At 46.0% G+C, this 72089-nt stretch overlaps 1 protein-coding gene across 1 annotated transcript; it reads left to right on the top strand.

Annotated features, from left to right (window-relative positions):
• Window positions 1-18808: 18808 nt before the first annotated feature.
• DBF4B (DBF4B-CDC7 kinase regulatory subunit) lies at window positions 18809-67283 on the top strand (the record flags this gene model as incomplete). Its single annotated transcript, XM_082272406.1, has 11 exons — window positions 18809-18982; window positions 21991-22128; window positions 22269-22319; window positions 32419-32479; window positions 34294-34346; window positions 34440-34476; window positions 38783-38828; window positions 40141-40263; window positions 43030-43126; window positions 43214-43323; window positions 65273-67283. The coding sequence occupies 11 exons, from the start codon at window positions 18809-18811 to the stop codon at window positions 67080-67082; spliced, it is 2700 nt and encodes an 899-aa protein (XP_082128532.1). The 3' UTR covers window positions 67083-67283.
• Between the last annotated feature and the right edge of the window lie 4806 nt (window positions 67284-72089).

Genomic DNA, 72089 nt, shown 5'->3' with positions numbered 1-72089 from the left:
GTGCCCCCCCTGTGTCTCTCTGTCCTGATAGGGCACTGTGCCCCCCGCATCTCTGTCCTGGCAGGGCACCGTGCCCCCCCTGCGTCTCTCTCTGTCCTGACAGGGCATCGTGGCACCCCCGTGTCTCTGTCCTGGCAGGGCACCTTGCCCCCCTGTGTTCTCTGCCCGGATAGGGCACCGTGCCCCCCCCCCGTGTCTCTCTGTCCTCATAGGGCACCGTGCCCCTCCCCTGTGTCTCTCTGTCCTGATAGGGCACCGTGCCCCTCCCCTGTGTCTCTCTGTCCTGATAGGGCACCGTGCCCCCCCCCCCCCCTGTGTCTCTGTCCTGATAGGGCACCGTGCCCCCCCCTGTGTCTCTCTGTCCTGACAGGGCAACGTGCCCCCCCCTGTGTCTCTCTGTCCTGACAGGGCAACGTGCCCCCCCCTGTGTCTCTCTGTCCGGACAGGGCACCGTGGCCCCCCGTGTTGGGGGTGTACACATAGCAAAGCACTGCAGCAGGAATTATATCCCCTGTTGCGAACTGCTGAACTGCTCACTAAGGAAAAACATTGACTTTAGAGGCACAGGGTAGAATAAGAGCCCATTCACACTAGCGCGACTTGTGAGGCAACTTGTGTAGCCCCAGGTAGCTTGACATAACAAAAGCAATGTTAATCAATCAGTGCTGTCTTAATTGGCACTACTGAAGTTGCTCCGACTTCAGAAAAGGGTCCTGTACTATTTTGAGGCGACCTGTGATCCGACTGTCCTATATACTTCAATGGGAGTCGCCTCCTTATCTTAATTGACACAACTTGTTATCAGACTTTCCAGGAAGAGGAAAGAGATTAGCCAGGCATTCCCCACAGACAAAGTAGCCTGTCTCTTCCAAGTCTCTTCCAAGTCTCTTCCAAGTCTCTTCCAAGTCTCTTCCAAGTCTCTTCCAAGTCTCTTCCAAGTCTCTTCCAAGTCTCTTCCAAGTCTCTTCCAAGTCTCTTCCAAGTCTCTTCCAAGTCTCTTCCAAGTCTCTTCCAAGTCTCTTCCAAGTCTCTTCCAAGTCTCTTCCAAGTCTCTTCCAAGTCTCTTCCAAGTCTCTTCCAAGTCTCTAAACAAGTCTCTTCAAGTCACGGGGCGACTTTCTGGTAGTGGTAGTGTGAACCAGCTCTAAAACATACATTTAAAAACAACATCGCCTGAAAGGCAACAGTATACTGGAAAATGATGTGATCAATAATAGATGTGATCCATAAATGAGCACGTAGGAGCTAATAAAGTAATTAGATAGTTATCTGAGATATGTTCCACATGGAAAGGATCCGGTGAAGACGACAGGTATTGTAGCCGTCCCCCAAACCGATCTATCGGTGTGGTCATCACAGGTACAAATAAAGATTCATTGAGCCGGAACAGTCAGCATGTTTCTCATACACGCTTCATCTGGAGCTTACAGTTCATTGCTCTGTAATTTGCTTGTAGATGATATACAAAAGGGAACGGCATGGAGGGTGGAATCAGGAGCCGGAATTCTCATAAGAAGAGATAATGATTCCCGTCAATGTGATATTGACAATTAATGCGTACTTTTCATCGCATGGATACACACTTGTTCTCTATACCCATGGATATCCATGGCCAAATCGTTATACATGTAGCCCATTCATGAAGGAGGGAATGGATAATAGTGTATTATCAGAAAACTTGGGGTAGGAAAAGGTAATACTAAGAAGGTATGCACTCCTTACATGTGCTCTTGAAAGACATCTCCACCTTCCTAGGATGGGGAACTGCCGCCCTGTTGCGAATGGCTGGAACTACTACCCGCACAGTATGGCACGCAGGTGGTGAGAAGTTGACATATTGCTTCCTCATCACCTGTCAGGCGTCTCAGAAATATAGTCTAATATAGTCTTTTCAGAGGAGAGACAGTCCTTGCTGCAAATGTAAACAAAACCTGAAATATAAAATGGAATTAAAGGGAAACTCCAGTCAAAAATGAAATTTTTCCTATTAATAGCATGTTAAATATCTTTATCTTTGATATTATTATTAATTTTGTGGCTAGCTGCTTGTGAAGCTTACAAAGTCTTATCTAAGCTGGACAATCCGCTTCTTCCTGTTCTTCCCTGACAACGCTATCTTCCTTTATCTGAATTTGCTAAGGCTGTATTTCAATTCCTGAAAAGGTTTTCAGTCTTTCTTATGGGCCATACACACTTTACAATTGTCTTTTAGATTTTTTCCTTTAGATTTACCAAAACCATATAATATGAGGTCAAATCTAAACACTTTTAATTTTGTATGTAATCAGGCCGGCCCTTGTACTGCATAGTTGAAGGTAAAGCCCCGTACACACGTACCGATTGTCGGCCGTAAATATTCGGCCGACGACCATTCGGCCGATTGTAGGCTTGTTAGTATGATGTTTCCGACAGCCGACAGTGCATTTTCGGCCGAACAGAATCTGTCGTGCAGACTTTAAAATTTTTGTTGGCCAACACCAGAACGGCCGATTGTTCGCCAGTCAGTACAGATTTCGGCCGACAGACAGCAGATTAGCAAGACTGGACATGCTCGGAAAAGAAAAAAGACCAGGAAAGTTAACCATTACATGACATCACTTCTGCAGTCGGCTGTTGTTGGCCGACAAAATTCGTGTGCAGTTTTCAGCAGACACGACAGCCCTGGACAAAAGACGGCCGATCGTTCGGCCGACGATCAGTACGTGTGTACGGGGCTTAAATCTAAGGCTACATTCACACCTGAGCGTAGCGTTTTCACGCGTTTTTTACCGCGATTTACAGGCGTTTTTACAGGCGTTTTTTGTGTAGGCGTTTTTAGATTGAATAGAGACCAATGGAAAACGCCTGTAATCTGCCCAAAAAGAAGCTCATGTACTTTTTTGAGCGTTGGGCGTTTTGCTTACAGTGTCAAAACGCTCAGATGTGAACAGGGGCCATTGAAATGAATAGGATTTGTCTTGTTGGGCGTTTTGAGAGCTGATCCTAGAGCAGAAAAACGCCCCAAAACGCCTACATGTGAACGGAGCCTAAAGGAAATCTAACCACAAAAGTTTTATAGTGTGTATCCAGCGTTAGACAAACATGCCCAGACCTGCCCAGCCAATCTTCATAGTCTTGTTTAGACTAGCAGCTTCTCCTGAGGGGGGGAGGGGGTCATGTGAGGGGCACAATATATAAAAGAAATAAGGTACAAAGGAACATTTTTGAGGCTCCATTCACACCTGAGCGTATCGTTTTCAGGCGTTTTTTTAGGGCTTTTTTTCAGGCGTTTTTTTGCAGGTGTTTGGAGGCATACATTGACATCTAACAAAAAATGCTTGTACTCTGCCAAAAAAGAAGCTCATGTACTTTTTTTGAGCTTCAGCTGACAAAACGCTCAGATGTGAACGGGGGCCATTGAAATGAATAGGATTTTGCTTGTTGGGCGTTTTTCAGACTTCAGAGATGAGCGTTTTACGAGCTGAAATACGCTCAGGTGTGAACAGGGCCTGAAAGTTTAGAAGGAGACAGATCCATTTCTATTCTTCAGTACATGTGAGTAATGAGTTTTAGGCCCCTTTGACACGAGCGATCCGATCAGATCTGCCTGTCAGTTTTTTAGGCTGATCTGAACGGATCCCCCATACATCCCTATGGGGCAGCGGAGACATGTCCGCTAACACCCGCTGCCATCCGCATCCGATCCTGTCCGTGAAATCCGGACGGATGGTAACCCTATTTTCCATCCATCCAGGGGATGGGAGCGAACAGGCGGTCCGCTCTCATCCGATTCCCCCAGAGATGCATGGGGCTCTGACACCTCCCTCTGCGCACACAGAGCAGAGAGGGAGCTGTCACCTTCCTGCTCAGCAGGGATCTGTGTTTATGATACCCTGCTGAGCAGCACGGATCCGCCTACGGAGGCGGACCGTGTGAAAGAGCCCTTAGGCTCTATTTCCACTAGTGCGACTTGTCATGCTATTTTGGACACATAAAATCGCATGACAATTCACAGCCCATTGATTTCAATGGCACCTGTTCCCATCTATGCCACTTTGAAAATCAGCGACTTTGAAAAGGTGCCTACACTACCTTGATGCAACTTTGATCCAGAGAGTGTAAAGTTGTATAAAAGCTGCACTCAGTCACACTCCAAATCGCACAACTTATGAGTCGCACTAGTGGAAACACAGCCACTAGACTAGAGTGTGACTTTAGTGTGCAACTTTGATCCAACGTTATACTCTCTGGATCAAAGTCGCATCAAAAGTTACATCAAAGTAGTGCAGGTACCTTTTCAAGGTTGCTGATTTTCTAAGTCGCATAGATGGGAACAGGTATGACTTCTCATGCGACTGTATCCAAAGTCGCACTAGTGGAAACAAAGCTTTAGGCTGTTTCCACTATTGCAATTTAGAGTGCGTCTTTGATGCAACTTTGATCCAACTTTATACTCTCTGGTTCAGTCGCATTAAAGTAGTGCGGGCACCTTTTTAAAGTTGCATAGGTGGGAATAGGTGCTGTTGAAATTAACCACTTCAGCGCCGGAAGGTTTTACCCCTTAATGACCAGGCCATTTTTTTGTGATTCAGCACTGTGTCAGTTTAACAATTGCGTGGTCTTGCGATGCTGTACCCAAATATAATTGATCTCATTTTTTTCCACAAACAGAGCTTTCTTTTGGTGGTATTTGATCACCTGTGCGATTTTTAGATTTTGCGCTATAAACAAAAAAAGAGCGACAATTCTGAAAAAAAAAACAATATTTTCTCTGCTATAAAACATTGTCAATAAAAAAATTTTAAAAATCAAATTTTTATCAGTTTAGGCCATTTGTATGCTGCTACATATTTGGTAAAAAAAAAATTCCAAAAAGTGTATTTTAATTGGTTTGAGGAAAATTTATAGCGTTTACAAACTACTGGACAGATTTTTGGACTCTTTTTTTTTTTTTATTTATTAGTAATGGTGGCCATCAGCGATTATTAGCGGGACTGCGACATTGCGGTGGACAAATCTGACACTGAGTGACACTTTTTGCAGACCAGTGACAATACAGTAATCGGTGCTAAATAATATGCACTGTTACTGTATAAATGACACTGGCAGGAAAGGGCTTAATACTGTGGGTGATCAAGGGGTTAAGTGTGAGCCTAATTGTGCTTACTAACTTACTCCCTGAAGATTGCGGGAGGCCGGCGGCGATCGTGCCCGCTCCTCCAGCGGTCTGGGTCCAGCGGCGCACTGCTGAGACTGCGTGCGCACAATCGCGTCGATTTTTCAAAATTATACGCAGCCGAGCCGCCCTGCCGCAGTAAATCTGCGTGGGGCAGACGGCAAGTGGTTAATTGGCTGTGACTTGTCATGTGACTTTGTGTGTCCAAAGTCGCATGATAAATCGCACTTGTGGAAATAGAACTTTAGTCTACGTTTCCGCTATTGCGATTTTAGAGTGCAATTTTGATCCAACTATACACTCTCTGGACCAGTCGCATCAAAGTAGTGCGGGTGTCTTTTAAAGGTCGCTGATTTTCAAAGTCGCAAAGATGGGAGCGGGTGCTGTTGATTAGTTGCACTAGTGGAAATGTAGACTTGGTGTGCTTGCCTGTACAATGATCATTGTAGACTGTGAGTTGAGACCCCCGAGCACTTACAGCTACACTGACAGTAACCCCCCCCCCCCCCCCCCCCTCTGTATCCAGCTTCCTTCTCCTATGGTAGTCTTCATTCAAAGCCCAGCACAGCTATGCTGTACTTTTTTCAGTTGTCCCTCAGCTGTGCACATTGTTGATCGGAACCTTTAGTCAGGGGCCACAGACTGCTGAAATACCTGATGGTGGCACTGTGTATTTGTGGTTGCTGTAAAATGCACATGGTGGTTGCATTGTCTTCGTAGGTGTGTGACCCTTCAGATAGGAAGCGTGCATGCTGCGGTCGCTACAAAGAGACCCTCCTAGTGTTAGTGCCCGTTCACATACGAGCGACGCTACTTCGGGTGGCGACCTCCGAGGTTGCGGTGTGAGCAGCGCGCCGCGACCTCGGAGCGGCCGCCACGGACTTCATAACATTGAAGTCTATGGCAGTCGCCTCCTGGTCGCCCCAAAGAAGCTCCGGACCCTTTTTCTAAGTCGGAGCGACTTGTGTCGCTCCTATTAGAACGGGTCCGCAGCTTCCCTATGGGAGGCGACCTACGGCCACCTGTGAGGCGACCAGGTCGCCTCACAGGTCGCCTCAGTGTGAACCCGGACTTAGAAGTCACTACAGCAAAGGAAGTGCAGTTTATAAATATAAACAAACAAAAATAATATACATTAGCAGATGGAATAAGCTTAACCAGTTCTGGACCGGAAAGGATTTGCCCCTTAGGCTCCATTCGCACTAGTACGACTTGTCAGGCGATTTGTGTGCCCTCAAGTTGCCCCAAGTCGCTTGTCATAACAAATGCAATGTAAATGAATGAGAGCCGTCTTAATATGCACTACTGAAGTCGCTCCGACTTCAGAAAAGGGTCCTGTACTACTTCAAGGCGACTTGTATCCGACTTGTGCCAATAGACTTCAATGGGAGTCGCCTCCAAGTCAGATCCTTATCTTTTGTCAAGCGACTGTGATCCGACTTTCCAGTAAGAAGGAAAATTAGCCAGGCATTCCCCACATTGCAGCCATGCCTACAGTTCCTACAGTGCCTTGCGAAAGTATTCGGCCCCCTTGAACTTTGCGACCTTTTGCCACATTTCAGGCTTCAAACATAAAGATATAAAACTGTCATTTTTTTGTGAAGAATCAACAACAAGTGGGACACAATCATGAAGTGGAACAAAATTTATTGGATATTTCAAACTTTGTTAACAAATAAAAAACTGAAAAATTGGGCGTGCAAAATTATTCAGCCCCTTTACTTTCAGTGCAGCAAACTCTCTCCAGAAGTTCAGTGAGGATCTCTGAATGATCCAATGTTGACCTAAATGACTAATGATGATAAATAGAATCCACCTGTGTGTAATCAAGTCTCTGTATAAATGCACCTGCACTGTGATAGTCTCAGAGGTCTGTTTAAAGCGCAGAGAGCATCATGAAGAACAAGGAACACACCAGGCAGTTCCGAGATACTGTTGTGGAGAAGTTTAAAGCCGGATTTGGATACAAAAAGATTTCCAAAGCTTTAAACATCCCAAGGAGCACTGTGCAAGCGATAATATTGAAATGAAAGGAGTATCAGACCACTGCAAATCTACGAAGACCTGGCCATCCCTCTAAACTTTCAGCTCATACAAGGAGAAGACTGATCAAAGATGCAGCCAAGAGGCCCATGATCACTCTGGATGAACTGCAGAGATCTACAGCTGAGGTGGGAGACTCTGTCCATAGGACAACAATCAGTCGTATACTGCACAAATCTGGCCTTTATGGAAGAGTGGCAAGAAGAAAGCCATTTCTTAAAGATATCCATAAAAAGTGTCGTTTAAAGTTTGCCACAAGCCACCTGGGAGACACACCAAACATGTGGAAGAAGGTGCTCTGGTCAGATGAAACCAAAATCAAACTTTTTGGCAACAATGCAAAACGTTATGTTTGGCATAAAAGAAGCACAGCTCATCACCCTGAACAGGTTTGGGCCTGCTTTTCTTCAGCAGGGACAGGGAAGATGGTTAAAATTGATGGGAAGCTGGATGGAGCCAAATACAGGATCATTCTGGAAGAAATCACTTCCGCCAGATATCACGCTCCTGCAGGGCATGAATCATTCCTTCACGAGTTTTGCCACTGGCGTCAAGTCCTCTTGATGAGCACTCCGTAATCAGATCATTTTTGCTCAATTTCTTATATTCCGATAAACCAGGCATGTTTGCAAGCAGTAAAGATAGAACAGAAAGCAAAGATAGGAAGGAGCTGTAGAAAGTAGAGATTGCTGTGTGTCTCTTTTTAAAAAACAAAAAATATGCACCAGTTTGTCTCTAAGGACTGCTTTCCACAACCGTTACAATCCTTCAGTGCAGAGCTAATTCCTAACAGTGCACTGAATGCTCTTAAATGCAAGACTATCCCACGTGCGCTGCCAGCCAATATGTGACGATGGCGGGTATCAGACCCCCTGGGCTTCTTATCCAACTCGTGACCAAGGACCAGGCAATCTCACACCCTGCTGTCACTTGCGTAACAATGCCACTCTCAGCTGCGCACGGCACAAAGATTTTTCCAGCTTGCGGGACCACAATCTAGATGCCAGCAGACTGAGAGCGATTGTCACCGGGCTAATTAAACAATTAACCCTTTCTCTGCCACCACTGCTACGTTTGAGCCTAGCGGACACTCGTAATTTTAGAAATACCAATTATTATGACTTTTGAATAATCATCCATAACACACAATGTCTCTGCACAAGGGAATGCCCGAAGGATTTATCCTAAACAGTAGCGCTCTTTCGAGAGGCAGGTTCTTTGGTTAACACTTTTTTCAAAATAAGGTTTAATTATAAGAGAGGTTAAAATTGGTGCAAATAAAAATATTTACAGAAAAATGGGTTACAAAGAAATAGAGACACAATACAGCAATTTAGGAGAATAGATAAAGGATTAGAAATGGAAATACTTGCATTCAAAAGTCCTGGTATTATCTTAATTTCAGAAGCTGAACATGTGTGATCGGTCCTTCCTTGAGTGATGTTATGGCTTGATGGTAGAATGAGGACTGAAAGTGCCATCAGCTCCTGTCTTTTTCTCTGACCCCCAGGGGGGTGTCGCCAGAAGTACTTGACCAATAAACACTGGGGCCATGGGCTGCCCCGGAAGCTTAGCAAAATGCCAAGACACCTCCCGCTTAGACAGATTACTAACAGAACTGATATCTCAAAATATGTAATGGTTACATTCTTGAAACTGATATTTTATTGTCCGGTGTAACGTTAAAAAACCATACCCCGTGGAGAAACCATACCCTCGTCACTTCCGGGCTGAAACAGCTGAGCAGCGCAGCAGTGCGCATGCTCAGAGTCCCGGATACGTGATTGAACATTAAAGAATTAGACAAGTGCGCATGCTCGGTGGGCATGAAATTCTCACGGCACTGTCTCTAATGTAAAACTTGCGGCGCTTACATTAAAACAGCTCATCTGAAACGTAAATCATCTCCGCTCTTCGCCCTGTCACTGCCCTCATCTCCGGTAATAAATATAAAAGCGGCGGCGGGTGTATGAGATGTAAATGTGACGGCGATCGTGGCTCCGTGATCCGCTTTTATATTTATTACCGGAGATGAGGGCAGTGACAGGGCGAAGAGCGGAGATGATTTACGTTTCAGATGAGCTGTTTTAATGTAAGCGCCGCAAGTGTAACTACCGTGAGAAATCCATACCCTCCGTAGCGGAACCGGAAGTGATGAGGGTATGGTTTTCTCACGGGTATGGATTTTTCACGGAACACCGGCATTAAATTTATTATCCACAGACACTAAACACGGGTTATCTCGGAATAACCTCTGACCCGTAAGGCATCTGATCGCTAGCTTGTCTTCCCTAGGATCGAATGTAATCGTGTTTTGATCTTAATTCGATCGGTATTTTATTTGGCATTCAAATATATAATTTCTAGAGACATATCTTGTTTGTGTGTAAAGTTAGGAATTTTGTGGGTAACTGTGTCCAAATAACAGAGCTCTTGAATGCTTTGTTATACGACCTGTTAGCCATATGCTTTTGCTCAGATTACAACATAGCTCTGAGCAGGAAGAGACATATCGGCTAGGAGGTCTGTCTGCTGCTTAGATAAGAGTTGTTTGAAGCCTTGCATACTAATGCAAAAGGGACCCAGGGGGTAATTTACACTGCAAAAAGGAGCTGAGGTGAGGGGCTGGTAAAGGAATTACCTTTTTTGGTTTTGAAAACGGTCAGCTGAGCTCTGAAACACAAAATGGTTGCTTTCGTATCCCAGCGCAGGATATTCAGTGTAATACCATTACAGTTTCTGTGCGGGAACCCACAGTGTTAGGTACGCAGGTGTCTTTTGGCTCCCGCAAATATCGCAAATCGGGTAAAGTATTCCCTTGTCCTTACTTGTTTCACTCTGTTGTGGATGAACAATGGCGACGTATTAAGCACATGCTGGTGGTTCCTAAGTGTTCTGCACGCTGTTATCCCTTTGGGGATGCAGTGGATATCAGGTGGGCTGTACCACCGAAGGTGAATTCCCCGGTGGCCAGGTTGATTCCAGGCCCATTCCAGGCAGTGCTTTTGGTGCTCTTAGTGCGTACTGTGGGGATGATCTACTAAAACTGGAGCACTCACACTCTAGAGCAGCTGTGCATGGTAGCCAATCGGCTTCGAACTTCAGCTAGTTCAATTAAGCTTTGACAATAAAACCTGGAAGTTGATTGGCTTCTATGCAGAGCTGCAGCAGATTTTGCATGCTCCAGTTTTAGTAAATCTCCCCCAGTATGTTTGGGAATGAGCTGATTATTGCATTGCAAACTGATTACATCTCTGGGGCATGCTAATGCTATATTAACCACTTTACCACCGGAGGATTTTGCTGTCTTACGTCTGGGCCACTTTTTGCGATTCGTCACTGTGCGACTTTTAACTGACAATTGCGCGGTCGTGCGACACCGTACCCAAACGAAATTTACGTCCTTTTTTCCCACAAACAGAGCTTTCTTTTGGTGGTATTTGATCACCTGTGCAATTTTTACTTTTTGCGCTATAAACAAAAAAAGAGCGTAAATTTTGAAAAAATAAAAATATTTTTCACATTTTTATAAATGAAATTCCCCCCAAAAAAATGTAAAAATCTAAATTATTTTACATTTTTGGGCAATTGGTTTTCTGCTACATATGTTTGGTAAAAAAAAAAATCACCATAAGCGTATTTGGATTGGTTTGCGCAAAAGTTATTGCGTTTACTAACTAAGGGAAAGATTTCTGTCATTTTTGGTGTTTTTTTTTTTTTTTTTTTTCTTAACGAGTAATGGCAGCGATTTTTTTTTTTTTTTTTTTTTTTTTTTTTTTTTTTTTTTTGCGGGACTGCGACATTGCGGTGGACAGATCGGACCCCTGACTGACATTTTTGACACTTTTGGGGGTACCAGTGACATTACTACAGTAATCAGTGCTATACATATGCACTGTTACTGTAAAAATGACACTGACAGGGAAGGGGTTAATTTTATTGGAGAGGGAGGGGTTAATGTATGCCTGGTGCTTACTAACGTGTGTGGGGGGAGGTGACTGAGTGACACAGGGACAGATCGCAGGTTCAGCTATGCTGAACCCTGCAATCTGACCCTGCCTGTCACTTAGGAGATCCGCCCGCTTTGTTTACACAAGCGGGCGGATCTCCAGACTCGATTCCCAGACGATCGGGGAAGAGCGGCGGTGATCACCGCCGCTCCTCCCCTGGCCCGACTCCCGCTGTGACTGAAAACAGCGGGAGCGAGCCTTCGGCAGCGCACGCGCGCCGCCCGCAAGGGGAGGAGTCCAGCGACGTAGGTCTACGTCGCTGGACGGGAACGAGCCACTTTGCCGCAGTACAGTCAACGTGACTGGTCGGCAAGTGGTTAACGTGGATTTACACCCTTCCCACCACCCTTCTGACAAACAGAAATGTAGTTGGTTTTTAACAACTTTTATGGGGGAAACACTCCGTGCACTTCTGGATTTTCATTTGGGGAGAATGACGTATCCAGTTGTCTGCAGCCTCCTGGGATACTCGTGTCATGTGTCCCAGGAGGCCTCGGTATTCTATATCCTCATGGAGTGGCTGGAAATACCCAGAAGAGACGGTCGGTTCCTGATGACATCAGAGAAGAAGATAGTGGAATGGAACCTGGTGTGCAGACCAAGCTGGGAGCTCCAGTAGCACAGTAATGACCGAGGAGGAGGGGGGGTAGCAAAAGGGCATAAATGCAAAATGATGGCTGTGTCGGATCATAAGAAAGTTTGATCATATGTAAAAGAACACGTTTCAGATGTACAAATCTCTGTTTAAAGGAAAACTAAATGCAAAGCTGTGTTTTTTTTTTTTTTTTTTTTTTTGATAGAGTAAGGGAGGGATGTAACCATGTCAGATGATTATTCGGAAGGGAAGGGAGGGGGGGGGGTCAGGGGGGGTCAGCCCAAAGTTTAGGATGTTATTTTATTTTCAGTAATGACAGTAAACAGGACAAACAACAATGATGACTCTCCCTAATGGGGGGGGGGGGGTTAGGCAGACAGGAATAAAAGTCTGACAGCTGTTCCCATCCCTTTCCACGCTATCCAAACCTAAAGAAAAAAGAAAAAAAAAATTGCCCTTTGTTTTACTTTTAAGGTAAATGTTATACGTGGTGACAGGGTCACCGTAATCCAAAATGGCAAAAACAAGGCTGTCTGTTTTTGACTGCATCTCTGAGAGCATAAACTGTCATTAGAATGATTGATTTATTTTATGTTCTTGTTTCAGGTGTCATGGCTGCATCCAGCCCAGTGCCCGCTGGTAAGTCTTTTATGTATGAATATTCTTAGGTGGGACAAATCTGCCTAAAATATCCTAGCAAGGTCTTTACCATTCAGTGTGTTTGTCTTCCTCTTGTTCTTAAAGTGTTACTAAACCCTCAACAGTAAAATCAGTCTGTATATGCAGTAAAGCTTGCTTGTTACCTAAGGTGTAATCCTCTGCATTGTGTAAAAATGCTGCCCGGGATGAGTGCACTTGTGGCTGGGCCTCCACACAAATTGAGGCCACGGCCTACTAGGTCTTGCAGCCAGCTTTGCACCTCCCTTGGAAGGGGTGGCGCTGTGGGGGTGGTTTAGGTTTTGATGGAAACTATGCCGCCATTATTGTGGAGGGCACCTACCCCTTTTTTAGCGCTGCGGGACCATCATTCTACCCTGCCTCCGCGTTACGGCAGGCGGCCCCCTTTTTAAGGGGGTTATTTCCTATTGTGTGGGCCTCTATGGAGGGCCTCAGAGGGTGTCCTCCTCCTTGTTTTTTGCGGGGTTCAGTAGGTGGTCCATTCATGGACCCTGGGTCGGTGTCCCCCTTGCGGGATCGCAGTCGGCGGCCCTCTCCTAATTTTGTTTTTCCGGGTGACCTTAGTATATCGGGGATCTCCAAACTATGGCCTTCCAGCTGCTGCAGAACTACATATCCCATGAGGCATTGTAAAACTCTGACATTCACAGACATGAATGGGATGATGGGAATTGTAGTTCCTGAACAACTGGAGGGCCATAGTTTGAAGATCCCTGGTATATAGCATCCACCGCCCTCCCCTGCCTCCTCTATCTATCAGATCCTGAATCCGTTTTGGCTGCCGCGGGAGAGAGTCACCCTACGGGGTCTGCATCCATGCACCCTGAGTGCTCCTCCTAGCCGTGCATGAAAAGGGGCTGGTGGATGCACAGATTGTGTCAGAGCAAAAATTTTAAACATGGCATGGGTTGGAGGCGTCGGTCCCTTTTGGCACCACCGGTTCTCCACTGTGGCCAGGGGTGTTGCCCTTTCCTGCTTACTTTTGACAGCATTGCCACATAACAGGGGTTGTCCTAAATGAACCGTAATCTTTTTGCTATGTGGTATTCTTATAAGGATTCCCTACTTAAAAAGTGGACGGTCCCACTTGTAGTGGACTCACTGGTTTCCTGGGTTAAATAAAGCTACCTTCCTTTCCCGTTGAGGAGTCCTTGGCCTTTTAAAGATCCGGTTGATAGGAGAGCCGAGGCTCTGACCCTCCATATGTTTCACTATGGCTGGTTCGGCTTAGGCCGGTATTTACTATTGCCCTGGTGTCGCAAACTCTGATGAGTGGGCTAAAATTTCACGCTGGGACCTGGAGGGGAAACGGCTTCCCCCTGCCTTTTCGGAGCTGGCAGATCAGTTGATTGAGGGGTTACAGTTTATCTGTGATGCCTCTTTGGATGCGGCTCCTTTGATTTTAGGCAGACCAGACTTCTAAAGTGGGGTACACACTATAAGAAAATCGGGCAAACGATTGTCCGCTTTTCCTCGTTTTTTTTTCACAGCAAATCGGAATTGATGAAAGAATTTTTTTACGAAAATTTGTACAAAAATTTTCGTACGACAGTTTTTTTTTTTTTTTTTTGTTTATTTTTTCTGATCATGCACAGTCTTACTTTTCTGATTTTTCTTGTACAAAAATCATACGAAAATGGCACACATTAAACGAAAATTGTTAGTTTTTTCCCGTACTAGAAAAATGTTGGAGTTTGTCCCTTTAGAGAATTTTCATAAGAAAATTGTGAATCATCTGTAGAAAGTTCTGTACACACTATACGAAAATCGTACGAAAATTCTTTGGACGAAAATGTTCGCCCGATTTTCTAATAGTGTTACGAGCCTTAACCACTTAAGCCCCAGCCCTATTTCGGACACTTTTTGTTTACAGGTTAAAACCAGTATTTTTTCCTAGAAAACTACTTAGAACCCCCAAACATTATGTATATTTTTTTAGCAAAGACTCTGGAGAATAAAATGTCGGTCATTGCAAAACTTTTTGTCAAGCGGTATTTGCGCAGCGGTCTTTAAAACACCATTTTTTTGGAAAAAAGTTGAAAAATCACATTTCACTGCATTTTAAAAATACTAAACAGTAAAGTTAGCCCATTTTTTTTGTATATTGTGAAAGATGATGTCACGCCGAGTAAATAGATACCCAACATGTTACGGTTTAAAATTGCGCCCCCCCCCCCCCGTGGGATGGCGACAAACTACGGTCAATAGAGATCTCAATCTGCGACGCTTTAAATTTATTTAAAGGTTACCAGTTTAGAGGTAGAGTGTAGCTCTTTTTTTTACATTATTGCGCACGCTCTGGCGATCGCGGCGATACCTCACATGTGGGGTTTGAACAGCGATTTCATTCGCGGCTCGACTTGCGTATACGTTTTTTTTTGTGCGCGAGCTATCGGTGACGGGGGCGGCGAAATTTTTTTTTTTTTTTCCTATTTATTTTTTTTAAACTTTATTACAGGTTTTTAAAAAAAAAATAAAAATCTGATCACTTTTATTGCTGTCACAAGCAATGTAAACATCCCTTGTGACACCAATATGTGTGACAGGTACACTTTATGGAGGGATCGAGGGTCTAAAAGACCCTAGACCCCTCCACTACACTTCCCTGTATGCAAAACGCCGAAAACTGCATTTTTGTATACAGCAGTTTTTTAAATTTGCCGCCTTTTGCAGCACAGTAACCCGGAAGTGACGTCATGGACGCCGCCTCCGGGTTACGTCATCGGAGCCCCGATCGATGCCGTTTCCGGCATTCATCGGGACTCCATCCAGCCGGCGGACGTGCCGGCTGGGTGCTCGGGGCTCCGGGTGGGACGGGAGCCCCGGGCAAAGCCACGGAAGGCGGCGGGAGGGGGGGGGACGTCCCCTCCCGCCCCCCGGGTAACGATCGAGCGGCTCCCGAGCCGCATCGGTCGTTACCGACGGAAAGTCGACCGTCGGCTTCAAACCACGGTACCGGGATGATGCCTCTAACTAGAGGCATCATCCCGGTATAAACCCGCAAAATGTACCGACGTATCGGTACGTTGATATGCGGTAAGTGGTTAAGAAGGCCTTATCTGATCTCCCCCTTTGTGGGGGATCGACTGTTTGGAGCTTCCTTGGATGACATCAGTAGACGTGGGCCATTCTTCTCTAAGAGAGCTCTTTTCGTCCCTCAAGGGATAAAAGTCCTTCAGGGCCTCCCCCTTAGGTTCCAAGAGGACCTGGTCTAGCAAGCCACGATGGGCTCTTCCAGGCCTGTGGACAAGGCTTCCTCTGCATGAAGGGGCGCCCTCATCCGTATCATAGGTGGGCGTCTTCACTGCTTTCCGGATCTGTGGGCCTCTCTGATCAAGTGGGTCCACAGTCATTTGATCTGGCTACAAGATCGTGTTTCATTCTTTTCCTCCAGAAAGGTTCTTCCCTTCCAACCTGCAGTTGTCCCCAGATCGCTTATCCCATTATCGCTTGGTCCCATGGGCCAATCTGCCATCCTGCTCTACAGTCACTGGCTTTAACGGCTTGGCTGTTGAAAGCCAGGTGCTGAAGGATAGAGGTTGTCTGAAGCGGTGATTCCTACGCTGGTAAAGGTTAGAAAATCTACCTCTTGGACGATCTACCATCGTACTTGGAAGACGTACATTGTGTTGTGTGAGTCTTTTTTGGGGTTCTCCCTCGCTCCTTTTCGGTAGCACGGATCGTGGCTTTCCTCCAATGGGGCAATGAGCAGTGCCTGGCCTTGAGTACCATCAAGGCCCAGGTTTCGGCCTTGGTGGTTTTCTTTCCTTGGTGCATATCCTCATCCAGGGAGCTTGACACTTGGATCCTCCAGTGAGGTCTCAATTACCGCCGTGGGTCCTCAAATTTGTGTTGTCAGTTATCCAGGAATTTCCCTTCGAAAATAGCGAGATGTTCTCCTGCTTACGTTGTCCCAGAAGGTGGCCTTTTTGGTGGCTATTACTTCTACTTGCAGGGTGTTGGTATCTGTGAATGCAAATGCAAGCTTTTGCAGGCTGCTATTTAGAGGACCTGGTCCTCTTTGAGGCTGTATTTTTTTCAGATGAGCTCCAGTTGTTATGGTTGAGCTCCATGTTACCTGGTTGGCTATGGTTAGCCTTGAGAATTTTTTTTTTTTTTTTTTGCTTTTTTCCCACCCCTCATGTTTGACACTGCTTTGGGACGTCCCAATGGTTAAGAAGAATCAGGAGCTGTGTCTGTCAATGAAAGAAAGAGAAAATGGGATTTTTGACTTACCATAAAATCCATTTCTCTGATGTTCATTGACGGACACAGCACCCACCCCTCTGTGGAGTTGGCTTTCTTCTGACAAAGCTATAGGCACTCAGTTTTGTTACAAGCAGAGAGTGGGTGTATACCCCCTGGGACTGCCCATAGGCGTAGTCAAGCTTTTTCCTGCCTAGTGTCCTACTCCTGTAGGGGGCAGTATAACCCAATGGTTAAGAAGAATCAGGAGCTGTGTCTGTCAATGAACGTCAGAGAAATAGATTTTACAGTATGTCAAAAATCCCATTTTATCAGTTTTATATTTGCTAAAATGATTGTATTTCCATGTTCTGTGTACCAGATATAGTGAATACAGGGACCTGGGTTTAGTAACACTTTAATCCTTGGGATGTATTTATTTTGATGTTAACTAACCTTTCTCCTAGATTGGGAGAGGGGTGGTAACCATTATGCAGCAACAGAATATACAGTGCTCAAAAAAATTAAAGGAACACTTTTTAATCAAAGTATATTATGTAAATTAAACTCCTGGGATATTGATCTGGTCAGTTAAGTAGCAGAGGGGGTTGTTAATTTGCGCTGCTTTGGTGTAAATTAAATTACCACAAGGTGCACTAGATGGGCAACAATGAGACGACCTTCAAATCAGGAATGGTTTTACAGGTCACTGACTTTTTTTTTTTTCCCCTACTCATCTTTTCTGACTGCTTTTCACTAATTTTGCATTTGGCTAGGGTCATTGTCACTACTGGTAGCATGAGCTGATACCTGGACCTTATAGAGGTTGCACAGGGAGTTTAACTCCTCCAAGATGGCACATTAATATGTGCCATTGCCAGAAGGTTTGCTGTGTCTCCCAGCAGTCTCAAGCATGGAGGAGATTCCAGGAGACAGGCAGGTAGTCTAGGAGAGCTGGACAGGGTAGTAGAAGGTCCTTAATCCATCAGCAGGACCGGTATCTGCTCCTTTGTGCAAGGACGACAGGGTGAACACTGCCAGAACCCTACAAAATGACTTCCAGCAGGCCACTGGTGTAAATGTCTCTGACCAAACAATCAGAACAGACTTCACAAGGGTGGCCTGAGGGCCCCTCGTCCTCTAGTGGGCCCTGTGCCCACTACCCGGCACCGTGGAGTTGATTGCCATTGAACACCAGATTTGGCAGGTCCACCATTGGCGCTCTGTTTTCATAAATGAGAGCAGGTTCACCCTGAGCACGTGACAGATGTGAAAGGGTCTATAGAAGCCATGGAGAACAATATGCTGTCTGTAACTTGTACAGCATGACCGGTTTGGTGGTGGGTCAGTGATGGTCTGGAGAGGCGCATCCATTAAGGTATTCACGGAGCTCTACAGGCTAGACAATGGCACCCTGACTGCCATTAGGTATCGGCATGAAATCCTTGGACCCATTGTCAGACCCTACGCTGGTGCAGCGGGTCCTGGGTTCCTCCTGGTGCACGGCAATGCCCGTCCTCGTGTGGCGAGAGTATGCAGCCAGTTCCTGGAGGATGAAGAAATTAATACCATTGAATGACCCTCACGCTCGCCTGACCTTAATCCAATAGAACTCCTCTGGGACATTATGTTTCGGTCCATCCGACGCCGCCAAGTTGCACCTCAGTCTGTTCAGGAGCTCAGGGATGCCCTGGTCCAGATCTGGGAGGAAATACCCCAGGACACCATCTGTCGTCTCATTAGGAAGCATGCTCCAACGTTGTCAGGTATGCATACAAGCACGTGGGGGCCATACAAACTACGGAGTATCATTTTTAATTTCCTGCAATGAATTTTCAGCAAAATGGACTAGCCTGCTGCATCATTTTTTCACTTTGATTTTTGGGGTGTCTTTGAATTCAGCCCGTATGTTGATAATTTTCATTTCCATCAAACAATGTGGTATGCTTTCCTTCCTAACACATTACCCAGTCCATATCAGTATAGATATCCAACATGATATTTTTCCCCATTGAGATCTGATGTGTTTTCAAAGTGTTTCTTTAATATTTTTGAGAAGTGTATATAATTGAAATCCTTTTTGTTCTCCATTATCATTAAACCAACGTAGCATACAGTGATGTCTATATTGTATATGTGTGCATGTGTAAAGCCAGTCTCTCCCATTTCCATGCAGTTCAGCACACCCCATCCGAGAAACCTGCTATGCTGGACAGAGAGCAAAGCATCACTTTCAAGGGGAAGTTATTTTACCTGGATCTGCCTCACAACAGGGACACGCAAATCCTCACTAAAGCTATCTGCAAATTAGGTGGGGTAAGTAAAGGCTCCAGTAATACGGGAATTTGGGAGGATGCGTTCATTAGCAGATTACACAAACCTAACAACTGTAAATTGCTACATCACATAATCTTTTCTATTTAATCCCAAAGAGTAACAAAACATATATTCACAAGCCTCTCAAGTTCTCAGAGTATAAAACCACATTATGATTTAAGGCAGGGCTCCACAAACCCCAGGTTGCCATGGCAACAAGAAATTTCATCCTGGCCGACTGAATGCTCCACACACCCTGCGTGCGCATGCCCAGAAATTTCTCGGCCATCAAGGCCAGGTAAGAGTGTAATGCAGTGCATTGTATTACATTCAGTGGAGCACAGATGAGACATGCAGGGTCTGGTAAACCCTGGATGTATCTTTATTGGGAACCGGTTACCAAAAAATTCATCACATAGGGGGATGGGTTATAAAAACAAAAAAGTAAAACTTCTTAAATGATATAAGTTGCACCTAAGCACATAACATTCCAACTCTTCCCCCCCCCCCCCCCCCCAAAAAAGTGAGGACCCCCCACAAATATTTGCATGTACAAACGTAAACGCATGCAGAGGGGCACCTACGCCCGAAAACATTGATTGCGATACGCATGTTACATATCACCACACATGCTGCAATGATGAGACCTATAGGGGGCTTTTAGAGTACTGAAATTTGTCACCATTTCAAGGAGCGCATGCAAATTTAAGGTTTGACATGTTTGCTATCTACTTACTCGGTGCAACCTCCACTTTTATACTTTACAAAAAAAGAATTGATAATTCATTGCGTTTTTTTGTGCTCCCTAAAATTATCCTGAAACCCAATCCCTTTTTTACTGAATTTTTGCTGCAAGATCGTGTGACAAAAAATTGGAACTACCGCTATTTTATTCTCTAGGGTGTCTGCTTTCAGAAAATATATGTTTTATGTAATCTTCAGGCCTAAAATTATTTTTTAAATGTGTGCAAATACAACTCTGGCTGTTTAAAAGGATAAATTCACCTTCTCAATGTTAGGTGTTCCACTTGTAAGCTTTGTTAGTTAAAAAAACAACCTGGCTGGCTCCTAAGATTTAAGCCCTTATTTAAAGTCCAAGTCCTGTAAACCTAAAAATCCACCCTTGCAATGGGGCTGTACCAGCGCTGGAAGGGTTAACTGCTTGTCTAGGGGATGGAAAAGCCACCCTGTACTCCCAATGGACTGTTCCTCAATATCCTCCCATCCAATGCAGTGTCTTAAAGCGGAGTTCCTGCCGTTTTTGTGTTTTTAATAAATGTCAGCAGCTACAAAAAGTGTAGCTGCTGATTTTTAATAAACACACTCACCTGTCCCACGATCCAGCGATGTGACCGCCCGAAGCCTCGCTCCTCTCCGTCTTGCCGGTATCACTAGTGTGGGCACCCGGCTTCGACAGCTTTCGGCTGCGTGTCCTGTATGGCTGGGCAAACTTCTGGGACCTGTGACGATTGCAGGGAGGGAGGGGGAGAGGGGAACTTCCACTAGCGGAAATGGAAGCCGGTTTCCCTGAAAACTAGGTTCCCGCTTCCCCCTCAAAAAAATGACATGCCAAATGTGGCAAGTCAGGGGGTCAGAAGTAATTAAAGTGGAAGTTCCACCTTTTGGGTGGAACTCCGCTTTAAAGAGGAGCTCCAGTCTTCCCAAAAATAATGAAAGGTCAGCAACTACTAATGCTGTAGCTGCTGACTTTTAATATAATGACACTCTCCTGCCCAGGAATCCAGTGATGTCCTCACCCAGGCCAATTCTTCAGTTGGCTTTGGGTGCAGGCACCAGCATCTTCACAAAGGGAAACCTGCAGTGAAGCCTTGCGACTCCACAGCTGGCTTCCAACTGCGCATACGTGAGCCCCACTGCACTTTGTGATTGGTCCCACATTCTCCTGGGACCTGTGATGTGTCCCAGAAGGCTGCGGGGTAAGGAAGAACTGGACTTCCGCTCAGATCTCCATGATGATCTGACTATAAGTGAGGAAGTGGGTACCTGTCAAAATCAAGTACCCGCTCCCCCATCCCCCCAAAAAAATGTGCCATATGTAAAGGAGGAAGTGGGTAGGAGGAGTAAGAGTGGAAATTGGGTGAAGTTAAGCTTTACTGACGTTAGAAAAACTTAGACCGCCAATGCATAGGGAAGAAGAAGCTGTGGGATTAGTCTAGCACTGTGGAGCTTGCAGGAGGAAAAGATTGGGAAGTTAAGTGCTTTACCAAGTATAAATGAGCAGTTAAGGTTAAGTAAGTTAAGGTTTCCTGGAGTTCAGCTGTAAACGCTCCTAAAGCCATAAACACAACCCTATTCTGAGTATCCATCTGATCTGTTGCTATTAGCAATAGTCCTCATATCCTTTTGTACTATACATCATGGATTACATTTTTGGTATCCATGATAGTTTGTATGCATACTGTATGTATTCCTAAATTCATACTGTTGTTGCATAGATCCTTGTGTGCAATTTATGTTCCAACTCCTGGACCTCCCTAAACGTATTATCTATGCTTTTAACCAGGGGAGACACTCGGACCAAATATTTTGCTTTATTGTTCCCTCAACTTCCACATGGTGATCCTCCAAGCTTGCTTCCCAAATACCTGAAAGACCTTGCATTCAAAGTCTGCAAAATCCAGTGACAGGCCTACCTCAACATGAAGGTGCACCCCCCACATTCCAGAGTTGGGGGGGGGGGGGCTGTCTGTTGGCCTGTCGGAACAATTGAAAGTCTTGCATCCCTAATGTCTGGGTGTAAGTGGTTTTGTCCCAGAGTTACAGATTGTAACAATGCCACTCCTCACGTTCTAACCTCTATAAGATGGGAGTGGATGCTGGCAGCTTACTTAGGTTATCCTGCCCTGAAAGATTGGATTACATTACTCGCACCCTGATAAGGTAATCTGTAAAAATATCAGCAGAAGATCTTATTTACATATAGAAGAATGCTGAAATTCTTGTTTTCAATTCCCCAATCTGTGTCGTCCCCCCCCCCCCTTTCCCAGGTTATCGAGGGCTTTCTGAGCAGGGATGTTAATTACGTGGTGACTGGGAGCAGAAAGGCTTTGGATAATGGTAATGGAAGCTCTGTGACCGGTAGAAGAGGTGGGCACTGCAAACGGCAAGCTACGGAGAATGTAGAGGTAAGAGGGCTCTTGTAAATTGTACAGAGAAACTTCTGTGTTTTATTTCATTTTACCAGCTTCTTATACTCCTAAGCGACAGTGGTGACCTTGTGCCCTTTGCGGACTTTCATGTACCTTTACTCTTCCTTTTCTTTTAGCCGATTTTGTGTCGCGGGAAGCAGTTATTGAAGAAAGCCATTCAAAACCAGGTAAGTTTTCCTATAAGAGAAATAGAGAATTCTATTGTGTGTGTGTATGTATATATGTGTGTGTGTGTGTGTGTATGTATGTGTGTGTGTGTGTATATATATATATATATATATATATATATATATATATATATATATATATATAATATATATATATATATATAATATGTGTGTGTTACACACACTCACAAAAGTGAGTACACCCCTCACATTGTTATAAATATTCTCTTTCTCTTACGTCCTCCGACAGTCGCCGCCCTCTTCATATTCGTCACAATGGGGTATTAGACTTTGCTCCGAAGGAGTAGCTAGGCAACAGAATATGTTATTACAAAAGCTTTTAACATATCCCACCCCCAGGGGGTGGTCCCCTCAGTCAATACCCTCCTACTTCCTGTATCCATGCTTCAGTTTCAATGTCTAGCTTGTCAGGAGTGGCTGGCTGTTTCTGTGCTGGGGCTTTTTGCCTCGGCCTTTCTCTTTCTTTTTTTGATTTTGAGTTTTTTCTCTCTTCTTTACTTAGCTGTTATTTTACCAGCATACTTAGTCTACTGATGAAGAGGATCGTGTGGGCTGTGTCTCGGGCTGACCCCCCTGGTCGCAGGTTGTGGGTCAGTGGTTTCTCGGCCCATCATCGAGCGTTCAGTCAGGTACAGCTCCTGGCAGAATGAACGACCCATCCCTGTTCCGTGCAGGGATGCTTTGGTGAGGTGGCTACCTCACTGGACGCTGTGCGGTTTCTTAACCCACCTTTGTGCTGCGTCCTGGATGCGACTCTCCCTGCCTCATGTGCTGTGGCTTGTTCGCCTGTGCGGGTTCCCCACGCCATCCATGGAGGTAAGTGTATTTATGTGGGGACCTGTCTGTTTGGGAGGGCTGTCAGTCTGGGACTGTGTTACCCTGCCTGTGTTCACGCTGTGGAGTTGTTTGTCCCTATCTCTCTGGCTGCATGCTGTGGGCTGCAAGGAGGGGGGCTGTGCTGCACTGTACCTGTGTCAGACTATATGTGTGAACGGCTGTGTGCTGTGGGGCATGATTAAATCATGTTTGGGGCACGTTACAGCGCCGCTGCGGCGGTCCGCCATGTTTTTTCTGCAATGTGGTGTGTTTTTTACTCCACTTTATGGTGGTGTAGGAGCGGCGGTTTCGGCGCCAAACGACGCCATTTTGGATGTGCCCGCTCCGGCCGCATGTTACACAGGCAAGCGGCCATTTTCTTGTAGCCTCGCAAAGGCTCGCATGGAGCGCCCTGCATGTCAGCACTTCCTGCTGAGAGCACCGATCGAGGCAGCAGCGGACCCTCCAGGTGTTTTTCCCCTATCTCTGTACCCATGCCTGTATTGTAACTTCTCCCTGTGGGGGTCGCATTGTGTGGGTGTGTGTGTGTTGCGGTGGGCTGCGCTCGCCGCGCTTTTTAAAGGGACAGTCGCCCTTTATTTGTTTCCACATATTTTTTTTGGCGGGCATGGATTCTCAGGGAGGCACATTTCCTACCATTTTGGTGGGGAGCCAGGGGACTGCTGTTTTCCCCCCAGGGGGGGATTTGGGTGCGATTGTGGCTAGCCTTGCGATTCAGGTGTAAAGTTGCTGGTGGCTGCTCAATCCTCTAAAAGGCCCAGAGTTTTACTTTCCTCTGATCAGAGGGTGATGGTGCTGGGGCTGCTGTGGCTGGGGTCTCCCTATCGGGGTCCCGTTCATCCCTGGATCTTGTAGGGTCCGAGGTTGAGGCTGAGGTGGAGGGGGTTGATAATTCTCCCCCGGGCTCGTCTGCAGAGCTTGCGCTCTTGGATGAATTGGTTGCTTCTATCAAGCAAACGCTGCAGTTACAGGATGAGCCCTGTCCCCCTGCTGCCTTGGCAGCTTATGGGACGAAGCGCAGATGCACAACGTCGCAGGTTTCTCCTTGCACTGATGATTTTCAGAGTGCGGTTAAGGAACAATGGCGCAATATCCGAAGACCTTTTGCTGTGCCCAGTAGGTTCAAGCTGCGGTATCCGTTTACGCCCGCTACTGACGGGCGCTGGTGTGTACCACCTCCGGTGGATCACGCGGTGGCGGTTTTGAATAAGTCCACTGCGATTCCTACTGAGGATACCCCGGTGTTCCGGGATGCCACGGACAAGAGGCTGGAGTCTCTTGCTCGCCATACCTATTCTAATATGGGTTCTATGCTGAAAGCTCTGTTTGCTTCGCTGATGGCGGCCCAGGCTGTCGCGAGCTGGACGCAGGTGCTTAGGCGTGTTTTGGTGGCTGATTCTGCCCCTCAGGCGACGTTGGATATGGTGGTTCCAGTCCATCAGGGTGTCATGTATTTGTGTGATGCGGACCTGGCTACGGTTCCGTTGGCTGCACGTGTGCACGGTGTGGCGGTGTTGTCTCGCCGCCTGGTCTGGTTGAAGTGTTGGTCTATGGACCAGTCTTCGCGCAGGATCTTGGCCAATATGTCATATGATGGTTCTCGCCTTTTTGGCGAATCCTTGGATACACTGATAAAGGGGATCACGGGTGGTAAGAGCGCGCTCTTGCCCCAATCTCACAAGGTTAAGGCGACTTCTGGTAAGAAGCATGCTTCCTTTCGGCCCTCTCAGGGGTCCTTTCGTGCCTTTCGGCCACACTATAAGGGCAAGCTGTTCAAGGTCAAGGCTCCCAAAAGCAGCCGTGGACAGGTAAACAGAAGTGCGGCCAGTCTGGATCCGCTGCCCACAACAGTGCGGCCTGAAGGGGCGCCCTCACCCGGTTCCGGGGTGGGGGGACGCTTGCTCGGTTTTCCACGACCATGGCTGTCCCGTGTTTGGGACAGGTGGGTTCAGGAAATCGTTCGTTCTGACTACAAGATCGAGTTTCTCTCTCGGCCGGAGAGCAGATTTTTCCCATCAATCGGGGGTTATATTCAAATCTGTTCACCGTGCCCAGGAAGGAGGGCAAGGTGCGTCCAATTCTGGACGCGATGAAGGCTCTGTACCGCTTTGTGCGGGTTCACGAGTTCCGCATGGAATCTCTGCGGTCGGTGGTGGCTGCCCTGGTTCCGGGGGAATTCATGGCCTCTATCGACTTGAAGGATGCGTACCTACACATCCCCGTTTTCGAGGGTCACCAGAGGTACCTTCGATTCGCCATTGCGGAGGATCACTACCAGTTCGTGGCGTTACCTTTTGGCCTCGCTTCGGCTCCGCGGGTTTTCACCGAGGTGCTTGCACCCCTGCTGGCTTTAAGAGCCCAGGGCGTCTCTGTCCTGGGGTATCTGGACGATATTCTGGTTCGGTCTGCAACCAGCCAGGGTGTGGAGACGGATCTGTCCGTCACGGTGCAGACTCTGCAGGAGTTTGGTTGGACGATAAATTATCCTAAGTCTACGCTGTGTCCGTCGGTTCGTCTTCCCTATTTGGGGATGATCCTGGACTCGGTCCAGGCGAAGGTCTTCCTACCGGACGACAAACTCAAGACTCTTCAGGGAGAAGTCCAGTCCCTCAGGGACGTTCCGTGTTCGTCTCTGCGGAAATGCATGCGGTGTCTGGGACTGATGGTCTCGGCTTTCGAGGCGATTCCCTTTGCCCAGTCTCACACGCGGGGTCTCCAAGCGGAGATCCTGTCCAGGTGGGACGGGCGTCCACAATCTCTGGATATCCAGATTTCGTTGAGCCATCGCACCAGAAGGGATCTTCTGTGGTGGCTCCAGTCCCAGGCGGTGTCGGGGGGGAAAGTCTTTTCGTCCTCTTTCGTGGACGGTGATCACCACGGATGCCAGCCTGTCGGGCTGGGGTGGTGTTCTGGGCGTTCTGTTCGCCCAGGGAACTTGGTCGGAGGAGGAATCCTCCCTCCTGATCAGCATTCTGGAGTTGCGTGCGATAAATCTCTGCCTTCAACGTTGGACGGACAGGCTGCACGGCTGTCCGGTTCGGGTGCAGACAGACAATGCCACGGCAGTGGCTTACGTCAATCACCAAGGGGGCACCAGGAGTGCCCGAGCGGCTCGGGAAGTGGCCGACATTCTGTCTTGGGCCGAGACACACGTGCCTGCGATATCGGCGGTACACATCCCTGGGGTGGAGAACTGGCAGGTGGATTATCTGAGCCGCCAGACCCTGGATCAGGGGGAATGGTCTCTCCACCCGGATGTCTTCCAGATGTTGTGCGCGAAGTGGGGTCTTCCGGAGGTGGACCTGTTCGCGTCTCGTCTGAACAACAAGGTCGAAAGGTTCGTGGCAAGAACGCGCGATCCTCGGGCAGACGCGTCGGACGCGTTAGTAGCCCCGTGGCATCAGTATCGGCTGCTGTATGCGTTTCCGCCGATTCAATTGCTGTCCAGGTTCCTTCGCAGGTTGCACTCGGAACCTCACACAGTGATTCTTATGGCGCCGGACTGGCCTCGCCGGTCCTGGTACGCGGACCTCGTGAATCTGGCGGTCGGGGCTCCTTGGCGTCTGCCTCTTCGAGCAGATCTTCTGTCTCAAGGGCCGATATTCCATCCTGCTTTACAGTCGCTGGCTTTGACGGCCTGACTGTTGAAACCAAGGTCCTGAAGGATAGGGGTCTCTCCCCGGAGGTCATTCACACTTTGATTAACGCGAGGAAGTCTTCCTCGGAGAAGGTCTATTACCGTACTTGGAAGGCCTATTTGGCCTGGTGTGAGTCCAGGGGGTTTTCACCTCGCACGTACTCGGTGTCTAGGGTGTTATCCTTCCTTCAGACGGGTGTCGACCAGCGTTTGGCGCTGGCTACGGTCAAGGGTCAGGTGTCTGCGCTGGCCGTTCTTTTTCAACGTCCTGTGGCGTCTAACTCTTTGGTTAGTACTTTTATTCAGGGGGTGAGACATCTGGTCCCTCCTAGAAGGGAACCGTTACCTCCTTGGGACTTGAATCTTGTTCTGTCCGTGCTACAACATGATCCCTTTGAACAGATCAGGAAGATCTCGTTGGCCATGTTGTCCAATAAAGTCGCCTTTTTGGTGGCGATCACTTCGGCTCGCAGGGTTTCGGAGCTAGCAGCTTTGTCCTGCAAGTCTCCGTATCTGGTCATTCATCTAGATAAGGTGGTCTTGCGACCTAATCCTTCTTTTCTTCCGAAGAGAGTTTCGGATTTTCATCTTAGTGAGGACATTGTCCTGCCTTCGCCTTGCGCGAAGCCTAAACATCCGAAGGAGGTGCAATTGCATTCCTTGGATGTTGTTCGGGCGATTAGGGTTTACCTGACGTCGACTGAATCTTTCCGCAAGTCGGATTCCTTGTTTGTCCTTCCTGAGGGACCTCGGAAGGGCATGGCGGCGTCGGCCTCTACCATCGCAAATGGTTCGGACAGACTGTTGAACAGGCCTATGCTATAAAGGGGAAAGTTCTCCCTGTGCCTGTGAAGGCGCACTCTACCAGATCTTTGAGTACATCTTGGGCCTGTCGTCATAGGGCTTCTGTGGCCCAGGTGTGTAAGGCGGCGACTTGGTCGACCGTGCACACCTTCACAAAATTCTACAGAGAGCCGCAAGGTTCTTAGTGCGGCAGTTTCCTTAGAGCCTCTTGTTTAGGCTCCTTGGCTGTTTGGGATATATGTTCTTATCCCTGGGTTATTTGTTTTCCTGGGTTATTGCTTCTGTTGAGCAAGTTTTTTTCTCATGTTGCCCAGCTGGTTTCCTTCCTTTGGTAAGGTTCCTTTCTTTGATGTGGAGACGGCGTTGCCTTAGGCGCGGCTGCGTTTCCCACCCCTCATGTTTGCACTGCTTTGGGACGTCCCCATTGTGACGAATATGAAGAGGGTGGCGACTGTCGGAGGACGTAAGAGAAAACTGAATTTTTGTAAAATCTTACCTGTAAAATTCCTTTCTCTGAGTCCTCCGACAGTCGCCGCCCCCGCCCCTCTTTTGGGGTTGGTTGTATACTCTACTGCTATTCCACTGAAACTGAAGCATGGATACAGGAAGTAGGAGGGTATTGACTGAGGGGACCACCCCCTGGGGGTGGGATATGTTAAAAGCTTTTGTAATAACATATTCTGTTGCCTAGCTACTCCTTCGGAGAAAAGTCTAATACCCCATTGTGACGAATATGAAGAGGGCGGCGACTGTCGGAGGACTCAGAGAAAGGAATTTTACAGGTAAGATTTTACAAAAATTCAGTTTTTTCATGTGACAACACTGAAGAAATTACACTTTGCTACAATGTAAAGTAGTGAATATACAGCTTGTATAACAGTGTAAATTTGCTGTCCCCTCAAAATAACTCAATACACAGCCATTAATGTCTAAACCGCTGGTAAGAAAAGTGAGTACACCCCTAAGTGAAAATGTCCAAATTGGACCCAATTAGCCATTTTCCCTCCCCGGTGTCATGTGATTCGTTAGTGTTACAAGGTCTCAGGTGTGAATGGGGAGCAGGTGTGTTAAATTTGGTGTTATCGCTCTCACTGGTCACTGGAAGTTCAACATGGCCCCTTCATGGCAAGGAACTCTCTGAGGAGCTGAAAAAAAGAATTGTTGCTCTACATAAAGATGGCCTAGGCTATAAGTAGATTGCCAAGACCCTGAAACTGAGCTGCAGCATGGCAGCCAAGACCATACAGCAGTTTAACAGGACAGGTTCCACTCAGAACAGACCTCACCATGGTCGACCAAAGAAGTTGTGTGCACATGCTCAGCGTCATATCCAGAGGTTGTCTTTGGAAAATAGACGTATGAGTGCTGCCAGCATTGCTGCAGAGTTTGAAGGGGTGGGGGGTCAGCCTGTCAGTGCTCAGACCATATGCCGCATACTGCATCAAATTGGTCTGCATGGCTGTCGTCCCAGAAGGATATAAAGATGATGTACAAGAAAGCCCACAAACATTTTGCCGAAGACAAGCAGACTAATGCCCCATACACACCTGCAGATTATCTGCAGACTTTTGTCTGCAGACTTACCAAAACCATATAATATGAGGTCAAACCTAAACACTTTCAATTTGTATGCAATCCGGCAGGCCCTTGCACTACATAGAAAAGGTAAGTCTGCAGACAAAAGTCTGCAGATAATCTGCAGGTGTGTATGGGGCATTAGGACATGGATTACTGGAACCATGTCCTGTGGTCTGATGAGACCAAGATAAATGTGTTTGGTAGGGATGCACCGAAATGAAATTCTTGGCCGAAGCCGAATAATAATGAAATGCTTGGCCGAAGGCCGAATACCGAACGCGGTGTTTCGCATTTTTTCCATTTATTTTGCCAATTTTTAGGGGGCACGCTGATGGGCACATTTTATGTTAGGGGGCACTCTGATGGGCAAAACAAAACATTTAAATCAGCTTTGCTGTTAACATAAAATATGCCCATTAGCGTGCCCCTTAAAATAAAATATGCCCATCAGAGTGCCCCTTAACATAAAATATGCTCATCAGAGTGCCCCTTAACATAAAATATGCTCATCAGAGTGCCCCTTAACATAAAATATGCTCATCAGCATGTCCCTTAGCATAAAATAAGGGGCATGCTGATGGCCACATTTTATGTCAAGGGAGCACTCTGTTGGGCACATTTTTTTTTTTTTTTTTTTTTTTTTTTTTTTTTTAAGGGGCACTTTATAGGGCACTCTAATGTAATGAGCATGGCAAGTGGCAACAACATATGGCAGTCTGCACACTAATGCTTGTGCAGCTGCCAGCTACCGTATTCTCCCCCAAATGTGCTCAGCTCCACATCACATACCTGAACTGCAGCCAGAGCCAAAAGCCGCGATCAGGGGGGCGGGGCGTGGACCTAGTGTGAAGGAGCCGCAGTCAGGAGCAGGGGGCGGGATGCGCGCGTGACATCACACCCCCTACTCGCGGCCGGACAGGACACCGGCGGCGTGTGAGAAGGGAACCGCGAGCCGCAATGAGGAAGGTGAACGGTCAGGGCGGAAGCTGACATTGTTCGGCTCAAAATTATTCGGCCTTTTGACTTATTCGGCCGAACGTCGAAAGTGCTATTTTCTCTATTTTCGGCCGAATAATGTTCGGCCGCCGAATATTCGGTGCATCCCTAGTATTTGGTTCAGATGGTGTCAAGCGTGTGGTGGCAACCAGGTGAGGAGTACAAAGACAAGTGTGTCTTGCCTACAGTCAAGCATGGTGGTGGGAGTGTCATAGTCTGGGGCTGCATGAGTGCTGCTGTCACTGGGTAGTTACAGTTCATTGAGGGACCCATGAATGCCAACATGTACTGTGACATACTGAAGCAGAGCATGATCCCCTCCTTTCCGAGACTGGGCCGCAGGGCAGTATTCCAACAGAACAACCCCAAACACACCTCCAAGATGACCGCTGCCTTGCTAAAGAAACTGAGTGTAAAGGTGATGGACTGGCCAAGCATGTCTCCACACCTAAACCCTATTGAGCATCTGTGGGACATCCTCAAACAGAAGATGGAGGAGCGCAAGGTCTCTAACATCCACCAGCTCCGTGATGTCATTATGGAGGAGTGGAAGAGGACTCCAGTGGCAACCTATGAAGCTCTGGTGAACTCCATGCCCAAGAGGGTTAAGGCAGTGCTGGAAAATAATGGTGGCCACACAAAATATTGACACTTTGGGCCCAATTTGGACATTTTCTCTTAGGGGGGTGTACTCACATTTGTTGCCAGTGGTTTAGACATTAATGGCTGTGTGTTGAGTTATTTTTAGGGGACAGCAAATATGCATACTCGCCTAGAAGGCTGTAGCTCCGGTTTCAGGTCTCGGGTGCGACTATCATTGGAGCTTGGCGGCAGCAGCTGAAAGACTGAGCCAGCTGTGGGTGGATCCCAGCATTGTTGGGATCCCTGCAGTGCCTGGACCAGCTATATGACATCAGTTGACAGCAGACTTTTGCCTACTGTCGACTGAATCTAGATGACAGGAGTACAAAACTAAGTGCACTCTTTGTGACTCACAGTGGTAGTATGGCTAAAAGAGCTTTGGCCATACTTCTCTTTTAAAGCAGTGTTTTAGCTGGGGAAGAAAAAATTAGGTCAGCAGCTACAAACACTGTAGCTGCTGACTTTTAATATGTAGATCCTTACCTGTCCAGGGAGCCCGCGATGTCAGCACCCCAGGCGATATTCGGATCGACTGCCGCCGCCATTCATTGTAAGGGAAACTGGCTGTGGAACTTCCGAGGAGAGGCGCTGTCTCCCGAAAGTAGGAAAGGGTACCTGTCAAAAACAGGTACCCGTTCCCCCCCCGAAAGGTGCCAAATGTGCCACTGGAGGGGGGGGGGGGGGGGAGCAGATCAGCGGAATATTCCACTTTTGGGTGGAACTCCGCTTTTAATGAAGGAAATTCTCAAGCAGAAGGAGATATTGATGTAAACCCTATATTCTCATTGGGACACCCTCCTTTACACTTTACACACACATGAACTTTAATGGCATCCCAATCTTAGTCCGTAGGGTTCAATAGCGAGTGTATGTGAGTGCCACTTTATTGGGTACACCTGTTCAATTGCTTGGTAACACAAATTGCTAATCAGCCAATCACATGGTAGCAACTCAAATGTATTTTGGTATCTAGACTTGATGACGACTTGCTGAAGTGTTAACCGAGAATCCGATTGGGGAAGAAAGTGGATTTAAGTGATTTTAAACGTGGCATGGTTGTTGGTGCCTGAGTATTTCAAAATCTGCTGATCTACTGGGATTTTCACACACCACCATCTCTAAGGTTTACAGAGAATGTTCAGAAAAAGAGAAACTATCCAGCGAGCTGCAGTTGTGTGAAGAATTAAGGCAATTCTGAAGTCAAAAGGGGGGTCCAAACTGGTACTAGCAGGGTGTACCTAATAAAGTGGCCTGTGTGCGTATGTATGTGTGTGTGTTTATATTATATATATATATATATATATATATATATATATATATATATATATATATATATATATATATATATATATATATATATATATATATATATATATATATATATATATATATATATGAGAGAGCGAGCAAGATCTCACATTTTAATCTGGAGGGATTCTGTGGCCAAAGCCTGATATTATTTTGCTTTTACTAAAAATATTTGAGTGGAATCCTCTGCTGCATTTGTTACACTTCTTTAATGTTGTATTACTTTCTTATTTTCATTATACCTTTTGCACTTATCCTGTAATGTTCAATTCCTAGGAGCGCAGCAGTGTGTTGACCAATGCTCATTCTTGGGGAGTCTGTATCCTCCAAGTGGATGGTATCCTTTTTGTTCTGGACCTCGTGACTGTAAATATTTGATAGTTACAAAAACAGATGTTGATAAAGGGAAGCAATGTACCTTCTCTGCATAGTGATATTACAGTGCTTGTTAAAAGAGAACCCTTAGGTGCAGTACCTCCACACAGTCCGTAGGTGGTGCTGTGTTTGTGCATTTGTTTTTTTTGATGACTGTTTGTTTAGCTGACCAGTTCCTGTAAAAATCAATTCTAGTTAAGAAGTGGAAATCACACTTCTGTTTGTTTAGTTTTGAACATAAGGCCTGAAGAGTGCAGGCAGTTAGTGTGGAAAACTGCCCACCCACACTACGGAGAATAGGGATTCCTGTGAATGTTTCTGTGTTTAATGCAAACTAAAATGACTCCACTCTAGCACTTGAGGAATCAATATTGCTGAGTAAAATGACAATATCCCCAATCACACCATATCCTTTGTAGAAAATTTGAGAGCCATTTCTGTTTAACGTTTACCTTTCTGACTGAATATCTCCAGCAATCTTCTACTCATACAAGGCAAAAAGCCATACAGCTCACCTGTTTTCAGGCCATCCAGTTCCCCAGGACTGTATCCCGTGTACCTTCCCATTTTAAAGTTTTTTTATTTTTTTCTTCTGCTGAATAATAGGAATTCCAGTATTCCAAGACACTGGAGCCATATATGTTGGGGTGTCAGTAGTCAGAGCTGCTGTTTTGCATATGATCAGCTTTATCAGAGCCAGGAAACTTAGTGATTGTAAAGTCTCAGATTTTTTTTTTTCCTTTAAAAATAGCGAACATGTTATACTTACCTTCTCTGGGCAGTTGGTTTTGCATAGAGCAGTCCAGATCCGCCTCTTCTTGGGTCCCTCGCTGGCTCTTCTGGCTCCTCCCTCCTGTCGATTGCCCCCACATAGCTTGCTATGGGGTCACCCAAGCCAAGCCGCTGCTCTGTGTGTCCATTCAGGCATGGAGCCGAAGTTCAGTCCCGCCCCTCCTGTCTCCTGATTAGTTAACTGACTTTGATAGCAGCAGGAGCCAATGGCGGCGCTGCTGTGTCTCAGTCAATCAGGAGAGAAAGTCCCGGAAGGCCAAGGCACTTGTGCACATCGCTGCACCGAGATGGGGCTCAGTTTAGTATTAGGGGGGCTGCTGCACACCAAAGACTTTTTTTATCTTAATGCATCAAATGCAGTAAGATTTAAAAAAAAAAACCTTTTTGCCTTTACAATCCCCTTTAAGAATTGATGCACAGCTATAATTTTTAGATTTAGGAGTTTTCTATCCTTGGAGTAATTGATTGAAAATCCTTCCATTCTGACGCTTATGACGCAGGGATAGCGTTTTTCTTACACCTGACAGTCCGATTTCGGAGCACCGCTGCCAAGGCTGATGCTACCTGAAAAACAAAGGGATGATTTTTACTGAAAAGTACTAACTGGCTCTCGGGTACAGTAACCTTGGAACCCAAACGGATAATTAGTATGTATTAGAGTGGAGCTTTGTCTGCTATTTGAAAATTGCAGAATGAAGGAGAGTTTATTATTCATTTTTACCTTGTGCAGTGATAGTAATGTATGTGTTATGTCAGTTCTCTGGCTTCTGTAGTCATCCTCCTCCTGCTTCAATACTTGGTGTCGCTAGAGCCAGTGACTAAATGCGATACCGACACCACACAACCAGGGAACTTTGAGCTTGTCAAAGAAGTTGGTAGTGACAGCACTAGGATTTATAGGAGGACAGGTTCACTTTTTAGCATCGGACTCCTTGCTTGATAATTGACTCACTTATTTTGCTTCCTTAACCATCTTGTCTCCAGAGGTCCTAAAGCATCTAGAGAATTCCGCACACAGTGCTTCTAAGACCAAAGTGGTGAGTTATGGCTGATGCATTAGAGTATCAGATGTTTTTAGCAATGGGTTTTGTCTGGGCACACACTCACTTCCCATTATTTTATATCTTTAGGGGAAAGGTGCTGTTGGTGCAAAACAGACTGTTAAAGGTGAGTTTGAATGCTAAATGTTTGTGACAGATTTATTTCTATACTAAAACTCTTAGCAATAATCACCCAAATGAAATTATGAGCATAAGCTATAACCACTTGCCGACCGCCGCACGACTATCTACGTCGGCGGTCAGCCCCTCACAGGCAAAGTGACGTAGGTCTACGTCACTAGCTTGTGAGGGTCTAGGGAGCGAGCGCGCGCCCCCGGAGGCGCGCTCCCGCTCCCGAGTGGTCACGGACCCCCCCCCGCGCGTGTGACCGGCGGACCCGATGTCCGCCGGCCACTCTGCGATCGGCGGGGGAGAGGGAGAAAGTCAGGCAGCTTGTGTAAACAAGCTGCCTGTCATTCTCCTCGCTGTATGAGAGCTGATCATCTGGATCTACTATGTAGATCCGTTGATCACTCTGCATACAGCTGAAGCCCCAGCCAATCACAGTTAGAATCACGCCCCTAGGGACACACACAGCCCCTCCCTCTCAAATAAAGTTAACCCCTTCACTACCAGTGTATTTTTACAGTAACAGTGCATATGTATAGCACTGATTACTGTAGAAATGTCACTGGTAACCCCAAAAGTGTCAAAAATGTCAGTCAAGGGTCCGATCTGTCCGCCGCAATGTTGCAGTACCGCAAAAAAAATCGCAGATCGCCGCCATTACGCTTTAAAAAAAAAAAACAAAAATGACAAAAATCTTTCCCTTAGTTAGTAAACGCAATAACTTTTGCGCAAACCAATCAAAATACGCTTTTTGCGATTTTTTTTTTTTTACCAAACATAGGTAGCATAAAACAAATTGGCCGAAAATTTAAAAAAATTTTGATTTTTACATTTTTTTTGGGGGGAATTTCATATAAAAAAAAGGGAAAAATATTGCTATTTTTGCAAAATGGACGCTCTTTTTTTTGTTTATAGCGCGTGATCAAAAAATCGCACAGGTGATCAAATACCGCCAAAAGAAAGCTCTGTTTGTGGGAAAAAAAGGACGCCAAATTCGTTTAGGTACAGCGTCGCACGACCGCGCAATTCTCCGTTAAAGTCACGCAGTGCCGAATCGCAAAATACCCCCTGGTCGGAATGGGGGTAAAATCTTCCGGGGCTTAAGTGGTTAAAGTGGTTCCAAAGGCTCACGGTTTTTTACCTTTTAAAGTGATTGCAAACCCCAGTTATGAAATTTTGAACTAAGCACAAATATCTGCAGTGTTTACCTCTCTATCTCCAAAGCTCTAAGTGTCGTTTTCTCTCTGGTACTTTGTTCCTCTGCTATCAGCATGTGTCACTTCTGACAAGTTTTGCTGACACATGAGAGAAAATTTGTGTCACAGCTTGTCTATTCAGAGTACAGCTCTGCATGATCCTTCGTTCCTCTGCTTATTGTTGGGGGGGTCCTTTTCCTCCAATCAGCCCTCACACAGTGCGTAAGAGCTGTAACTGCAGTTCTGCACCCCCTCCTCTGTACTCCTCACAGATGCATAATGATTTTATCATAAATTAGACACTTTTGAAGGGTTGTAGACAAAAGGAAACTGCAAATAAACGAAGCTTATGTAGGAGGATTTCTTTTTTCTTTGTGTATCGTCTGAGACTATTCAGTTCACGGAGTATATGTGAGGGTTTACAACCACTTTAACCACTTCAGCTCCGGAAGGATTTACCCCCTTAATGACTAGGCCATGTTTTGCGAAACTGCACCGCTTTCCTGTAACTGACAATTGCACGGTCGTGCAACACTGTACCCAAATACATTTTTTTTCCCACAAATAGTGCTTTCTTTTGGTGGTATTTGATCACCTCTGCAGTTTTTATTTTTTGCGCTATAAACAAAAGAAAAGCAACAATATATATTATTTTTTTTTTTTTGCTTTCTGCTATAAAACATTCCCAATAAAAACTATTTAAATCTAAATTCTTTATCAGTTTAGGCCAATTTGTATTGTGCTACATATTTTTGGTAAACAAAAAATCCCAAAAAGTGTATAATTGGTTTGCGCAAAATTTACAGCGTTTACAAACTATGGGATAGATTTTTGGACTGTTTTTATTATTTTATTAGTAATGGCAGAGATCAGCTTTTTTTTTTTTTATTTTTTTTTTTTTTATTTTTTTTTTTTTTTTTGTGACATTGCTGCTGACAAATCTGACACTAAGTGACACTTTTTGGAGATCAGTGACATTAATACAGTGATCAGTGCTAAATAATATTCACTGTTCCTGTATAAATGACACTGGCAGGGAATGGTTTAACACTAGGGGTGAAGCGCGGCGTTGATACCACGTGCACACAATGGCGTAGATCTACGTGATTATGTGCAGCCGAGCTGACCTGCTGCAGTAAATCTGCGTTAGGCGGTCGGCAAATGGTTAATGCATTCACTGCGAATTAAAAGAATCCTGTGTGTTTTCTGAGCACTGCGGTGTGGTTCAGATGCGAATTCCAGGCTCATTGCCTTCTATGGGAATGCTTCTGAATCATGTCATCAGTTTAACACGAATTGAGAAAAAAAACAGCGGGGATGGGTTTCCCCCCCCCCCCCCCAAACCATGGCAGGCTCTTTGGGTCTGGTATGAATTTTAAGGGGAACCTCATGCCAAAATAAAAGAAAAAAGTGGGGTCCCCACACAGAAATCCATACCAGACCCTTATCCGCATGCAGCCTGGCAGGCCAGGGAAGGGGGGGGGGCGCAAGAGTGAGCGCTTAACAAGGGGGGGTGGGGCGCCCCTACTCATTCACCAAAAAAGTGTAAAAAAATAAAAATGCATCCCCTTTTTCTTTGTTATTCCCCTTCGATTTCTTTCTTCCTATTTAACAAATCATCATTGTTATGTACCTTGATGTGCAACCATCTCAGCTTTCATTTGCTTCCATTGTTTCTACATGTTATGCCACTGAAGGTGTTCTGCGCCTTTCTGTTTATTCTCTCTCCCTCCAGTTAAGTTTGTATTTCTTTACTGTAATGTGATTATGTCTGATTTCAATGCTTCCTTGGAGACCCTGTATCACTTTTTAAAATTCTGTACTACCTACCGTATATACTCGAGTATAAGCCGACCCGAGTATAAGCCGAGGCCCCTACTTTTACCACAAAAAGATGGGAAAAATTATTGACTCGAGTATAAGCCTAAGGTGAGAATGCAGGGCGGCGGGCATGGTGCAGGAGAATGCAGGGCGGCGGGCATGGTGCAGGAGAATGCAGGGTGGCTGGCATGGTGCAGGAGAATGCAGGGTGGCTGGCATGGTGCAGGAGAATGCAGGGTGGCTGGCATGGTGCAGGAGAATGCAGGGTGGCTGGCATGGTGCAGGAGAATGCAGGGTGGCTGGCATGGTGCAGGAGAATGCAGGGTGACTGGCATGGTGCAGGAGAATGCAGGGTGGCTGGCATGGTGCAGGAGAATGCAGGGTGGCTGGCATGGTGCAGGAGAATGCAGGGTGACTGGCATGGTGCAGGAGAATGCAGGGTGACTGGCATGGTGCCGGAGAATGCAGGGTGACTGGCATGGTACAAGAGGATCCGGGGTTGTGGGCATACTACAGGAGATGAAGTGCTGTGGGCATGGTACAGGTGGACCATGCCCGCAGCACTGCATCCCCTGTAGTATGCCCGCAGCCCTGCATAATGGCAGGTAGTGCAGCAGTTTCACTTACCTGTTCCAGAGGCGCCTTCATTTTAAAAATGGCGCCGACACGTCATTGCGCACGCTCGTATACTTTCGACTATTCCCGGCCTCTCCCGAGCGGCGGCGCGTGCGCAATGACATGTATGCGCCGGGCGGCACCATTTTTAAAGCTCAAGCACGTCGGAGCGGCCGGGAACTTATTTTTTTTTTCTTGACTCGAGTATAAGCCGAGGGGGACGTTTTCAGCACAAAAAAATGTGCTGAAAAACTCTGCTTATACTCGAGTATATACGGTATATGTTTGTATCTCTGTCAATGCTTTAATAAAATCAGTTCGAAAAAAAAAAAAAAAAAAAAACAAATGTCCCCCCCGTGTAGATCCACTATCTTATAGTTATTAAATAATTAACGGACGGGGCCACCCGGCAACATCAGTTGTTAAGGACTCGGCGGCTGGCTTCCTGGCCTGCTCCCTAATAACCAGCTATTGTTAAAGACGCCGATGGCCGCCCGTTTCTAGATTTCGCATCTGAACCGTATCTGAAATAACCGCTGAACAGCTACTTTGGAAATTCGCAGTGAGAACGGATCAGAAATTCCACTGGACATGTGTAAACCTAAATGTATGGGCTTTGTTTTTGTTTTGAATACAACAGATAACATTTGCATTAAACTTTGTTTGCTGCAGTTGGTAAACTGAAGAGTCCATTTCTGAAGATTGAGGACCAGAGCCGGTGAGTGACTATATTCCCATTTCTTCTGTAATGCTGTTCATGTTCTACACTGGTTTGTGTCTGGCTGTTGCCAGCCTAAATTTCCCAATCTTATCCCTAACCCTAGAACTTTCCCAAGTTCCTTAACCAAAAGATTTCAGGCCATGCTGCCTCTGCCTCATTAAATTGGCCACATACTTTACAATCTGTTTTCGTCTACTTAAATCTGCCTATGATTATGTACTGTCATAGCCTACCTGCCTGCTTGTATATGAATGAAAATGACTGTTTGGTAAGTTCTCACACCACAAAGTCATTGGTAAGTGTGCAAACCGATTGCAATGTGAGGGGCCAGCTTAAAGCGGAGTTCCACCCAAAAGTGGAACTTCTGCTCATTTGCTTCCCTTCCCCTCCAGTGCCACATTTGGCACCTTTCAGGGGGGAGGGGGAAATGGGTACCGGTTTTTGACATGTTACTCTTCCCAACTTCCAGGAGCCGGGCAGCAGTGCTGTCCCTCTGAAGTTTGGGCCCCCACCGCCGAGCCAATCTGATTGCGTTTTGCGCATGTGCAATAGGGACCCTTACCGGCAATGGGGCTGGCAGCACCCAACAGCCGATGGAAACATCGGCTGCGGTGCCAACATCGCTGGACTCCAGGACAGGTAAGTGTCCTAATATTAAAAGTCAGCTGCTACAGTATGTGTACGGTATGTGTAGCTGCTGACTTTTAATTTTTGGAGGGGGAGGCTGGAACACCACTTTAAATCTTGACTCCAGCCAATTATTTTGCTTTAGGTAAATTGAAGTGTGGAGGTCTGTCTGTTTTTTTTTTTTTTTTTTACGCTATGTGTCCATACTGGGGAGAGATTTCCTAATTTCTGTCCAAAGTAGACTCTGTTAACAACCTCCCCTCTCCCGCAAGAACAGGAAGTGACAGAAAATATCTCCAATGGGGTCAGGGGCAAGGCTGCTGTTGGGCTGTATATCTAAATGTGTGAAGGTTCATATAGGATCTCATTGGTTCATAAAATCTTATCCTTTATGAAAACCTACCTGTATCCTCTGCTCCTGAGGCTCATCACCTTCGCTAAGGTTTCCACTACTATCAGTTGCTATAGTTAAAATCAGGTTGGGGGGGATTGCACCAGCAGTTTTATCTGTAGACATTGAAGTAGCATGATTCCACAGTTTGAACACTACAACCGGCAAGATCTGAGAGAAAAAAAATAAAAAGATGATTAATAATTAAATATATGGCCTGCTATATAGCATAGAAAAAAAAACGGTTTTAGACGTGAACCTGCTTGTTAATGTTATTTGATTTCGTTGTAGGAAGTACCGTCCACTCCAGTGCTGCTTCTCCAGCTTCCCTGAGATTTCCTTCATCTCTTCAGACAGGAGCCCCTTTGAGACTACCCGTACTAACAACAGTACACACAAGGAAAAAGATGCAGGGTAAGCCTGTCATGGTGGCCACATCTCAAACATTTCTATTGCAGCAGAAATATGAATGTATTTTTCGGACAGTGAGACAAGAAAAATTACCTACAAAATAGTAAGTACCTACTTGGTATCGGATTACATGTGTGTATCTGAGCCCCGGTTCACAATGGTGCGGTGCGGGAAACGCAACAATTCCTGTGCGTTTCCTGCACTGTATAGCAATCGCACTGTGTTCTGCGATCTGCTGCAGGTAGCAATGAAAAGTTAATGGCTCCTCAAAAGCAGGTTGCAAACGCAGTGCTTTTGCCTGAACCTGATTGCATTGTTATCAATCCCCATGCGATCCGGTTCCAGTGCAAGTAAAAAAAAAAAAAAAGTGCCTGCACCTTTTTTATGCGGATGTAGTGCGGTCTAAACCATCCAAAATGAATGGGCTCAAATTGCATAGAATTGCATGCGATTTGCACAGGAATGCAGGGCGATTTCTGTGCAATTCACATGCGGTCTGAATTGTGAACCTAGGCTCAAAAAGCAGCTTTAAAGCAATCCACAACTGATCTTGTAACTGCAGGTACAGGCATACCCCGTTTTAAGTACACTCGTGAGTACTGACACAGCCTGGTCAGCTTGGCATGGCATTACTCCCAGTTTTTAACATTGGCGTCTATGGGAAATCTTGGTCAGCTTGACATGGCACTGCTCCCAAACCATAAGTGACAGGGATATCAAACTTAGGGAGCAATGTGAGGGGACCCAGGACTACAACATATCCTATTTGTGGCCAGCCAGCTTGCCTAGAAAATTATAAAAGGTATTGCTTCACTTTAAGTACATTTTCATTTTACATACATGCTCCGGTCCCATTGTGTACTTAAAAGCGGGGTATGCCTGTACTGAGGAACTATTCAGTGACTGAAAAGCGTTGACTGATACTTTTTATTGTTCTATGCTTGAACTTCTTTAATAAAGCACCTTTTTGTGAAAAAAAAAAGAAAAGCGCAATTTAACTTGCTCCTGTCCCCAACTCTTCAGTACTAGGAGTTATTGACTCAAATTAAAGGAGTTGTAAAGTGTCAGGAAGGTGTTTTTTTTTTTTTTTTTTTTAAATCTTAATGCGTTCTTTGCATTAAAATCGCCTTCTATGTGTAGCAGCACCCCCTAATCCATACCTGTGCCCCCTCCCTGTCCAGCCATGTCCACAAGTCCCTCGGCCATCCTAGGACTCTATCTCCTGATTGGCTGAGATACAGCCGTGGCGCCATTTGCTACAACGGCTGTCATTCAAAGTCAGTGACCTAATCGGGAGAGAGGAGGCGGGGCCGAACGGCAGCTCTGTGCCTGAATGGACACATGAAGCTGCAGCTCGGCTTATGTGCCCCCATAGCAAGCTGCTTGCTGTGGGGGTACTCAACAGGAGGGAGGGGCCAGGAACGAGAGACCCGAGAAGAGGAGGATCCGGGCCACCCTGGGCAAAACCAACTGTACAGAAGAGGTGAGTATAACATGTTATTTAAAAAAAAAAAGACTTTTACAATCACTTTAAATGTGTATTTGAAGTTTTTTGCCTTCACTGCTTTTTCTTCAAAATGCTTCTAAAGGCAGAAGGGTTTTTTTTTTTTTACCTTAATGCATTCTTTGCATTAACACTTGCCTACTGGGCACTTTTACCCCCTTCTTGCCCAGGCCAGCTTTCAGCACTGGGGGGTGTGTGTGTGTGTGTGTGTGTGTGTGTATACATATATTTGAATTTGTTAGGTGAAATACAAAGAGAAGGGATGAGCCAATGTCAGGTTTTGGTAGTTTTTCAATTTTAAATGTCCTATGTGTATGCTTGTGTATTTTATTAACATTACATAATTAAAGGTGCATTAAATTTATACGTGTGGCCCTGATTCAGTCGCATCTAGCCTTTATATACAATACACATGAAGGCTGTTAAGCCAGGCGTTTACTTATTCAATATCCATCACTTTTGAGTCTGTATTTGTATATAAATTAGGGGTGTTGAGCTTCAGTCATTTTCTTTTTTGTGTTTTGCATTTATCCTATTGTAGAGAAGCTCCCCCTATTTTGTGACCTTGTAGGACTTCAGGAGTTTTTTGGTCTATAATTTGACACAGCAGATCACATGGGTAAAGAGCCACGTCACCGGCTCTTTGCCAAGATTAAGGTCATGCTGTGTCCCAGAAATGACGACGTCCCAGAATAAGTGCATCCTGCTCCTTGTCATTTTACTATAGTATGTACTATATGGTGGGCGGCCAGTGGTTAAGGTAAAACACTTTCTGCATGCAGCTTCATGACAGCGCCCCCCTGTACTTGCCTGAGCCTGAACTTGATCCAGAGGTATGCATAAGAGCAGAGGCTTTCTCCCTCCTATTGTTTCAGACACTCAATCACAGCTAATGAGGAGGGAGCAGGGGGTTGGGGGCCGAGCTACATTGTGTGACAAACACTCAGAGCGGGGGCTTGGTAACGAGCATGCATGAGTGCCTCTATAAGCAAGCAGCTTGCTTTGTGGGTACTTGGCGGGGATGGGGCAGCTTGGAGCACTGCCGGGAAACCTGAGAATGATCAGTGCTGCTCTGTGCAAAACCATTACACAGAGCAGGTAATTTTAGAACGTGTTTGGTACTTTTAATTTAAAAGATTAAAAAAAAAAAAAAACAGCATTTACAGACACTTTAAGTGACTTAAGATCAGAAACAAGCTGTAATTTTAAAAACTGCACTGGTTTCATTTGTTCAGCATGTCTATGGATGTAATATGTTCCTTTAGAGACCAGGATGATGGCGAGAGAAGCCAAAGACCACATGCCAGGGAGAAAAGTGGCTACTGCGAGTGCTGTCAGATGACCTACACCAAACTCAGTGAGGTAAGAAAACAAGGGGAATGTCTGCATTTGTTGTAGATGTTGAGAAATGAAAACTGCACAACTGACCGTCTATTCACTTGTCTCCAGCATCTGATTAGTGAGCAACACAGCCAATTTGCTCTGGATAACTCCAATTACAAAGTCATTGATGACATTGCCTGCAACTTGATGTGTGACCTTATGGAGTATCCCTTTGGGTGAGTACTATAAAAGAGTGCTGAGATTCATGTTGTGTGGTGTTTTTTTTTTTTTATATAGCTCTAAACTCCATTCACACAGTCAAATACACTGACTGTGTACATACAGGTACTGTTTAACTGCTGTATGATATGCCATTATGTTTGGTCAGTCTGGTAATACAACACTTGCCCCCACTATGGTGTATATATGTACTATGGTACACAGCCAGGCTCTCAACCACCAGTGCTACAACATGAAGGGACATAGCCCTACCATTCTAACTATACAATGCAGTAACAGCAACACCTTGGTCATTACTCTGGTGTTACTCTTTCCCCCCCCCCCCTTTTTTTTTTTTTTTTTTTTTTTTTTCCTTTAAAGAAGCAATGCCCTATTGACTGCTGGTGCTGCTACACAGAGTGTTATGGGAGACTGATTTGGCCACTTGACCTCCAGAAGATTTACCCCCCTTTATGACCAGGCCTTTTCTTTTTTTGCCACACAGCATTGCATTACTTGACAACGGTTAACTGACAATTGCGTGGTCATTCAACACTGTACTCAAAAATGTTGTCATTTCTCTTTCGTTCACTGACGGACACAGCTCCATATCTTCTTAGACCCTTGGGCTATACTGCTCTCTCCTCAGGAGTAGGACTAGGCGGGAACTTTTTTAGCTACGCCCCTAGGGCAGTCCCAGGCACTCCCACTTCCTGCTCTAGGACTTTAGTCTTTTTCTACCTAGTTAGGAGTATGGACCTGGTTGCCTGTTGAGATCTCTGGTACTGGCCTTTTTTACATGACATTTTTTTCTTCATTTTATTTTCTGTTCCTGTGTGAACTACAAACAAGTCAGTTCCTGTGAGAACTACAATCAACTGCCGGACTGGGCGATGCACTGGATATCCTAGACCCTTACGGTCTTCCCAGTCTGGCTAGCGAACGCAACCCAACTATTAGCTCCGCGCTAGGTTGGGCGCGACATAGCCCCACCGGACGGGGACTTGCCGGCGAGTGAAACACCTCGCGAGGACACATAGCCCTGGTCATGACCTTGGTCATGACCAGAGTCGCAGTGTACCTCTGGCCTGCAGCACCCCCATTCCAAGATGGCTCGGTGGACTGCCAGGAGTGGTGCCCGCTCGGTTCCCCGGTGTGGTGAGCAGTGTCCCCCCTCTCCTCTAAGGAAATATCGGGGTGGATGTGGGCCCTTTCCTCGGGTTGGTACGCCGCTTCTGTGTCCTTCCCTCATGGTCCCCCCCCCCCCTCCACTAGCGGGGTCCCCCCACCACAGGTCGCCCTCACCTTAGTTTAGTCCTCCCTTGGGGTGCATGGGCTGTTGTGAGGTATGGGGTATCATATGGTGATCGGTTGGAGGGGGGTGGGAGCGCACCGCCGGCAGGTCACATTCAGTTGATCCTGCAGCGAATGGCTGCGTGGACCCCCTGGTGGACTACAGGTACCTGAAGGTCCAGTGTAGAATCCTGGGTGCCGCTTGGCGCTGCCATTTTGTTGTGGATGGCTGTTATGCAGACTCGGCGGCCATGTTTTTTTAGTCTGGCGGCCATGTTTTTGGAGCTTCCCATTGAAGCCAATGTGGCGGCCATTTTCTTGTAGCCTGTGGAGCAGTGATGCGGGGGTGTGCCTCTAGTGGTAATGGCAGCCCTTTCTCTTCCTTTCTGATCGCAGCATGGCGAGTAGCTTCTTGGAGCTCTGTCTCCTGATCTGAGTGGGTGGTGGTGAGTCCCTGCGGGTATTCAACTCCCTCTTCTGCCATAGCAGGGCCACTGGTGCACTGGGAATTGCAGTTCCACAGCGGTAGCGGTGTGAGGAGGGTTTTTTTGTAACAATTTTTTGCATATTAAGGGAAGCCTCTGGATTAACCATGGAGTCCCTGGAGCAGGTATCGCCACCTGACTCACTCTCAGAAGCTGCGGGACCTTCTGGGTCTCAGTCTGTCCTGGCAGCAATGACGGCGGTCCTACAGTCACTTGTGTCTATGGTTGATATGGCCCTTCAAAAGCGGCCTAGCAAGAAGCGCCCCCTGCTTTCACCTGTATCTTCTGCCTCTTCAGTCTGAGGTGGATTTGGCCGTGGCGGATGCGAGTCAACCCACTGGGTCTGCGTCCACGCACCCTGAGTGCTCTGACAGCTAGCATCATTACTCTTCCATTTTTGCCGCAGCGCATGAAAAGACGCTTGTGGAGGCACTGATTGTATCAGTGCAGGAAACTTTAAACTTGGAGGACATAGCTGATTCTGCGTCGGTTGTACCTCGTAGACCATCCAAGGGGACTAAGGTCTTCCCCTTCCCTGCCTATTTCGCTCAGCTCTCCGCCAGGGGATCCGCCACACTTGTAGAACTTCTCCCGCCCGGACAGCCTGAGCCTTGTGTCGGAGCCGGAGTGTAGAGGAAGCGGGCTGAGTGAAGTGTTCCAGCAGCAGTACGGTAGCAGCCTTTGTCCGGTGCTCCTCCGCCATGCTCCGGACGTTTCTTCCCCCCCTCTCCTGCTGCTTTGCACTGTAGCGTTCTGCAGCCTCTCCGCCGCCATGCAATCCAGCCCTCCCAGCTCTGCCTCTAAGTCTCCAGCCGACCATTACTCCACCCTGCTCCGCCCATTGTCTCTCCATTGAATCTATTTACAAAACATTACAGCCCCGATGCAGCCAGGAGAGACACTGGGCGGAGTAATGGTCGGCTGGATACTAGAGGCACAGCTGGGAGGGCTGGATTGCATCGGGCTGGAGGGGCGGAGTTCCGATCACAGCCGAAAGCAAAACGGATGTGTCGGCTGCCAGCACTGTGAGTCCTCCTCCTTCCCCCGAATCCCGACTTCTCCCTGCCTATGCTAAATATCGTGTCTTCGGCGATATGAATATCACCCACGCCCGCAGAACGATAGTCGATATCACATCGACTATCGTTCAGCCCTAATGTACACACATTCACAAAGTTTTATAAGGTGGTGGATGTACTGGTATCTTTGGATGCTGCGTTCGGCCACAAAGTTTTGCAGGCTGCGGTTGTAGAGGCTCCTGCCTCTTGAGGGTGAACTTTTTACTGGTTAAGCTCCTGGTTTACCTGGTTGGCTAGGTTTAGCCCTTTTTGGGAATTCTATGTATTGCTGTGTTTTTCCCACCCCCTCATATTGACACTGCTTTGGGACGTCCCAAGGGCCTAAGAAGATATGGAGCTGTGTTCGTCAGTGAATGAAAGAGAAAACTGGAATTTTGTCTTACCATAAAATCCTTTTCTCTGATGTTCACTGATGGACACAGCATCCGCCCCTCTGTTGTGTTGGGTTATGTATTCTTCTGACACTGCTTGTTACTAAATTGAAGTCCTATAGCAGGATGTGGGAGTATACCTCCTGGGACTGCCCCAGGGGCGTAGCTAAATGTATTTCCGCTTAGTCCTACTCCTGAGGAGAAAGCAGTTATAGCTCAAGGGTCTAAGAAGATATGGAGCTGTGTCCGCAAGTGAACCTCAGAGGAAAGGATTTTGCGGTAAGACAAAAATCCAGTTTTCTCTTACGTCCTCCGACAGTCGCCGCCCTCTTCATATTCGTCACAATGGGGTATTAGACTTTGCTCCGAAGGAGTAGCTAGGCAACAGAATATGTCAATATAAAAGTTTTAACACATCCCACCCCCAGGGGGTGGTCCCCTCAGTCAATACCCTCCCACTTCCTGTATCCATACTCCAGTTTCAATGTCTAGCTTGTCAGGAGTAGCTGGATGTCTCTATGCTGGGGCATTTGTCTCAGCCTTTTCTCTATTCTTTTTTGATTTTGTTTGAGTTTTTTCTCTGTTTGCTTAGCTGTTCATTTTGTCAGCGTTAGTTAGTTCTTCTGATGAAGAGGATTCGTGCGGGCTGGGACTCGGGCTGATCCCCCTGGTCGCAGGTTGTGGGTCAGTGGTTTTCCCGGCCTGCCATCGAGCGTTCAGCCAGGTATCGCTCCTGGCACAGTGAACGACCCATCCCTGTTCGGTGCAGGGATGCTTGGTGAGGTGGCTACCTCACTGGACGCTGTGTGGTTTCTTAACCCCGGTTTCGTGCGTCCTGGATGCGACTCTCCCTGCCTCATGTGCTGCGGTTTGTTCGCCTGTGCGGGTCCCCCGCGTCATTAGAAGGTAAGTGTACTTATGTGGGGACCTGTCTGTCGGGGGGGTGGCAGTCTGGGACTGTGTAACCTGCCTCTATTCACACTATTTGGCTCCCTGTCATTCTGCCTGCACGCTGTGGGCTGCAGGAGGGGGGGCTGTGTGGCTCTGTGTGTCTGCCTGTTACTGTGTGAAGCGCTGTGTGCTGTGGGGCATGCCTTTGGTCATGTTGGGGGCACTGTACAGCGGTCGCTGCGGCGACCTGCCATGTTGATTTTTACATGGGTGATGTGTTACATCGCAGAGCGGGGGAGCGGCGTTTTCGGCGCCAAGCTCCGCCATTTTGCCTGCATCGCCCCAGCCGCATGTTTTCAATGCGGGCGGCCATTTTCTTGTAGCCTCTCATAGGCTTTACAAGAGCGCCCTGATTGCATCACTTCCTCTTTCCTGATGTGCACCGATCGCAGCAGCAGCTACTACAGGGGTCCCCTCAGGTTTTTAACTTTTCTATCTGCCTGTATCCATTGCCTGTTTTCTGTGCTCTCCTTGTGGGGGTCTCATTAGGCTTGTGTGTGTGTCGGTGGGCTGCGCTCGCCGCGCTTGTTAAGGGGGCAGTTAACCTTTTCTTGTCAGCATACATTTTGTGGGGCAATGGATTCTCAGGAGGGCAAATTTCCTGCCACATTGGTGGGTAGCCAGGGGACTGCTGTTTCTCCCCCAGGGGGGGATTTGGCTGTGATTGTGGCTAATCTTGCTGCCCAGGTGCAAATGTTGGTGGCTGCTCAATCCACAAAAAGGTCCAGAGTTTCAATTTCCTCTGGTTCAGAGGGTGATGGTGCGGGGGCTGATATGGCCGGGGTCTCCTTGTCGGGGTCCCGTTCCTCCCTGGATCTTGTGGGGTCCGAGGTGGAGGCTGAGGTTGAAGGGGTGGATAATTCTCCCCCTGGCTCGTCTGAAGAGCTTGCACTCATGGATGACTTGGTTGCTTCCATCAAACAAACGCTGCGCTTGCAAGATGAACCGTGTCCGCCGGCTGCTTTGGCAGCTTATGGGACAAAGAGAAGGCGCAAAACATCGCAGGTTTTTCCCTGCACTGATGATTTTCAGAGCGCAGTTAAGGAACAATGGCGTAATATTCGCAAACCTTTTGCGGTACCCAGTAGGTTTAAACTGCGTTATCCCTTCACGCCCGCTACTGACGAGCGTTGGTGTGTACCACCTCCTGTGGATCACGCGATCGTGGTTCTGAATAAGTCCACTGCGATTCCTGCTGAGGATACCCCGGTATTCCGGGATGCCACAGACAAGAGGCTGGAGTCTCTTGCCCGTCATACCTATTCTATTATGGGTTCTATGCTAAAAGCTCTGTTTGCTTCCCTTATGGCGGCTCAGGCGGTCGCGAGTTGGACGCAGGTGCTTAGACGCGTTTTGGTGGCTGACTCAGCCCCGCAGGCGACATTGGACATGGTGGATCAAATCCATCAGGGTGTCATGTATTTGTGCGATGCGGACTTGGATATGGTCCCGTTGGCCCCACGTGTACACGGTGTGGCGGTGTTGTCTCGCCGTTTGGTTTGGTTGAAGTGTTGGTCGGTGGACCAATCTTCTCGCAAGACTTTAGCCAATCTCCCTTATGACGGTTCTCGTCTGTTTGGCGAATCCTTGGATACTCTGATTAAGGGGATCACTGGGGGTAAGAGCACGCTCTTACCCCAATCCCAGAAGGCCAAGTCGGCTCCTGGTAAGAAGCATGCTTCCTTTCGGCCCTCTCAGGGGTCCTTTCGTGCCTTTCGGCCGCACTTTAAGGGCAAACCGTTCAAAGGTCAGGGCTCTCAAAAGAAGCCGTGGACAGGTAAGCAGAAGTCCGGCCAATCCGGATCCGCTGCCCACAACAGTGCGGCCTGAAGGGGCGCCCTCACCCGGTTCTGGGGTGGGGGGACGCTTGCTCGGTTTTCTACAACCTTGGCTGGCCCGTGTTCGGGACAGGTGGGTTCAGGAAATCGTTCGATCTGGTTACAAGATCGAGTTTCTCTCTCGGCCGGAGAGCAGATTTTTTCCCTCAAATCTTCAACTGTCTCCGGAGCGTTTGCGGGATCTGCACCTGGCGGTGCGGGACCTGAGAGCTCAGGGAGTGGTGGTCCCGGTGCCTCATCGGGACAGATTTCGGGGGTTCTATTCAAATCTGTTCACTGTACCCAGGAAGGAGGGCAAGGTTCGTCCAATTCTGGACCTGAAGGCTCTGAACCGCTTTGTGCGGGTTCGCAAGTTCCGCATGGAATCTCTGCGGTCGGTGGTGGCTGCCCTGGTTCCGGGGGAATTCATGGCCTCCATCGATCTGAAGGATGCGTACCTACACATCCCCATTTTCGAGGGTCACCAGAGGTACCTTCGATTCGCCATTGCGGAGGATCACTACCAATTCGTGGCGTTGCCTTTTGGCCTCGCTTCGGCTCCGCGGGTTTTCACCAAGGTGCTTGCGCCACTGCTGGCCTTGTTAAGGGCCCAGGGCATCTCTGTCCTGGGGTATCTGGACGACATTCTGGTTCGATCTGCGACCAGCCAGGGTCTGGAGAAGGATCTGTCCGTCACGATGCAGACTCTGCAGGAGTTTGGTTGGACGATAAATTATCCAAAATCGACACTGTGCCCGGCGGTTCGTCTTCCCTATTTGGGAATGATCCTGGACTCGGTCCAAGCGAAGGTCTTCCTACCGGACGACAAAATCAAGGTTCTTCAGGGAGAAGTCCAGTCCCTCAGGGACGTTCCGTGCTCATCCCTGCGGAAGTGCATGCGGTGTCTGGGTCTGATGGTCTCGGCTTTCGAGGCGATTCCCTTTGCCCAGTTTCACACGAGGGGTCTCCAAGCGGAGATTCTGTCCAAGTGGGACGGGCGTCCGCAGTCTCTGGATTTCCAGATTTCGTTGAGCCGTCGCACCAGAAGGGATCTTCTGTGGTGGCTCCAGTCCCCGGCGGTGTCGGGGGGAAAGTCTTTTCGTCCTCTTTCATGGACGGTGATCACCACGGATGCCAGCCTGTCGGGCTGGGGTGGTGTTCTGGGCGTTCTGTCCGCCCAGGGGACTTGGTCGGATGAGGAATCCTCCCTTCCGATCAACATTCTGGAGTTGCGTGCGATAACTCTCTGCCTTCACCGCTGGACGGACAGGCTGCGCGGCTGTCCGGTTCGGGTGCAGACGGACAATGCCACGGCGGTGGCTTACGTCAATCACCAAGGGGGCACCAGGAGTGCCCGAGCGGCTCGGGAAGTGGCCGACATTCTTTCTTGGGCCGAGACTCATGTCCCGGCGATTGCGGCGGTACACATTCTGGGGGTGGAGAACTGGCAGGCGGATTATCTGAGTCGCCAGACCCTGGATCAGGGGGAATGGTCTCTCCACCCGGCTGTCTTCCAGATGTTGTGCGCGAAGTGGGGTCTTCCGGAAGTGGACCTGTTCGCGTCTCGTCTGAACAACAAGGTAAAAAGGTTCGTGGCAAGGACGCGCGATCCTCGGGCAGACGCGTCCGACGCGTTGGTGGCCCCGTGGCACCAGTATCGGCTGCTGTATGCGTTCCCGCCGATTCAATTGCTGCCCAGGTTCCTTCGCAGGTTGAACTCGGAACCACACGCGGTGATTCTTGTGGCACCGGACTGGCCTTGCCGGTCCTGGTACGCGGATCTCCTGAACCTGGCAGTCGACGCTCCTTGGCGTCTGCCTCTTCGAGAAGATCTCTTGTCTCAAGGGCCGATATTCCATCCTGCTTTACAGTCGCTGGCTTTGACGGCCTGGCTGTTGAAACCGAGGTCCTGAAGGATAGGGGTCTCTCTCCGGAGGTCATTCACACTTTGATTAACGCGAGGAAGTCTTCCTCGGGGAAGGTCTATCACCGTACTTGTAAGGCCTATTTTTCGCTTTTGTGAGTCCAGGGGGTTTTCACCTCGCACATACTCTGTGTCTAGGGTGTTGTCCTTCCTTCAGACGGGTGTCGACCAGCGTATGGCGTTGGCTACGGTCAAGGGTCAGGTGTCTGCGCTGGCCGTTCTCTTTCAGCGTCCTATAGCGTCTAACTCTTTGGTTAGTACCTTTGTTCAAGGGGTGCGACATCTGGTCCCTCCTAGGAGGGCACCCTTGCCTCCTTGGGACTTGAACCTTGTGCTGTCCGTGTTACAACACGCTCCTTTTGAACAGATCAGGAAGATCTCGTTGTCCATGTTGTCCAAAAAAGTCGCTTTTTTGGTGGCGATAACTTCGGCTCGTAGGGTTTCGGAAACTTGGTCCTTCATCTGGATAAGGTGGTCTTGCGACCCAACCCTTCTTTTCTTCTGAAGAGAGTTTCGGATTTTCACATCAATGAGGACATTGTCCTGCCTTCGCTCTGCGCGAAGCCCAAACATCCGAAGGAGGTGGAGCTGCATTCCTTGGATGTTGTTCGGGCGATTAGGGTTTACCTGAAATCGACTGAATCTTTCCACAAGTCGGATTCCTTGTTTGTCCTTCCTGAGGGACCTCGGAAGGGCTTGGCTTCGTCAGCCTCTACCATTGCCAAATGGATCAGACAGACTGTGGAACAGGCCTATACTTTGAAGGGGAAAGTTCCCCCTGTGCCTGTGAAGGCGCACTCTACAAGATCTCGGAGTACGTCTTGGGCCTGTCGTCATGGGGCTTCTGTGGCCCAGGTGTGTAAGGCGGCGACTTGGTCGTCCGTTCACACCTTCACGAAATTCTACAGAGTGGATGTTCAGGCATCGGCAGATGCTTCCTTTGGCCGCAAGGTTCTTAGTGCGGCAGTTCCTTAGAGCCTTTTGTATGGGCTTCTTGGCTGTTTGGGATACATGTTGTTATCCCTAGGTTATTTGTTTTCCTGGGATTTTTTGCTTCTGTTGAGCAAGTTTTTTCTTCTGTTGCCCAGATGGTTTCCTTCCTTTGGTAAGGTTCCTTTCTCTGCTGTGGAGACGGCGTTGCCTTGGGTGCGGCTGCGTTTCCCACCCCTCATGTTTGCACTGCTTTGGGACGTCCCCATTGTGACGAATATGAAGAGGGCGGCGACTGTCGGAGGACGTAAGAGAAAACTGAATTTTTGTAAAATCTTACCTGTAAAATTCCTTTCTCTGAGTCCTCCGACAGTCGCCGCCCCCGCCCCTCTTTTGGGGTTGTTTGTACTCTCTACTGCTATTCCACTGAAACTGGAGTATGGATACAGGAAGTGGGAGGGTATTGACTGAGGGGACCACCCCCTGGGGGTGGGATGTGTTAAAACTTTTATATTGACATATTCTGTTGCCTAGCTACTCCTTCGGAGCAAAGTCTAATACCCCATTGTGACGAATATGAAGAGGGTGGCGACTGTCGGAGGACTCGGAGAAAGGAATTTTACAGGTAAGATTTTACAAAAATATTTTTTTCTTTCTGCTATAAAACATTGAAAGAAAAAAGAAAGAAAAATTGGAATTTCTTCATCAATTTTAGGTCAATATGTATTCTGCTACATATTTTATTATTTGGTAAAAAAAAAAGCCCAGTAAGCGTATATTGATTGATTGATTTATGTGAACGTTCTAGCTTCTACAAACTATGGGGTATATTTATATAATTTTTTTTTTATATATATACTAGTAATAGCGGCGATGATAGACTTATGGCAGGACTGCATTATTGCAGCGGACACTGACACTTTACGGTAACCAGTGACAGTAATAGAGTGATCATTGGAAAAAAAAATATGCACTGTCACTGGCTGGGAAGGGGTTAAACATCTAGGGCGATCAAAGGGTTAACTGTGCGCCTGGCCAGTTTTTTTGTACACAATGTGCTGCTTTGAAGAGACCCAGAAAACATCCCTTCCCCCTGTCAGAACTGAGATATGCCTTGTTTACATAGGCATATCTCAGTTCTCTGTTTTGCTGACAATTGGCGAGTGCCAGAGCACATGGAGTGCCTGGCACCCGCAGATCAGCTTTAGCTGTAAATTATCAAAGCAGAAGCGGGCCCCCAGTGGCTTGCACGCATGCCCCCTGCAGGCGGAAGCACAGTTTTATTTATATATACAGTGGGTACGGAAAGTATTCAGACCCCCTTAAATTTTTCACTCTTTGTTATATTGCAGCCATTTGCTAAAATCATTTAAGTTCATTCTTCTTCCTCATGAATGTACACATAGCACCACATACTGACAGAAAAACACAGAATTGTTGACATTGTTGCAGATTTATTAAAAAAGAAAAACTGAAATATCACATGGTCCTAAGTATTCAGACCCTTTGCTGTGACACTCATATATTTAACTCAGGTGCTTTCCATTTCTTCTGATCACCCTTGAGATGGTTCTACACCTTCATTTGAGTCCAGCTGTGTTTGATTATACTGATTGGACTTGATTAGGAAAGCCACACACCTGTCTATATAAGACCTTCCAGATCACAATGCATGTCAGAGCAAATGAGAATCATAAGGTCAAAGGAACTGCCTGAGAGCTCAGAGACAGAATTGTGGCAAGGCACAGATCTGGCCAAGGTTTCAAAAAGATTTCTGCTGCACTTAAGGTTCCTAAGAGCACAGTGGCCTCCATAATCCTCAAATGGAAGACGTTTGGGACGACCAGAACCCTTCCTAGAGCTGGCCGTCCGGCCAAACTGAGCTATCGGGGGAGAAGAGCCTTGGTGAGAGAGGTAAAGAAGAACCCAAAGATCACTGTGGCTGAGCTCCAGAGATGCAGTCAGGAGATGGGAGAAAGTTGTAGAAAGTCAACCATCACTGCAGCCCTCCACCAGTCGGGGCTTTATGGCAGAGTGGCCCGACGGAAGCCTCTCCTCAGTGTAAGACACATGAAAGCCCGCATGGAGTTTGCTAAAAAAAAACCCTGAAGGACTCCAAGATGGTGAGAAATAAGATTCTCTGGTCTGATGAGACCAAAATAGAACTTTTTGGCCTTAATTCTAAGTGGTATGTGTGGAGAAAACCAGGCACTGCTCATCACCTGACCAATACAGTCCCAACAGTGAAGCATGGTGGTGGCAGCATCATGCTGTGGGGGTGTTTTTCAGCTGCAGGGACAGGACGACTGGTTGCAATCGAGGGAAAGATGAATGCGGCCAAGTACAGGGATATCCTGGACAAAAACCTTCTCCAGAGTGCTCTGGACCTCAGACTGGGCCGAAGGTTTACCTTCCAACAAGACAATGACACTAAGCACACAGCTAAAATAACGAAGGAGTGGCTTCACAACAACTCCGTGACTGTTCTTGAATGGCCCAGCCAGAGCCCTGACTTAAACCCAATTGAGCATCTCTGGAGAGACCTAAAAATGGCTGTCCACCAACGTTTACCATCCAACCTGACAGAACTGGAGAGGATCTGCAAGGAGGAATGGCAGAGGATCCCCAAATCCAGGTGTGAAAGACTTGTTGCATCTTTCCCAAAAAGACTCCTGGCTGTATTAGATCAAAAGGGGGCTTCTACTAAATACTGAGCAAAGGGTCTGAATACTTAGGACCATGTGATATTTCAGTTTTTCTTTTTTAATAAATCTACAACAATGTCAACAATTATGTGTTTTTCTGTCAGTATGGGGTGCTATGTGTACATTCATGAGGAAGAAGAATGAACCTAAGTGATTTTAGCAAATGGCTGCAATATAACAAAGAGTGAAAAATTTAAGGGGGTCTGAATACTTCCCGTACCCACTGTGTATATGTATATGTGTGTATATATGTATGTATATGTATATATATATATATATATTCAGGTACTTATATAGTGCTGTAAATTTACGCAGTGCTTTTACATATACATTGCACATTCACATCAGTCCCTGCCCTCAAGGAGCTTACAATCTAAGGTCCCTAACTCACATACATACACAGTAGGGCCAATTTTATATAGGGTCCAATTAACCTACCAGCATGTCTTTGGAGTGTGGGAGGAAACTGGAGTACCCGGAGGAAACCCACGCAGGCACAGGGAGAACATGCAGACTCCAGGCAGGTAGTGGTTGGGATTCGAACCAGCGACCCTCTTGCTGCTAGGTGAAAGTGCTAACCACTACACCACTGTGCCGATATATAATCTATCAGTAACATTTCTATAGGGCGGTCAGCAAGTGGTTATATACGAAGAACAGTTTCAGTTATTTATATGGATTCCCTTAACTTTTTTTTGTGTCTTTATTAATTTACTACCTAGAGTTTGCTTGTATTATCCGTTCCAATCAGCTTTATTTTATTTTATGAGTTTGCTGGTGTTTTAAAATCTGTATTTAAGATTTCTATGTGCATATAGATAAATGATCGCCTATATTTACCCATTACATGCTGTGCTGCACAGATTATGTGCAACAGCACATATCAGTACAAAGTAGGAATAGACCGATTATCGGCAAAGTCGATATGCACTTTCCCCGATATATCGGTATCGGCCCCGAAACTGGCCGATATTTTTGTGACGTCATTAAGCCTTCTTAGGCTGCCTCCCTCGCCTTGGACAGCCTCGTCTGGAGTCGGGACTAGTCTCGTTGGAGTGTATCACAGCCATACAACCACCCACAGCAGCCTGGTGCCAGCCAGCCACCCACATCCACAGGCCCTGTGCCAGCCAGCCACCCACATCCACAGGCCCTGTGCCAGCCAGCCAGCCACATCCACAGGCCCTGTGCCAGCCAGCCACATCCACAGGCCCTGTGCCAGCCAGCCAGCCACATCCACAGGCCCTGTGCCAGCCAGCCAGCCACATCCACAGGCCCTGTGCCAGCCAGCCAGCCACATCCACAGGCCCTGTGCCAGCCAGCCAGCCACATCCACAGGCCCTGTGCCAGCCAGCCAGCCACATCCACAGGCCCTGTGCCAGCCAGCCAGCCACATCCACAGGGCCTGTGCCAGCCAGTGTTAATTTCGTCGACTAAAACCGACTAAAACGTTTTCGTCGACTAACACAATTCAGATGACTAAAATACGACTAAAACTAAAATGGCATTTTAGTCTTAAGACTAAAATATGACTAAAACTAAATCGAAATTTGCTGCCAAAAATTAACACTGGTGCATGCTCACAGCATAAATAATAACATATTCGATTTTTCACTCCAGGACCAGCAGTAGTATATAATGAGTTTGGAAATTGTAGAGAAATGCTTAAATAATGCATTACAAATTACAATTGAACTACACCCATTTGATTATAGATGACTAAAATGAGTTTTAGTCGACTAAAATGTAGGGCGTTTTAGTCGACTAAAATATACTGGAGTTTTAGTCGACTAAATACGACTAAAACACTTGCAGAAGACTAAAATGGGACTAAAACTAAAATGCCATTTTAGTCCTAAGACTAAGACTAAAACTAAATTGAAATTTGCTGCCAAAATTAACACTGGTGCCAGCCAGCCAGCCACATCCACAGGCCCTGTGCCAGCCAGCTACCCACATCCACAGGCCCTGTGCCAGACAACCAGCCACCCACAGGCCCTGTGCCAGCAAGCCAGCCACCACAGGGTTCCAGACAGCCAGCCACCCACAGACGGGGTGCTAGACAGCCGCCCACAGGCCCTGTATCAGCCAGCCACCCACCACAGGGTGCCAGGTAGCCAACCATTAAGCATTAAACAAAAATTAACATGTTCAGTACCAGATTTGTGTCAGATTTGTGTCAAAAATTGTCTTTATTTTTCAAAACTCTAAATGTACAAAATATCGGCCGATACCAATACGTTGTGACCAAAATATCGGTATCGGCCCTGAAAAATATCGGTCTATCCCTAGTACAAAGTAACAGATAATGTGCTTTAGTGCTCTTTGTCAGTGCAGATCTTTGTGTGAGCTAAAGGTCCAACTGCAGTCAAGATCCTGTTCTGACAATTTCCTTCACTTTTGTCAAAACAGGATGTGATGGAAAATCTCATCTGCATTGGCAATGACAAAACATTTTTAGCATTTAGAGGGAGTAAAAGTCATTACTTTATACAATGATTTTATTGCTGCCCATGCCTTCCTGTCTCTGTTAAAGTGGAAATTCACCTAAAATCCTAAAACCTATCTAATGCTAAACCTACTAGCAGCCACATTCTTAAACAAATTTATCCAACCCTATAAAGAAGAAATTGCTATACATACATTTTACTGAAGCTTTGGTCCGGTCTCTAGCAGCGGATGCTGTGTGTAGGGGAGAACTGAAAGCGGCTGGGAAATGCCAGGTAAGAGATGCCCCCCATAGGGTTATCATGGGGCTTACATTATCGGCTGCCTCTCCTGCACACTCCCACATGGAGAAGCAGCTCAGCGTGGGACCGGAGCAGCTGCAGAACAGATAAGTAAAGCGAAAAAAAAAATTATATATATTTTCTCTTTACAGGGCTAGATGGATTCATTTTAGAATGTGGCTGCAAGTATGTTTAAAGTTAGGTGTAGGCTGAACTTCTACTTTGTCTATAACCCCCATTTCATTCTATGAGTGTCACAGGAGCAGGAAGTAAGAGACTGATGTCTGCAATGGGAATCCCAGGCAGAAATAAAAACTTGAAAACGTGGATGATGTAATTCTTACACTTGCAAAATGAAAAAAATGACTTGAGTTGTGCTTCACAGTAAAACTAAAGGCAAAACTTTTTGTAGCTTTGGATAGGAAACCAGAGGAAATCCCTCCAGTTTTGACTAGGGGACAGGAAGTGAAAGAAAATCTCCCCAATGGACAACCCCCCTTCATCCAAATCAAAAAAATGAGCCTTTATTTCTACAAAAAAACTGTACTTTATAAACCTGCGGGTCTTTGACTTGCTGTTTTCTGTGTGAATCCTATTTGCCTAAGTCAGTGAGCATTGGGAGTACAGGAATAAATCGTGTATAAATTCCACCGCCAGTTTTCAATTACCGTGAGCTGAACCTTCGCTATGTTTCAGAATTCAGTTCTATTAGCCGGACTTGCATTTTGTTAAGATTAGTGTATACAGTGCATTGCTGTATCCAGGCAGCCTCCAGTCATCAGACAAATGACACAATTGATGGCTATATTGAGGTAATTTTACTGCCTGTCTTCTGAGAATGGCTCTGCACGGAACATCTCTGCCTGTTTTCTTCTTCTACAATAGCTACAAAAAAAACAATATTGATTTTATAATGGTGTTTTCTTATTGTGCCCTTTCACAGTAAGGAGGAGTTAATGTTCTGATGGACCATCTATATGAGCTAAGTAAAGTTTGGGTCCAATTTACAACAAATGTATACGTCCTGCATTAGAAGGCTACTGAGGCACTGCTGGGAGGGAAGCTGAGTTGCTAAAGCACTGCTGGAAAGGTGGAACGGAAAGCTAAGCTACAGATTCCCTATTGGAAGCAGGGAGCTAGAGAGCTGAGCTGCTGAGTCATTTCTGAGAGGGGGGGATCTGAGCTTACAAGTAACTCAGCAGGAGGGGAGGGGGGGGGGGGGGGTGCTGACCTGCTGGGAGAATGGACTTGGAAAGTTTCAGTGCTTCTGCTGTGAACTTTAAATAAGAATCATGCCCCAGTGTAGTGAATTACCAGGGGGTCAGCTAAAGCTTGTTTTTAAGGCTCATGTACTGCTGGTTAAATCGGTAATAAAGTTGTTAAAAAAAAAAAAAAGTCCCCCTGCAAGGTAATGGCATAATGTGCGAATATGCATTTTATACTAGCACAGTATCAAAGATTCTACCTGTGAAATGGATCCCCCAAGTGGTGCGCTGGCACCGCTGACGAAGCTTCCATCTTCACCCGATCTTCATACTGGGTTCGTAGGCTCCAGCCATTTGAACTCCTGAGCCATGGTGACATTCCTGCGCATGCACATGGCATGAATGGACGAACAGCACACTCGAGAGTATTGTCTGTTCAGAGCGTAGTGTGTATGTGCCAGTGATGTCCCTGGCTGCTACAGATACGAATATACCCTAAACGGTGCACACTTAAATGTTCACCATACCTACAGGTAAGCTTTACCTGTAGGTACAACTGAAAAAGCGGACTTTACTGCTGCTTAAAGTGGAACTTCTGCTTTAAGTGCTCCTGACCCCCTGAAATATTTTTTTTTTTTTTTCTTGGGGGGGTTACCTAGAATTGACAGGTACCCACTCCCGCTCAGGCCACATAGGCGTCTTCGAACAGAAGTTCTACTCTCCCCCTTCCTCCCTGAAAAACATGTGAGGTGTCCCAGAAGATTGCCCAGGCATTCACGAAGCGCAGTGCGACTCGTGCATGAGCAGTGCGCACCTGGCTGTGAAGCCTGCAAGCTGTCACAGCCTGGTGCCCACACTAGTGATGCCGGCACTGCTGACAGGGAGAGGAGCGAGACTTCAGGCAGCCACATTGCTGGATCGTGGGGACAGGTGTGTTTTATTAAAAGTCAGCAGCTACACTGACTTTTAATAAACACAAAAACGCCTGGAACTCCGCTTTAAGAATATACACTGATCAGCCATATCATTATGACCAATGACTGGTAAAATTAATAACATTGACTATCTCAATTCAATACAATGGCATCTAATAGTGGGTGGGAAATGTCCCTGAAGTTGATATCTTGAAGGTAGAAAAAAATGAGCAGGCGTAAGGATTTGAGTGACCTTGACAAGGACCAAATTGTAATGGTTAGCCGACCGACAACTCTAAAACTGCAGCTCTTGCAGGTTTTTCCCATTTGCAGTGGTCAGGACCGAACAAAAGTAGTCCAAGGAGAAGTCTGTGACCAGGTCATGGGTGGCAAAGGCTCATTAAGGAACATGGGGAGCGACCGGTGGCTTGTGTAGTCATATCTATGGAGGCCCCACCTTGCAACTTACAGGACCTAAAGGATCTGCTACTGGCTGCTTGGTGCCAGATATCGCCGTATTCCTTTAGAGGTCTAATGGAGTCCATGTCTTGACAGGTTATGGGGAGTGGTCATACGGTTATGGCTGATCCAAAGCCTTGGCCACAGATTCACTTAAAATACCCCTCCAGACTGTAGTGTTTTTACTTTTTAACATGGATAAAGAAGCAAGGAAAGTACAAACAGAAATAATGCCCTCGCAACATATCCTAACTCTACTAAAAATTTGTACTTTGTTGCTTCTGTTGCCACCATGGGGGAAAATTTCCATCACTTCCTGTCCTACCTCCTGGTCACTAGGACAAGAAATGAGAAGAATACACACTTCTAGCCCTACAGCACTGTATGAGAAAATGTTTTGGATAGAACTGGGCTTTTAAATTATGGAGACATAACATATAGAAAGCCTTCACCTGATAAGTATTGGTACCGCCATTGCTGGCATCTTTCTGAAAATGCCGGTTTACAGGTTTTAAGTACATTGAAAGTCACAGATTTGAAACATGAGTTTCAGAATTCCCCGTCTCTATACTTGTTCCAGGTCAGTGAATGCTAAAAACAGTGTCAGTATGACAGACAGCAAGATGGCAGTCTCTAAATGGGAGTCCCACAACTGTTTACTCTTTTTAAAGTGCCCTCAAATGAATATATTTCTAGAACGAAAGGGAGAGAGAGGTGCGTTTGCTTATCTTCTTACCATCCTCCATTGCATAATAAACTATAGTTCCACTGTAAGACCTACTGTAGACATTTGTCATTTGCTTGTTACCATCTCAGCACTTGCATCTTATCTTTGCAATAGCTGCACTACATTCACAAAGAGGGAAATTTACGAAGAACTGGAGTAGCCAAAAATCTGGAGCAGCACATCAATCAACTTCTAGCCTCCGGCTCCATTGACGTTTGTGCGAATCCAAACTCCCACAATTTTCAGTGTGACTTTATACGCACTTAGAGGTTGTAAACCCACTTTAAATGCTTTTGCCTATATTAAGGCTTACCTATAGGTGCTATAAATATCTCCTAAACATGCACAGTTTAGGAGATATTTACAGTGCATGCAGCCGATGACGTCATCGGCGCATGCGCTCTGAAGGAACAGCCACCCGTGCCGTTCCTTCAGAGCCTATGCCGCGAACGGCGGCTCCCACGCGCATGCGTGGGAGTGATGTAATCGCGCCCCCGGCCAATCAGATGGCCGGAGGATGCGGACAAGGAAGCAGGACGGCCGGACATGTCGGCTGCCCTGTCACTGAGCAGGTGGCACTGCGGGGGCTTCGTTTTAAGGTAAGTATTTCATAATGAGCTAGTATGCGATGCATACTAGCTCATTATGCCTTTGTCTTTACAGGTTTTATTTTATCTCATTTTTTGTATGTGGGTTTACTTCCTCTTTAAGTCTCATTAAAGTAGTGCAGGAACCTTAGCTTAGATACGAACGCATGTCAATGAAAACAATGGGATGCTATTTGTCATGCGACTCTGTGTCCAACATTGCATCACAAGTCGCACAAGTATGAACGGAGCCTTTATTTTCAAAGCTTAACTGAACAAGCTGAAGTTAGCTGCTAATTGGTTACTCTGCTCAGCTTCTCCAGATTCTGGCTGTGAACGGTTTTAGTAAATACCCGATGTGTTTTAATGTGCATTTCATAGGGGTTATTTATGCTAAAAGTCACTTTTTTATTGAAGGTCTGGCTGCAGCACAGACGCACCTGTACTAAAGAAAAGTGGCATGAATGCAGCTTAAATTATAAGAGGTACCAAAGCCATTGGACCATCTCCATTAGACCTTCAGTACACTTAGTGATGACAAACTTTCACAGCCTGAACTACTTTATTCATATGCCTGGGGTAGAGTAATAATGCTAACACCTATTCAAAACTGAGCATCTTAGGCAGGCCATAGACGATTCGAATTACGTACGATTTATCGTTCGATAAACAAAAGCGGCACTCGTGCACATCATCGAGTGTACCATCAATGTGAGCCAAAAATCGTACGACAAAACACTATTTTTTGTGCCTTTTAACCACATCTCTACTGGACACACTCCCTACTGTTCTGTGTTTTGTTAGGCGAAATCATACAACTCACTAATGATACGAAATTCGGCTGATTTTCGCAAAAAAACCCAACATGTTGGATATGTGAATTTTTGCTGTCGTACGAAAATCTAACGTTTTACATACCACACTAACGATACGAAAATCGTTCGATAACACTGCCATTTACGATTTTCGAACGAAATTCGAATCGTCTATGGCCTGCCTTAGTATATGATAGAAAAATGTCTGCCTACCCTTCAACTTTTCCTTTATTCTGCTACAGGTCCGCTTTCATCCGCCATCCTGGAAGTTGAATTTCCTTTCTGAAGCAGAAAGTGCATTGCTAGCTCCACTTAGTGTAACTTCGTTGCTATTTTATAGAGTGCGCAGTCAGTGTGCTTTCCCTCCTCCCTGACCGCTCCATGGTCCTGATGGCTTATTTGGCCAGAATCCACATCCCGTGGCTGTGAGCCCAGACCCAAACCCCCTGCCTACACCTGGCTAGTGGAGCACACTTCCAGAAATAGGCTGTGCTTTGTAACCGAACCCCTGCAGCATCCTGTAGACCAAAGAATGGGAACAGTCCAGGCAACATAGTGACCTGTGCGACATTGGGTCTGCATGGTTTTTCATCTAACAAAGTTTCTTAAACTTTCTACTGCATGCATAATTTTTGACTTAAAATTGTATTGAGGTTTACAGTTGTCATTTATGGTAATTGCTGTTTGTTATCAACACTGACTGTGTTAATGAGGGAATAAAGCAATTTCTTTCCTTGCACTATGAGTTGAAGAAAAGAAAATTGCTTAATGTCTGCCCATACTAAGATGGAGTTGGCTTCAAGGCTGAAGATAATTCAAAGTTTTTTGGTTTGCCATACATTAGATTTCCCAAATTTCGGAAAAAATAAAAATATGCATCCTTTAGGTTGGCTGTCTAGCTTAAGAGTGCTGGCAACCCCTTCTACTCTTTAGTATATTGCCCTGCCCATGCAATCCTTTCCCTATAGCTATTTTTAGGCAGATCAAAGCACCTGCCATTTGTTTTTTTTTTTTTGTTTTTTTTTGCACCCACCCAGGAAGCCTTCGCTTGTTTTGTAAAGGCAATGTCTGGGCTTCTGATGTGTTGTTGTACCTTTTTAAAGATTCATAGGGCTACCTCAAGATGAGCCTGCCCTCTGTGTATTGCTGTCTCATTATAGGGTAACTTTGATAGTTTATAGTTTGGGGTCACACTCCTCAAAAGGTGCCTTGAGGTTGCATTGTGGCTCCCATTTGTTTTTGCAAATGAAACCGATTTGGTAAAGCCGGTCATACATGGAGCGAATTTCTTTCCTGCAACCTCGATTCCTCTATCAACACAAACAGTGTTGCTGGAATCCCTCTTGCCGGGTAATTGTTTTCTCCTGACGGGGGAAGCCGTTCCTGCTGGTAGAAAACGGTGATTATCGCTAGAGCGGCTATAGCAGCCGCTAGGATAATCGCAAGAGAATGGGGCAGACTGGTTGTACCCAAGTTGATTGATTAATCAACTTGGTACATTCAACATGCCCATTAATGGTTCTAATCTTGACTGGTTTTAGCAGGAAACTTCGTAGCAGGAGATTCATATCATGTATGGCTGGCCTTAGTTGGAGACACAGTAATAACTGGGATTACACTTTAAAACTTCTGCACAGGAAAAAAAATGTTTTAACTGAGGTTCCATTCTAAAGTTAACCTATCAAGGTGAGGATATATAGGAGCTGCTACAACTTACTTGTTTTGGGTTTTGCATGCTCTGGGATGGTCATCCTAATCTTGGGTTAATTACGTATGTATAGAACTGTTCCAAGGAGGGAAGAGTTTTTTTTTTTTTTTGTTTTGTTTTTATTATAAAGGGAGCCCGACGTCAGGAGAGACATGTGGTCATTGCCAATGTTTACTTGGTTTTGATTGTGCATGCTCAGGAGTAGACATCCAGTACTCTTTCTTCACTATAAGGAGAGTCACTAACCTGGGGCAGTTATGTACATATAAGAAATTTACCAAGTAGTGAACCCAAATGTTCCAGGTCAGTGAGTCCCCTTGTAGTGAAATAAGAGTAATTGTGAATGCTCTGGAGTAGACCTTCTTTTACTCTTTCTTCACTACAAGGGAAGTCCCTGACCTGGAACAGTTGCATTCGTTACTTGGTAAATTTCTGATATGTACATAACTGCTCAAGGTTAGTGACACCCCTTATAGTGAAGAAAGAGTACTAGATGTCTACTCCAGAACATACACAATCAAAACTAAGTAAACGTTGGCAATGACCATCTGTCTCTCCTGACGTCGGGCTCCCTTTAAACTCTGTCCTTTCAAATAAATAATAAAAATACTCTTCCTTCCCTGAGGATTCACCCAATTTACACCAACCAGACCTTTGCCAGCCGGCACCTCTGAGATGGTGTGTAGTATGTTACTCATTGTATGTTACTCATGTTACACTTTGTTTTTCCTGTATTTTTCGTTACTAATGTTGTACTATATGTACTACTAAAAATCTGTACTTTCATTGTATGTGCTAAACCTTTGATACTGTTACTGAGCGTTAAACCATTGTCTCATCCCATCGCTTACTGAAAACTGACATAGGTGACATGATTTCTACTTGTGAACTTGATTGTTGACATGCAATGTTGGCAACCTTTAATAGCCTGTACCAACTCTTTTTAAGCTGTACCAATCAAGAATGTCTTGTTTTTGATGTAACTTTTTTGTTATACCATATGTTCTGCTATGTATGTTTTATCTGCCTTTTTTTTATCAAAATCCAATAAAAAGACAGTTCCAAAAAAAAAAAACTTAAGCAAGCAGCCTGCAAAATAATGGGCAGTGAAAATTAATTGTACTTACTAATCAGGCATTAGGTGGACACTGGTGAATTTTACTAGGTTTGCTGTGGTGGTGGGTGGCGCTTGCATGCGATACTAGCCATATTCTCGCAATACAGTGTTCTTATAGTTTGGATTTTTTTTTTCCCCCCATCTCTTAAGGATTATGCCTTTCATGGAGGGAGTTGTTGCTGACGGCCCATTCAACGTTGAGGATGCTCGGGTTTCTGTTTTAAAAGAGGAGAGTAAGATGCTGGTACCTGAGGTGCTACGTGAAGGAAATGGGGCTATAACTCCTGTGGAAGAAAACTGTGCAGCGCATGTGGGTGAGGAACACATGCCGGACATGGGACAAAGACAGCCTGTAAAGAATGCTTCTCCCAGTGAATGGGAAGAGGATATGGATGTAACCAAGGATGATGGAGACCCTGTAGAATGCAAAGGCCAGAGGCACCCATTTGCAGAAGACACTAATAATATTTTGATACAGTGCAAGGAGCAAATGCAAGAAATATGTGACACCGAAGCAGCTTCTCATGTGGATGTGGTCACGGAGGTCTCCTGGTACACAGAGGAGGCTGGGTTAACCTCTGTATATACTGTGCAGTCATTGGTTATTCCTCCAGAGGGACAACATGCACAACTGACTATGGCAAATGCACTAGCAACATTTGCCCCACCATTGCTCCTCAGCCCCTTAGTAGATCCACACAGTGCTCTGGGTCCTGAACGCCCGTGTGAAGCCCACAATGCATCAGTATTGGAAGATTCAGTTCCTGGCCCACAGGTCAATAACACTGCTGTTGCCCACCATAGTGAATTACTGGTAGAGCAGATGTCCGTGTTGGAAGTTGGGGAACAACACCAAGAAATCTTTGCAGAATCTTCTACTGGAAGTCTTTGTGGGGTTAATTTACTGGATGCCCTTGTACAGCTGCCAGCTGGAGAGAGGAAAGCTGAAGCAATGGTAAATGTACAGCTGGGCTCCATTAGACTGCATGAACAGCTACTATCTGTTGACCAGAATGACCCTTTATTAAATGCTTCTGCTAGCTTGCATACACCAGTGGGTAGAGCTTTATCTTCGGAACATCTAAATGTAATCCCTTTGTATGAAGGTCCAGCAGACACTTTAGTGGTAACCCCCCCTAGCTCCACGCTTCTGACAAATAATTCCGATAGAGAAGACCAGAACCAGATAAATGTAATACCGTTGGTCAAAAGTTTAGTAGACAGTCCAGTACCACATGGTGCCATGTCTTCAGGGAATGAGGCTAGTGCCCAAGATGTGATACTATTGAGCCAAGCCACCGCAGACCCTGCAAAGGTGGTACACCACACTACACCTTTAGACAACGAAACAAGTGAACCACAGCAGAATAATCTAAATGTAATACCCTTGTACCAAAGCCCTCCAGTAACACACCACTCTAGAACACTGGGTAACGAGGGTGGCAGTCCAGAGCAAAGTGAACTACAATCTACTACAGACTGTTGTAGAGGTAAACGTAAGCATAGCTGCTCAAGTCCCCCACCTGCCAAGAGACAGCCCTATCAATGCAAACCATTGTCACTGCCTGCGTGGGCTTTTCACCAGCTTCCGAATTCTGGACTTGAGCATGCTGCAAATGGTCTCCCCAATTTGATGAAAAGAGAGAAGAAATCTATGACAAACGAGGGCACTGTCGATTCTCCCAACCCTTACTTTAACCCAAAACTCATCCAGTATGATGCTTCTTCCGAGTCAGACTGGGATTCAGGACTTCTATCTCAGAAACAGTGTAAGCACCAACAAGGTGCCCAACTGGGAGACCTATGTACAGCCCAGGTCAATCTGGATGAGAGCTGGTATGGGAGAGAGCTTGGCTCTGTGCTGGCCCAGGACCAGAGCTTGGGGTCTCATTCTACCACACAGACTGTCACTTTGGCACACACATCTTATGACCTTTATCTTAGTCAGGTGGCATCTTAGGAATGAATTGACAAAGAACTTCTACTAACTAATGACAAAAGTTTACCTGAAACTGCTTTTTTTTTTTTATTGGAGGACACTAGTTAGTTGAATCCCTCACCTAGCTTCTATCTCAGCAAGGTTTTCTTGACCTCGGTTCTCCATGATCTAAAATTAACATTTCAGAGGAGGTTCCCCTCATAATGGCCATAGTGGGGGGTTGTTGGTGTTTGGACTTCACTGCAGAGATCTCACCACTGATGTCCCAGACATATAGAAGTTCCTTAAAAAAAAAAAAAAACAATCTATATCAGAATATCAGATTTGGCCTTTATCTTCTTTCAATTGCTTCAGTCTCTTAACCTTAAATCCATCCCCCCCTTGTGTATTTGCCTTGCTTACGTTAAGTCCATTAATAAGTATGTCTCTAGCTCACAGTCTCCCTCCCTCCTTCCGGGATAGATATACCGGTGAGCCCTCTGCTTCTACCCACAGCTATTAAATGCATCCTAATGACTCTTAATGGCTCAGAGAAGTTGTAGCTGGAGTTTAAATGTCTGCTTTCCAAGCCTGCCAAGATCAAGATGCTTGTAAAAAAAAAAAACAATCTCTTCCCTAGAGAGTAGGATGGGAAGAATAGGATCACTGAGTACAGCTCCGTCACACCTAGTACTGTAGCAACCAAAAAAATAAAATCTACACTGATATAAATGTTCCTAATTTGTACTTGGAATGCAAATTCAGCTGTCTGAAGCACTCCGAAATGCCATTCAAGGGATTTTACCATGAAAGTTAATGCCTGGTGATGACCTTCCTTGTGCCTCCCTGTCGGGCTGCCTCCCTGTCCAATAGAGCCTAGAAGGGGCTGAGCTTGAAACCAATAATGCAGACGAGGATGATTTTTGCATTATTACATCACAATGGATTTTAGTGCTACTGGAGTGTTAGGGAAAAAGCTTGAGCTGTGTCTAGGCATCTTGAGATACCAGCTGTTATGCTCCAGCTGTCTTTATGTGAACAGCAGATAATTCGTTTTATTGCCAGCATAGGTATAGTTTATAGCATAGACTGTTTTTGACCATCGTAGATTTATTGAGCTACCAGACCCTCCCTATCCTTCAAAAGGTTACATAAACCCTCTCCTCGATACCGTATGTTGATGTAAGCTAGTATTGATTTTCATAAGTGCTGTCCCCTAACACAGGTCAGTAGTTGCTTTTTTTTTTTTTTAACAAGGAACTCTGTGGTACTTGCTGATAACTTAAGCTAAATGTTTAGCTAGGGAACCAGGCCTTAAAAATAAGACCATTGAAAGGAGTGCGTTTGGTGTCTCGCTGTTGTGTTCGATTTCTCCCAAGTCCAGAAAACTGAAGGCACAACATTTAAAGAAGTGCAAGCTTTGTTGCACTTCTTTTTTGCAGTTGACATTTTTTTTTTTTTTTTTTTTTTTACCTTTTTAAAGACCCCCAAGACCAGAGCAGATTTCTGTTTTTATCACATCAGAGTGTTGATTTTGCACCCAAACACCGTTCTGACTCAGCGTTGGCATACGTGAAATCTCCATATGGTCTTAAATGGTTTTAGGTGAAAATAATGGGGTTGATTTACTAAAACTGGAGAGTGCAAAATCTGGTGCAGCTCTGCATATAAACCACTCTGGTTCCAGGTTTTTTTTTTTTGTCAAGGCTTGAAGTGTTACTAAACCCAGGTCCCTGCATTCACTATATCTGGTCTCCCACAGTACACAGACCATGGCAATGCAGTTATTTTAGTAAATATAAACTGTTAATACCTTTTCTCATCAGCAGTTAGGGGCAGTCATGTTTGTGACTTTTTACTGTCTGGTTAAAGCTGTAGGATTTTTCATTTTCCCATGACCCTCTGCCTGGACAGCGCTGATTGGCCCTCTGCTGATCACATGCACTCTCCCCTAAGAAAAAAAAAAGCTCTAGCAATGCACACCAAACTGAGCTTGTGCAGCCTGACTCCTAATGCCCTGTTCTACCTGGAAATGGTCTGGAGTCTGTAGAAGAAGGGGAGGATTAGAGAGACGGGATCACACAATCGTTATACACAATGCGAATAATTAACCCCTTAGGTTCCATAGTGAGTATAACCAGCATACTTTACTGCAGATACAGACTGATTTTTACTGCTGTGGGTTTAATAACACTTTAATTGTAGAAGCTGATTGGCTACCATGCACAGCTGCACCTGATTTAGCACTCTTCAGTTTTAGTAAATCAGCCCCACTGTGTCTTCCCACCCTCTAGTGCAGTGATGGCAAAAACCGCGACACAATACCAACTTATTTATTTTAAAGTGCCAACATCCATCGCAGCACATGGCACATTTCCATCACACTGTAAACTTCTAGCGTATATTATGTATTGCCCTTGAGCTCACACCTCTCTGTTGTCCGACCACATCACACACACATTACACATCGTCATGTAATTCATAACACACCTCCTTACCATGAATCCCACCCCTCCATACAGCTCATACCACTTTTTCCTCTCCATCAAATGTCTGGTTCCCCCTCTGCAGCTCACCACCCCCTATGCTGTGGTATGGCAGTGGTGCAGTGACACTCATGTAGCCCATCATGCTCCCTCTGCCCATACACACCTCTCCTTCTATCACCATAGCACAGAACATGGTCATGTGGCGCAGCTCATTACCAACAGCTCTGGCCTCATCTCTGGGCTTTCTCACCAATGGAACGAAGTGGCTGCACTCGGCAACCCTCAGGCAAACAAACGCCCACTTCTCGCTAGTCAATAGGCTGTTCATTCCCAGGCCAAGGGAGGTGGTTGGCTGCCCAGTCAATTGGCTGTTCATCCCCCTGCCTAGGGAGGTGATTGGCTGTTCATCCCCCAGCCTAGGGAGGTGATTGGTCGCCCGTCCTGCTGGTCTGTGAGTCAGTCCAGCAGCGTTTTCTCCAAAAGTTGTGCTTGGAGTCAAAATGCAGCGGGTGATCTGGAGGAAGCAGGCGGTGTCGGGACAGTGCGTGGACACTGGGTGCCTAGTGAAGTGTGTGGAGCTTTTGTGTGTCTGGAGCTGTTCGGAAAACTATAGCTCGCATGCCCACAGACAGGGCTCTGCGTGCCAGCAGTGGCACGTGTGCCATGGGTTCCCCATCACTGCTCTAGTGGATTATCTTAGACAGATCAGGAGTACTTTAAAATACCTTTTTTACATCACTACTGTTTCCCGTAGTTAAGCCTTCAGACTTCAACCGGTGATTCCTCTTGATTAGAGCGGAGTTTTATGGTATGCGCTGCAGGAGAGGCGAGTATTTATATTATTCTTTTTACAGGTACAGCTTTGATTTAAAAAAAATAAATATATATATATTGTGAAGTGAATTTACCACTAAGCCCAAGTCCAAGGGAAAGGGAGACCCCCCTCCCCTAAGGTATTATAACCAAAAAAAAAAAAATATATATATATATATATATATATATATATATATATATATATATATATATATATATACAGTATATATATATAATTTTGGAGCTTACTAAGTGTATGTGTATGTATATGTGTGTGTGTATATGTATAATATATATATATAATGTGTATAGACACATATTGCAGCTTACAAATCCTTAAATGTGATGGCTGCATTTTTTATTTTTATTTTTTCATTATACTTTGTGACCTGGCTTAGAGTGTTTTTATTCCGGATCGACTTTGGACAGCAGCATTTTTATTCTGTTGAGCGGTAAATTGTTTGTGCGGGAGACTTGACTGAACTGACTAGATCATTGAACACCGAGCGCTCCTTACTTCCTACATTTCCAATACTGTTGGGAGGGTAAGGGTTAGATGTACCAGCAGATTTAGATGAACTTGACTAACAAATAAAGCTGGGCTCCAGGTAATGCATTTTTTAAGCTGATTGTTATTGTACTTTTGCAGGTTTTTACATTAATTTTTAAAGCTTACCATTGTAAGCACCCCTGTCCGTGGTAAATTGGTTGTCTCAACCCTCTAACAGACCAAGCAGTCCAGCAAAAATGTCAGAGGAAGTTAAAAAAAATATGTACTGGCAGGATCAACAGGTGAAAAAAATAAGGGAGAAGCCTAAAAAAGAAAACTAATGTAAACACCATATTTACATAATTGTTTTTGGGGAGGTTTAAGACCGCTTGGAAGGTTGGCATACCTGGGAAGACTTTTTTTTTTTTTTTTTTTTTTTGGCTCAAAGAATCTTCTACAATCTATAAAACATTATTATTGGCGGGGACTCTCCATTTCCTAATCTTTTGTACAGCTCCAAACGAAAATATCAGAATTGAATGGAATTGTATGCTGTGGGCTCCGCAGAAACAACTGGCTTTTGGTAAATTCTATTCATGTATCTGGTCTGTTATCAATATTGAGACTAAGGCCCCTTTCACACTTATGCAATCTAAAAGTCATGCAATTTTGCAGTGATTTTGACTGGACTTAAAGCTATGTCTATGGACCTCAAAACGCATTAAAATCGGCCCTTAGTAGTGCAGGGACTACTCTGAAGTCGTTGCGACTTGAAGTCGCACAGATATGAACACACATTGGAAATCGTGGCGTATGACTTGTCATGCAACTTTGCAGTCCCAGGACAAGTCGCGAAAGTGTAAAACGGGCCTAGACTGACATTTAGGATGAATCCACAGGCTTGGTTGAATCTCAGGAGGAACGACCAGAATTGATAGCTAACAGATTTTCAATGGCTCAGCACAAGCAATCCCACCAACTTTTGTTGTTGTTGTTTTTTTTTTTAGCTTGAATCGGTATGATTTTTATTTCCGGTATTTCCCAGTATTAGGGATTTCTACCTCCAAACTGTGAAATTGTAACCTAAATTAATTTTTTATTGTGATAAAATAAAGGTTTATTTTTATACTTGTGGTATTTGTTTTTCTGAGGCCAGAAGTGTGTGTATATGTATGTATGTACAGTATGTATGTATGCACCTATATTTCATTCTAATGTATATCTGAATCCTCTACCAGATTTTCTTGTGGAGAGATT

This window comes from Pelophylax lessonae, assembly GCF_965119305.1.
Source record: "Pelophylax lessonae genome assembly, chromosome: 11".
In the NCBI taxonomy this organism is placed as follows: Eukaryota; Metazoa; Chordata; class Amphibia; order Anura; family Ranidae; genus Pelophylax; species Pelophylax lessonae.
The sequence above is the reverse complement of the archived record's forward strand: the minus strand, read 5'-3'. Positions and strand labels throughout refer to the sequence as shown.